The 72,089-nt window shown below is 42.5% G+C and overlaps 2 protein-coding genes across 2 annotated transcripts; both read right to left on the bottom strand.

Annotated features, from left to right (window-relative positions):
* Window positions 1–1,702: 1,702 nt before the first annotated feature.
* Window positions 1,703–14,197, bottom strand: LOC110499524 (BTB/POZ domain-containing protein 3-like). The gene is made up of 6 exons (XM_021576656.2): window positions 13,798–14,197; window positions 10,000–10,090; window positions 8,415–8,533; window positions 7,662–7,863; window positions 4,909–5,103; window positions 1,703–2,835 (listed from the first exon to the last, which is right to left on the bottom strand). Exons 1-6 carry the CDS (start codon window positions 14,136–14,138, stop codon window positions 2,200–2,202), a joined length of 1,584 nt encoding a protein of 527 aa, XP_021432331.2. The 5' UTR covers window positions 14,139–14,197; the 3' UTR covers window positions 1,703–2,199.
* Window positions 14,198–46,849: 32,652 nt separating this feature from the next.
* On the bottom strand, window positions 46,850–52,664 carry LOC110499570. The gene is made up of 6 exons (XM_036955572.1): window positions 52,622–52,664; window positions 50,775–50,863; window positions 50,269–50,448; window positions 49,701–49,897; window positions 47,737–47,864; window positions 46,850–47,267 (listed from the first exon to the last, which is right to left on the bottom strand). Exons 1-6 carry the CDS (start codon window positions 52,662–52,664, stop codon window positions 47,254–47,256), a joined length of 651 nt encoding a protein of 216 aa, XP_036811467.1. The 3' UTR covers window positions 46,850–47,253.
* Between the last annotated feature and the right edge of the window lie 19,425 nt (window positions 52,665–72,089).

Raw genomic sequence — 72,089 nt, forward strand, 5'->3', positions numbered from 1 at the left:
TCAGCATCTTCATCATTAATACCATCATCATCATCATTATTATTATTACTACCATCTTCATCTTCATCATTAATACCATCTTCATCTTCATTATTACCATCATCACCAGTCTTTTTCCTCCCTGTAACATCATCAGTAGCAGGCGTAAACATAATAACGATCATCTTCTTTGTGACTGTTAACAGGTCAGTTGGAAATCATGCAGCGCCTTATGTCACATCGCCGATTTTAGATAAACAACAAATGTCGGTTCATATAAGGGTATTATATTGGTTGAAAGCCTAAATTCTTGTTAATTTAAATGCCCTGTCCAATTTACAGTAGATATTACTGTGAAAAAAATGCCATTCTATTGTTTGAGGAGAGCTCCTAACAACAAACCCTTTTTTCACCGCGATAGGTTTGATAAATTCACCTCTGAAGGTGAAACGTTCTGAAATGTTACTCTGTTTAATCATCCAAAGGGTCCCAGAGATAACGTGAAGTGTGGTTTTATTAGATAAAAACCTTTTCCATATTCTAAAAAGATCCATATAGCATGCATAATCAATTTTGTATTTCCACTCCTTCAATTTGCAAAGAAAGATATCTGTGAAAATCTCACCCTAAACGTTGTTTCAACAAGTCAAATGATGTCTGTATGTATTCCTCAGAGAGCCTAGAACGTGACCAGAATTCGCTATACCATTAGGGGTGTAGTATATCCTATAGCACACCATATTTGGTCAGAGAGTGGCGCCTTCATGGCAAGCCGATGACGCAGGCGGTCTTCACTTGAACCAGTCGGGGTCAAACAAAGATAGCTAGATAGCCAATGAGCTAGGCTTTACGGGAGTATCCGGAAACCATATATCTGTCGTAAAATGTAGCTACTAACCTTGTACGACAGCAAGCCTTTTCATTACATTATACATAAGGATATTCAGAGTTATGAAGTTATGAAAACTGGTTGTTTTGCAAATGTTAAACTTATAATATGGCTACTAATACTGGAAAAGCTCAATCAAAGTCCAAGTATACAGATTTGACGATATTCTTGCAGAAAAATGGAATATGAATGCAAATGTCTGCTTCACGTTTTGCCCAAATGTACCTGGGTGAATTCACGCTAAATGTCATGTAGTACGCTCATACTTGAAGTTATCCGCCTGAAACTTTGCACATACACGGCTGCCATCTTGTGGACACCATTGGAATTACAACCAGAGTGATGGCTGTTCTGCTGCATTTCAAAGAAGGTGGTTGGTTTTTTCTTTGTATTTTCTTCTCCCAGATCTATTGTGTTATATTCTCCTACATTCAATTCACATTATTCTCCTACGTTCAAATCACAAACTTCAAAGTGTGTCCTTTCAAATGGTACCAAGTATACGAACTTCTTTGCTTCAGGGCCTGAGCTGTAGGCAGTTAGATTTGGGTTTGTCATTTAGGTGAAAATGTAATAAATGGGGCTATCTCTGAACAGAATCCTCAATTACGTGTTTTCAAATTCCCAAATTAGATATCTGTTATTTCGCACGGACAGAAAGAGATATTGACACAATGTACAAAGAAAATATGAAGAATGAGTCCACTATCCTAAAGACTTCCAGCACCTGCAAATAAATTATCACCTAGAAACTAAATCCATTCTCAGACACCATGGACACATTTTGACCATCCAACCATAGTCCTTAAAACGTTTTAGTACGGTGGGCTAAAACAGGGTCACACAGAGTATTTATTGGTAGCAGTAAACACATCTACGAAGGTATACACCTCACACACATAGTTATGGGCTGAAAAAAAGACACCTGTATCATGTCAGACATCGAGTTGAAATGTATTACATTTTGAGTTTGCATCCCAATATTACAATTGATACACATCACAGAAGACTGAAATATCACAACACCACTTGACATACAAACACTGGATTTTCAAAATAATGTTAATTAATTATGCAATTATAAAAAATATTAATTACATTCCACCCATGAGGTCACTAGGTCATTTTACTGCCAAACTAATGGTATGGTCCATAATTCATACCTTCCTCTTTCGTACTGTGCACTAAGGCCAATCAAACAAAATGTTGCAATATTGAACGTTCCCCTCCCGTCCGCACATGTTCATGGGATACTTTTCCAAGGAGGTGAGTGGACGCGGAACCAGACATGTGGATGGTCACAGAAGGTACACATTAGGCATTAGGTTTATTTATGTGTAGAAGATGAGTTCAGGTATCTGTCCCCCTTGGACTCCGGTTCCGTTGGTACTGTCTGACGAACACTGGAACTGAAACGTCACCTTCCCACACTGCACCTCCGTCATGCCTTCCTGTCCAAAGTAACTCAACTCGCTCCCATCCAGTACCACGCTGGCCGTGTAGAACATATCCGGTTCTATCTGCACAGGGTACTCAAACCACACGGGGAACGTGTTGCTAGAACCATCAGAGAAGTATTTACTCAGGTTCTGTCCGAGGAGAAGGCCCTGGCGTTTGAGCTCAATCTTAGCCGAGTACTCCGCCGATCCGCAGCTGGAGCCATAGAGGCCGAACCCAGCGATGAAGATGCGTTGGTCCACTGTGAACTGAATGCTGTCGCAGCGTCCCCGGTAGCGCCACTGGTTGCTCCGGTAGGCACAGGACTGGAAACGGTGGCATTGCTGAGGAGACAGGCCCTTCCGTGGTTGGCTGGCGAACAGGAGGTCCGGTTTCTTGGCTGCGGTGTACCACAGGAAGATGTCGTTGGTTTCGTTCAGTGTCAGGACGCCTGATTGAGCGGCACCATTGGCAAAGTCATCCAATGTCATGGTGGGGATGCGAATGAGGAATACGGCCTTGCCCAGCACCTACAAAAGAAAGAGGGTTGATTCGTTCATTTATTCAAAAAAATATATACAGTTGAAGTCGGAAGTTTACATACACCTTAGCCAACTACATTTAAACTCAGTTTTTCACAGTTCCTGACAGTTAATCCTAGTAAAAATGCCCTGTCTTAGGTCAGTTAGGATCACACTTTATTTTAAGAATGTGAAATATTAGAATTAGAGTAGAGATAATGAATTATTTCAGCTTTAATTTCTTTCATCACATTCCCAGTGGGTCAGAAGTTTACATTAGTATTTGGTAGCATTGCCTTTAAATTGTTTAACTTGGGTCAAATATTTTGGGTAGCCTTCCACAAGCTTCCCACATAAATTTGGTGAATTTTGGCCCATTCCTTAAGACAGAGCTGGTTTAACAGAGTCAGGTTTGTAGGCCTCCTTGCACGCACACACTTTCTCAGTTCTGCCCACAAAAATTGTTTGTACAGATGAACGTGGTACCTTCAGGTGTTTGGAAATTGCTCCCAAGAATGAACCAGACTTGTGGAGGTCTAAAAAAAATTCTCGGAGGTCTTGGCTGATTTCTTTTGATTTTCCCATGATGAGTTTGAAGGTAGGCCTTGAAATACATCCACAGGTACACCTCCAATTGACTCAAATGATGTCAATTAGCCTATCAGAAGCTTCTAAAGCCATGACATCATTTTCTGGTATTGTCCTAGCTGTTTAATTAAAGGCACTGTCAACTTAGTGTATGTAAACTTCTGACCCACTGGAATTGTGATGCAATGAATTATAAATGAAATAATCTGTCTGTAAACAACTGTTGGGTAAAAAAAAAGTAGATGTCCCAACCGACTTGCCAAAACAATAATTTGTTAACAAGAAATGTGTGGAGTGGTTGAAAAACTAGTTTTAATGACTCCAACCAAAGTGTATGTAAACTTCTGACTTCAACTGCATATATTAAAACCACACCTGGTAAAACCTAACTACTTAACACACAAGAAACTGAGGAGCCATACAAAGTACTCCTAAACATGCCATACCATTGTGTATCAAGATATCATCAATAATTACATTCATAAGAGAATGTAGTGACCTTCACCCAACACTCATGCTGCCAAACATGCCCTTGTAAAACTGACCATCCTACCGATCCTCGACTTCGGCGATGTCATCTATAAAATAGCCTCCAACACTCTACTCAACAAATTGGATGCAGTCTATCACAGTGCCATCCGTTTTGTCACCAAAGCCCCATACACTACCCACCACTGCGACCTGTACACTCTCGTTGGTTGGCCCTCGCTTCATACTCGTCGCCACTGGCTACAGGTTATCTACAAGTCTCTGCTAGGTAAGGCCCCTCCTTAACTCAGCTCACTGGCAACCCCACTCGTAGCATGCGCTCCAGCAGGTATATCTCACAGGTCACCCCCAAAGCCAATTACTCCTTTGGTCGCTTTTCCTTCCAGTACTCTGCTGCCAATGACTGGAACGAACTGCAAAAATCACTGAAGCTGGAGACCCATATCTCCCTCACTAACTTTAAGCACCAGCAGTCAGAGCAGCTCATAGATCACTGCAGCTGTACATAGCCCATCTGTAAACAGTCCATCTATCTGCCTACCTCATCCCCATACTGTATTTATTTATTTATCTTGCTCCGTTTCACCCCAGTATCTCTACTTCCACATTCATCTTCTGCACATCTACCATTCCAGTGTTTAATTTCTATATTGTAATTACTTCGCCACCATGGCCTATTTATTGCCTTAACTCCCTTATCTAACCTCATTTGCACTCACTGTATATAGACTTTTAGTTTTCTTTTGTTCTACTGTATTATTGACTGTATGTTTTGTTTATTCCATGTGTAACTCTGTGCTGTTATAAGTGTCGAATTGCTATGCTTTATCTTGGCCAGGTCGCAGTTGTAAATGAGAACTTGTTCTCAACTTGCCTACCTGGTTAAATAAAGGTGAAATAAACATTTAAAAAACCACCTAGCAACCTCGTCAACCTCTTACCATAATGGCTAAAATGTTGGGTTGGTAATTACTGTCATTGTTGCAGTAATCCAGTTAGTAATACCTTGCGTTTGTTGTCGATGGAGGTGGTGAGGTCCTGTCTCTGACACTCTGCCTCGGCCCAGCTCAGAGCTGCCTCAAACACCACCTCCTCTTTGGCATTGAGGGTCTCTCTCTGGAGGATACTCTCTAGTGTCTGGGAGTCGATGTGAGTGAAACCCTCCGACCTCAAGGCCAGCTCTGCCTGGGCATCAATCACCTGGTGGGATGAGGATGGGCAGCGTGAATAATCTGTAGGCTATAGATGCGTTTTGGCCGCATCCTTCTTCAGCATGCAGAGACAACACACTGGTAAAATTGAAGATAGCAGACAACATCAATGATAAACGCATTTTAGCCCAAAATATACTGATCAAAAATATAAACACAATATGTAAAGTGTTGATCCCATGTTTCATGAGATGAAATTAAAAAAAAAGCTTATTTTTCTAAAATGTGCACAAATTTGTTTACATCCTTGTTATAGGTAGCATTTCTCCTTTGCCAAGATAAACCTTCCACCTGATATGTGGCATATCAATAAGCTGATTAACCCCCTAAGGTCGATGTTTGCACCCCCGAGGAAATCTAATTTGCAAATTAAGCTAGATGCTTCTCTGTTCACTGCATCAGTCCACATCTGAAAGGTTAAAGAGATAGAGGTCTTTAGGTGTTTATCAGACCATGAGTCCCTAAAAGCGGCCTTCTCACAAAATCGTCTGTAGCGTCCGAACGGTTTGTTCTTCATTTTGCCCTACGACCCCAACAAGAGTCTTGGGACTCGTCTGAAGTCAGTACAGCCAATCCGCCAACTTCTGTCTGTAGCGTTCAAACAGTTTGGGATACACACTAACATGACCCCTCTGTGGAAAGATGAGACTCTCACAACCACCCACATATTGTTGTTTTGCTGTAGGACTCCCACAGGCCTCACAACCACCCACATATTGTTGTTTTGCTGTAGGACTCCCACAGGCCTCATAGGACTCGTCTGAAGGTCCCCCGGTACCAGTTGAAAACATGTATGGAAGTATATATGGAGACTGTTTAGAACCAAAAATCAGGGGTTAAATACACTGTTTCCTGATGTTTCTTCTATTTCTCAGATATAGGACAGACACGTCAGAACAAACTTCCTTTAGATATTTTGAGGGGGACTATGTGTTGTTCTATGTAGTGAATATGTGACAGGTTACCAAAAATGTTACGCCCCTGAAAACAGGGGAGAAATAAATATGTAACACGTTTCATTTAATACATGTTTTTGATACTTCAAGGGGTCTTAAAATTCTAAATCAAATAGCAAAAAAAAAAAATCATGGTCATGGCCTTAATAAAACAATTCATTATATCTTAGTAGAACCCCTCCCCCTCACCCACCTCCATCAGCTTGGACAGGGCTTAGACTCACAATGCCACAGATTTTTCAAGTTTTGAGGGAGCATGCAATTGGCATGCTGACTATTGGAGTGTCCACCAGAGCTGTTGCCAGAAAACACAATGTTAATTTCTCTACTATAAGCTACCTCCAACGTAGTTTTAGAGAATTTGGCAGAAAGACCAACTTGCCTCACAAACGCAAGACCACGTGAAACTTTGTTAGCCCAGGACCTCCACATCCAGCTTCTTCACCTGCGAGATTGCCTGAGACCGTCCACCCGGACAGCTGATGAAACTGTGGATTTGCACAACCAAATCATTTCTCTACAAACTGTCAGTAACTGTTTCATCCATCTCTGTGGCTCATCATCCTGTGACCTGACTGCAGTTCGGTTTTGTAACCGACAAAATGCTCACCTTCAATGGCCACTGCAATGCTGGAGAAGTGTGCTCTTCACGGATGAATCCAGGTTTCAACTGTACCGGGTAGATGGCAGACAGCGTGTATGGCGTCGTGTTGTCGAGCGGTTTGCTGATGTCAATGTTGTGAACAGAGAACCTCATGGTGGTGGTGGTGTAATGGTATTGGCAGGCATAAGCTATGGACAACGAACACTATTGCATTTTATCTATTTGCAATGTGAATGCACAGAGATACCATGTCGAGGTCCTGAGGCCCATTGTCGTGCCATTAAGCCACCCCCAACACCTCATGTTTCAGAATGATGATGCACGGTCCCATGTCGCAAGGATCTGTACACATTTCCTGGAAGCTGAAAACGTCCCACTTCTTCCAAGGCCGGCATACTCAGACATGTCACTGATTGAGCATGTTTGGGATGCTCTGGATCGACGTGTTCGACAGTGTGTTCTAGTTCCCGTCAATATCCAGCAACTTCACACAGCCATTGAAGAGGACTGGGACAACATTCCACAGGCCACAATCAACAGTCTGATCAAATCTATGCGAAGGAGATGTGTTGTGCTGCATGAGGCAAATGTTGGTCACACCAGATACTGACTGGTTTTCTGATCCACGCCCCGACCAACAGACAGATGCATATCTGTATTCCCAGTCATGTGATATCCATAGATTTTGTCCTAATTTATTTATTTCAATTGACTGAAGTCATCTTTAAAATTGTTGCATTTTGATTTTTATATTTTTTGTGTAGCATATATTCGTAGCATTATATATGACAGTACCCATAATGCCCTATCCCTATGTTACATATCCTGTTCTATCTTAGGAAAGATGTTCCTGAACCTCTTATAGTGACCCATCTTCTTTCCAATAAATGCTGTCAGAAGTAAAACTACCTCCTTTTCAAAACACTATTCACAAAAAAGGTTTCTCACTGTCTCCTTGTCAGTATACTATTCACAAAGGTTTCTCACCTCCCAGCATCGCTGCGTCAACTTAGGCTCCTCAAACAAACAGCTCTGTGACAGCAGGACGCAGGCGTTCTTGGCTGAAAGGCTAGTCTCCAGAAAGTTAACACAGGCTCTGGCCAGGTGGGGCACAATGTACTTCTTAGCAGTGTAGAGCGTGGCCAGCACTGTGTCAGCACTCAGGTCTATCTCATCACAATAGATGTACCTGGGGATAGGTGCAGGTAGAGGGGTGGTTATTAGAATAATAATTGTAATATTATTATTTTTTATCAGCTATTTTTGATTTGACTCTTATTATTGATGATTGATTAATGTACTGCTATAAAAAAAGCTGTGTGAAATATTAGGTGTAGAAATCAGTATCTTTTCGTGTACTGAATTTATTCTCGACTGACCTCACCACCTCCATCCCAAGGCCTATAACATTATCAGTGTACATTTCAACACTGTGTTTGTGTTCCAAATGGTACCTTGTTCCTTTCATATCGCACTATATTTAACCAGGGACAATAGGGCTCTAGCTACAGTTTGATAAGCGAGGTGTGTGAGAGTGAGAGTGAGAGTGTGAGAGAGAGAGAGAGAGAGAGAGAGAGAGAGAGAGATAGAGAGAGAGAGAGAGAAAGAGAGAGAGAAAGAGAGAGAGAAAGAGAGGAAGATGATAACAATAATGAGAGAGAAAGGTTAAATTTGGAATTCAGAAATAGAGGGAGTTGAAGAGGAGAAAAATTGAGGGAAACGATAGGACTTCTTCCTTACTTCAACATTGCCAGGAATGCAGCAGGCTCCATGTCCGTAATCCGGATTTCATCCTTGTTTTCCGCAAGCTCTCCATAAAACATGGCATGGAACACTGAACTGCCAACAGCGAGAACATACTGTTGGAGAGAGAGCATAGATGGTGAGACAGAGAACTGGAAGACAGAACAGAAAGTTAACACAGGCTCTGGCCAGGTGGGGCACAATGTACTTATTAGCAGTGTAGAGCTGTTGGGGAGAGAGAAGAGATGGTGAGACAGAACATACTATTGGAGAGAGAGACGAGATGGTGAGACAGAACTGGAAGACAGAACATACTGTTGGAGAAAGAGAAGAGATGATGAGACAGAACATACTGTTGAAGAGAGAGAGAAGAGATGGTGAGACAGAACATACTGTTGGAGAGAGATGAGAGATGGTGAGAGAACTGGAAGACAGAACATACTGTTGGAGAGAGAGAAGAGATGGTGAGACAGAACATACTATTGGAGAGAGAGATGAGATGGTGAGACAGAACTGGAAGACAGAACATACTGTTGGAGAGAGAGAGAAGAGATGGTGAGACAGAACATACTATTGGAGAGAGATGAGAGATGGTGAGAGAACTGGAAGACAGAACATACTGTTGGAGAGAGAGAGAAGAGATGGTGAGACAGAACTGGAAGATAGAACATACTGTTGGAGAGAGAGAGAAGAGATGGTGAGACAGAACATACTATTGGAGAGAGATGAGAGATGGTGAGAGAACTGGAAGATGATGATGATGATGATGATGATGATGATGATGATGATGATGATGATGATGATGATGATGATGATGATGATGCACCTATGTACTGTCTTAAGTATCGGAGGACAGTTAGATAACAGTCATGTAGTGGAGGACAGTTAGATAAAAGTCTTAAGTAGTGGAGGACAGTTAGATAAAAGTCATGTAGTTGAGGACAGTTAGATAAAAGTCATGTAGTTGAGGACAGTTAGATAAAAGTAATGTAGTTGAGGACAGTTAGATAAAAGTCTTAAGTAGTGGAGGACAGTTAGATAAAAGTCATGTACTTGAGGACAGTTGGATAAAAGTCTTATGTAGTTGAGGACAGTTAGATAAAAGTCTTAAGTAGTGGAGGACAGTTAGGTAAAAGTCATGTAGTGGAGGACAGTTAGATAAAAGTCTTATGTAGCGGAGGACAGTTAGATAAAAGTCTTAAGTAGTGGAGGACAGTTAGATATCATGTAGTGGAGGACAGTTAGATAAAAGTCTTATGTAGTTGAGGACAGTTAGATAAAAGTATTATGTAGTTGAGGACAGTTAGATAAAAGTCTTATGTAGTGGAGGACAGTTAGATAAAAGTCTTATGTAGTGGAGGACAGTTAGATATTATGTAGTGGAGGACAGTTAGATATTATGTAGTTGAGGACAGTTAGATAAAAGTATTTTGTAGTTGAGGACAGTTAGATAAAAGTCTTAAGTAGCGGAGGTTATTTGAAATCATGCTCTAGTGATAAATGATCCCTACCTTATTCTCAAATATCACCCTTGGACCGTGCAGATCAGGAGAAGGGTTCAATCCCTGCTGGTTATACTTACCCTGTGTCCTGGAAGTCTCTGAGTCCCTCCTGTCTGTCCCACCACGAAATGAACGTCGGCCATCAACTCATTGTTGAACATCACAGAGTTTCTGAAAAACAGACCAGAGGAAGATCAAAGTACATCACCTGTGCTGTATGGTAAGAGTAACTCTCATACACTACATGACCAACAGTATGTGGACTCCTGCCCGTCCAACATCTAATTTCAAAATCATTGGTATTAATATTGAGTTGATCTGCCCTTTGCAGCTGTAACGGCCTCCACTCTTCTAGGAAGGCTTCCCACTAGGTCACTAGAATTCTATTCAGCCACAAGAGCATTAGTGAGGACGGGCAGCTTCGGTGTTCCAGTTCATACCAAAGTTGAGAAATGGGGTTGAAAAAGGGGCCATCCCAAAACGGTTGCTACAAAGTTGAGAAATGGGGTTGAAAAAGGGGCCATCCCAAAACGGTTGCTACAAAGTTGGAAGCATAAAATCGTACAGAATGTCATTGTTTGCTGTATCGTTAAAATGTCCCTTCACTGGAACTAAGGGGCCCGAACCATGAAAAACATCCCCAGACCATTATTCCTCCTCAGCCAAACTTTACAGTTGGCACTATGCATTGGGGCAGTTAGCGTTGTCTTGGCATCCACCAAACCCAGATTCGTCTGTCGGACTGCCAGATGGTGAAGCGTGACTCATCCCTCCAGAGAACACATTTCCACTGCTCCAGAGTCCAATGGTGAGCTTTACACCACTCCAGCCGAAGCTTGGCATTGCGCATGGTGATCTTAGTTTTGTATGCGGATTCTCGGCCACGGAAACCTAATGCATGAAGCTCCCGACGAACAGCTGTTGTGCTGACGTTGCTTTCAGATGCAGACCTCGGTAGTGAGTGTTGCACCTGAGGACAGACGATTTTTACACGCTACGCGCTTCAGCACTCGGCAGTCCCATTCTGTGAGCTTGTTTGGCCTACCACTTCGTGGCTGAACCGTTGTTGCTCCTAGACAATTTCACTTCACAATGACAGCACTTACAGTTGACCGGGGAAGCTCTAGCAGGGCAGAACTTTGACAAACTGGAAACTGGAAAGGTGGCATCCTATGACGTTGCCGCAAACTGGAGACCACATTCTCAGAGGCAGTGTTCATTGTTGCGGGGGACAACAAAAGTAATTTGAGGACCATGTTCCCAAATTATTACCAACACATCAACTGTCTAACTCGTAGAAATTCTCCCCTTGACCACTGCTACACACCTTTTCAACATGGGTATAAGCCCCTCTCCCGTCCTCCTTTCGGAAAATCTGACCACGACTCCATCTTGCTTCTCCCCGCCTACAAACAGACTAAAGGGGGAAGTTCGTACAGAATTGGTCGGACCAATCAGAATTCACGCCCCAAAACTGTTTTGATCACGTGGACGGGAATATGTTCTGTGTCGCCTCTGAAGATAATGTCAATGAATACGTCGACTCAGTCACCCGATTCATCTAAAAATTACTGATAGTATATTTCAAACATACCCAAATCAAAAAACGTATACCTCTCTGGTATATGAGTTAGTTAGTGTCACCTACCTCTGGTAAATGAGTTAGTTAGTGTCACCTACCCCTCTAGTATAGTAGTTAGTTAGTGTCACCTACCCCTCTAGTATAGTAGTTAGTTAGTGTCACCTACCCCTCTAGTATAGTAGTCAGTTAGTGTCAGCTACCTCTCTGGTATATTAGTTAGTTATTGTCACCTACCTCTCTAGTTAGTTAGTGTCACCTACCTCTCTAGTTAGTAAGTGTCACCTACCTCTCTAGTAAGTCAGTTAGTTAGTGTCAGCTACCTCTCTGGTATATTAGTTAGTTAGTATCACCTACCTCTAGTTAGTTAGTGTCAGCTAACTCTCTAGTTAATGTCACCTACCCCTCTAGTTATTTAGTTTCACCTACCTCTCTAGTTAGTTAGTGTCACCTACCTCTCTAGTTAGTTAGTGTCACCTACCTCTCTAGTTAGTTAGTGTCACTTACCTCTCTGGTATAATAGTTAATAAGTGTCACCTACCTCTCTAGTTAGTAAGTGTCACCTACCTCTCTAGTTAGTAAGTGTCACCTACCTCTCTAGTTAGTTAGTGTCACCTACCTCTCTAGTTAGTTAGTTAGTGTCACCTACCTCTCTAGTTAGTTAGTGTCACCTACCTATCTGGTATATTAGTTAGTTAGTTAGTTAGTGTCACCTACCTCTCTGATATATTAGTTAGTTCGTGTCACCTACCTCTCTAGTTAGTTAGTGTCACCTACCTCTCTAGTTAGTTAGTTAGGGTCACCTACCTCTCTAGTTAGTTAGTGTCACCAACCCCTCTGGTATATTAGTTAGTTAGTGTCACCTACCTATAGTTAGTTAGTGCCACCTACTTCTAGTTAGTTAGTGTCACCTACCTCTAGTTAGTTAGTGTCACCTACCTCTAGTTAGTTAGTGTCACCTACCTCTAGTTAGTGTCACCTACCTCTAGTTAGTTAGTGTCACCCACCTCTCTGGTATATTAGTTAGTTAGTTTCACCTACCTCTAGTTATTTGGTGTCACCTACCTCTCTAGTTAGTTAGTGTCACCTACTTATCTAGTTAGTAAGTGTCACCTACCTCTCTAGTTAGTTAGTGTCACCTACCTCTCTAGTTAGTTAGTTAGTGTCACCTACCTCTCTAGTTAGTTAGTGTCACCTACCTATCTGGTATATTAGTTAGTTAGTTAGTTAGTGTCACCTACCTCTCTGATATATTAGTTAGTTCGTGTCACCTACCTCTCTAGTTAGTTAGTGTCACCTACCTATCTGGTATATTAGTTAGTTAGTTAGTTAGTGTCACCTACCTCTCTGATATATTAGTTAGTTCGTGTCACCTACCTCTCTAGTTAGTTAGTGTCACCTACCTCTCTAGTTAGTTAGTTAGGGTCACCTACCTCTCTAGTTAGTTAGTGTCACCAACCCCTCTGGTATATTAGTTAGTTAGTGTCACCTACCTATAGTTAGTTAGTGCCACCTACTTCTAGTTAGTTAGTGTCACCTACCTCTAGTTAGTTAGTGTCACCTACCTCTAGTTAGTTAGTGTCACCTACCTCTAGTTAGTGTCACCTACCTCTAGTTAGTTAGTGTCACCCACCTCTCTGGTATATTAGTTAGTTAGTTTCACCTACCTCTAGTTATTTGGTGTCACCTACCTCTCTAGTTAGTTAGTGTCACCTACTTATCTAGTTAGTTAGTTAGTTTGTTAGTTAGTGTCACCTACCTCTCTAGTTAGTTAGTGTCACCTACTTCTCTAGTTAGTTAGTTAGTGTCACCTACTTCTCAAGTTAGTTAGTTAGTTTGTTAGTTAGTTAGTTAGTTAGTTAGTGTCACCTACCTCTCTGGTATATGAGTTAGTTGGTGTCACCTACCTCTCTAGTATATTAGTTAGTTAGTTTCACCTACCTCTGTAGTTAGTTAGTGTCACCTAACTCTCTGGTATATTAGTTAGTTAGTGTCACCTACCTCTCTAGTATATTAGTTAGTTAGTTTCACCTACCTCTCTAGTTAGTTAGTGTCACCTACCTCTCTGGTATATTAGTTAGTTAGTGTCACCTACCTCTCTAGTATATTAGTTAGTTAGGGTCACCTACCTCTCTAGTTAGTTAGTTAGTGTCACCTACTTCTCTGGCATATGAGTTAGTTGGTGTCACCTTCCTCTCTAGTAGATTTGTTAGTTAGTATATGGGTTAGTTAGTATATGGGTTAGTTAGTTTGTTAGTTAGTAAGTTGGTTAGTTAGTTAGTTAGTTAGTGTCACCTACCTCTCTCGTATAGTAGAGTACAGCCCCTGCCAGTTACACTTCTGAATGGTATTGTTGTTATTCAGGTTCTGTTGTTGGTTCTCCTGTACCGTGGTGGCAGACGACCCTTCACCCTGCTTCTTAGGGAAAATATCTGCCATCTTCTTTTTCTTCTTGTTCTTCAGGGTAATGATCTCGTAACACACCGGAGGCAGCTTGGACCCGGTACTGCCCCCGGCAGCGCTGCCGCTGTTTACTGTCTTTTTGGAGCTCTTGGAGCTCGGTGACTTGCTCTTGACGGACTCTGGGAGCATCAAGAGGAAGGTCAGACATTTCATGTTCCGGCCCTTTGCATCCACCATGAGTGTGTTGTCCCGCCGAGCAGTGGGAGTATATGCAGAGAGGGGGGGGGGGGGGGGGGGGGGGGTGCTCGGACAGGACAGGACAGTGGAGAGCAAAGGGCAAAGAGTTAGTCAGTCAGAAATCCTCCTTCTACTGTACCGTCGGTTCATCTTTTAGGAAACAGTCACAAGGTTATCCTGCACTCTCTCTCTTCTCCTTCACTTTACTCAAGAAAACAGAAAGGTAGAATCTAATGCTTTTTCTGGAGAAGATAGACTTTTCTTTTCCTCCAGTTTTCCTTTTTAAGTTTGATCTGGTGACAGACGGTCTTGTTGGGTACCCATCGCTATTTGTGCCAGATACCGTACCAATGAAATCCTTAGTGAAATCACTCTCCTCTCTCATCTATCTCCTCTCTCCTCCGGTGAGTGCTGGCGTGACAGCCAAGAGATTTAGTGCAGCTGCAGTAGTCCTGAGGCAGACAGCCTGCTTTCTCTCTCTTTCTTTTTCTCTCTCTTTCTATCTACCTTTCTCTCTGTATCTCTATCCGTTCTTTCTCTCTCTGCTTATCTCTTTCTCTCTCTGTTTCTCCCTCTCTTTCTCTCCCGTTATCTCTCTCCTTCTCCGCTCTGTAACTCAGGTCCTGTCTCTCCTGCAGGATGCCCTGTGTAAGCAGCTCCGGTGTCTGTGCTACACTCTGCTCCCTTCCTCCTGTATTCTGCTGACTACAGCAGATGAAAGGATGAGGATGGAAAAGAAGGGAGAGAGAGAGAATGAGATAAAACCCCCCACCACCACCATCAAGCAGCACAAGGCATCCTCAGCAATGTCAGCCAATAGGCACGCTCAGGATCCCTGATTGGCTGTTGCAGTTGAGTGCAGTACAGTGCCTACTAGGATATGCTAAGTCAACTCCTTCTATTAAAGTGACAGCCGTGGCCCCCTGAGAATGATATATGGCTGCACCCTATTCACTTTTTAGTGCACTACTTTGGACAGAGGTCTCTGGACAAAACTAGAGCACTTGTGTAAATATATGATTTGTTATATTGAAAATATTGTAAATACTAAGACAGGGAATTTTTACTAGGATTAAATGACAGGAATTGTGAAAAACTGAGTTTAAATGTATTTGGCTAAGGTGTATGTAAACTTCCGACTTCAACTGTACATATGATTTGTTATATTGTAAATATTGTAAATATTAAAGGGCAATTCTGATCTAAGAGGCCTTTGTATGGTCAGAATTTGCTTAATTTATGCATGCCTGGTCAGTTATATTTTTTCACAACGAAATTGTACTTTATAAGATGCTGAACTGAATGTATAAAGAGCCATCTTTACATTGTTGCTTTTATTGGACTTTAATAACAGGGTCATTAAGGCTTTCGTTGAATTTAAGGTATCATATATATATATTTATTTATTGAAAGTATATTTACATAGTCATTTACAGACATGTGGAGAGAGGACATTCAAATGTTTTAATATCTGTCATTTATGATTCATCTGTATTTAGAATCTCTCCAGGAGATGGGAGAAAACACAGAAGGCTGTATAAAACACCTGTCTTCGGATTACATCTACAAACTAAGAGCATGACCTCATGGCCTCCATGACAGAGAGGGAGAAGCGTTCATCCATGTAAACGGGTAAGAGAGTCTAGCTACATTTTCAGATATTATATGTTTTCATTGCAAGTTAAAACCTGTTAAGGATATGGCAGACATATGCCCCCTTTGGAGAGATTGGGTACCCCTAGTAAACTGAAAAAAAAATCTGTCAAAAATTGCTAATATATGCAAATAAAAATTATTATTGGATAGAAAACACTCTAAAGATTCTAAAACCGTTGGAATTATGTCTGTAAGTATAGCAGAACTCACAGGGCAGGCATTCTTCCAAACTAGTTTTTGTGGCCATGAAAGTTGGAGCAACTTTGACGTCATGGCCCCCACCCTTCCCAACCAGTTATGATTCTGGGGAGACTTTCTATCTCTTCCGCTAGATGTCCTCTTTCAGTAGAGCTTTGAATCGTTCAAATCCCGCGAGAATTGACCCTATGGGAGTGAAATTAGTGCGTGCCACGAGAGAATAGGCTGTGCGTAAGGGCGCGAATTGGTCCCAGCCATTCCTTTGTTCCAGCACTCAAGAGAAGGGCAGACGATGGCCGATTGAATTGAAGTTTGTTTTGCGTGTCTAAAACATCATAAAGCTTGCTTCTGCACTTAGTTTGACCTGTTTAGTCGACATATAATATGTAATTTTGAAGTTTTGATGCGCAACTTTTCCGGACCAGAGGACGTTTTGGGTGCATTTCAGCTGATGTTATTAGCAGTAGCTAATACAAAGACGCAAGACTTGAAACCAAACGATGTATTGGGTAAGTATGAAGCCTTCCAGAACATTCTGAACGAAGACCATCGAAGGTAAGGGAATATTTATGCTTAAATCTGTGTTTCTGTTGACTCCAACATTACGTAGAAATGTAGCTTGGAACTGAGCGCTGTCTCAGCATATTGAATAGTGTGCGATTTCTGTAACATTAAAAATAAATCTAACAAAGCGGTTGCATAAAGAAGCAGTGTATCTTTCTAAGTATATGTAGAACATGTATATTTAGTCAAAGTTTATGATGTCTATTTACGTTATCTTGCCCCGCTACCTAGATTTCCTGCGGGCATTTTTGAGTAATTTCTGAACGTGAACTCACTGTAAATGGACATTTATGGATATAAATGGCATATTATTGAAAAAAATATATATGTACTGTGTAACATGTCATATTACTGTCATCTGATGAATATTTTCAAAAGGTTAGTGAGCGATTTATTTTTTAATCCTGCGTTTGTTGATTGCATGTTTTGGCTATTCAAATGAGCTGTGTCTGGTGGTGGTTTTACATATATATGTGCTATGTTTTCGCCGTAAAACATTTTAGAAATCTGACTTGCTGGCTAGATGAACAATGTGTTTATCTTTCATTTGAGCTATTGAACTTGTTAATGTGTGGAGGTTAAATATTTTTAAGAATATTTTTGCGTTCCATGCGCCACCGTTTCAGCTGAACGTGGGAGGGTTGATTCCCAATTGGGAACCAATATCGTAGACAGGTTAAAGTGTACTATTAGCTAGCTAGCGTTATGTGTATGATCTGTGTAGTAATATTTTTAAGATCTCAGAAAACTATTTGCACCACTAGTTATAGCCTAGCTAGCTAACATTGAACCCATTTGGTTAACTTTAATTATCTGCAGATTCATGCATGGTAGTACCGTTGGGATTATTGTTCATTGTTTAGCTAGTTAGCTAGCTAGCAACAAAAGACTCCACTATGCAAGTAACAATTTCACTGTACTGTTTATACCTATATCCTGTGCATGTGATGAATAAACTTTGATTTAATTTGATATAGTGTTTGTTTACTAGAGATGGTAGTGCGAAGAACAACATGACCTGTACCAATGTAAAATTAGGATATAACGTTAGGCCAACCAGACAGTGTCCACTTTATAAGATTCTAGAATGTAGGATATAACATTAGGCCAACAAGACAATTTATAAGATTCAAGAATGTAGGATATAAAGTTAGGCCAACAAGACACTTTATAAGATTCTAGAATGTAGGATATAACGTTAGGCCAACAAGACACTTTATAAGATTCAAGAATGTAGGATATAACGTTAGGCTAACAAGACAATTTATAAGATTCTAGAATGTAGGATATAACGTTAGGCTAACAAGACAATTTATAAGATTCTAGAATGTAGGATATAACGTTAGGCTAACAAGACAATTTATAAGATTCTAGAATGTAGGATATAACGTTAGGCCAACAAGACAATTTATAAGATTCTAGAATGTAGGATATAACGTTAGGCTAACAAGACAATTTATAAGATTCTAGAATGTAGGATATAACGTTAGGCCAACAAGACACTTTATAAGATTCTAGAATGTAGGATATAACATTAGGCCAACAAGACAATTTATAAGATTCAAGAATGTAGGATATAACGTTAGGCCAACAAGACACTTTATAAGATTCTAGAATGTAGGATATAACATTAGGCCAACAAGACAATTTATAAGATTCAAGAATGTAGGATATAACGTTAGGCCAACAAGACACTTTATAAGATTCTAGAATGTAGGATATAACGTTAGGCCAACAAGACACTTTATAAGATTCAAGAATGTAGGATATAACGTTAGGACAACAAGACACTTTATAAGATTCTAGAATGTAGGATATAACATTAGGCCAACAAGACACTTTATAAGATTCTAGAATGTAGGATATAACGTTAGGCCAACAAGACACTTTATAAGATTCAAGAATGTAGGATATAACGTTAGGCCAACAAGACACTTTATAAGATTCAAGAATGTAGGATATAACGTTAGGCCAACAAGACACTTTATAAGATTCTAGAATGTAGGATATAACATTAGGCCAACAAGACACTTTATAAGATTCTAGAATGTAGGATATAACATTAGGCCAACAAGACACTTTATAAGATTCAAGAATGTAGGATATAACGTTAGGCCAACAAGACACTTTATAAGATTCAAGAATGTAGGATATAACGTTAGGCCAACAAGACACTTTATAAGATTCTAGAATGTAGGATATAACGTTAGGCCAACAAGACACTTTATAAGATTCTAGAATGTAGGATATAACGTTAGGCCAACAAGACACTTTATAAGATTCAAGAATGTAGGATATAACGTTAGGCCAACAAGACACTTTATAAGATTCTAGAATGTAGGATATAACGTTAGGCTAACAAGACAATTTATAAGATTCTAGAATGTAGGATATAACGTTAGGCCAACAAGACACTTTATAAGATTCTAGAATGTAGGATATAACGTTAGGACAACAAGACAATTTATAAGATTCAAGAATGTAGGATATAACGTTAGGCCAACAAGACACTTTATAAGATTCTAGAATGTAGGATATAACGTTAGGCCAACAAGACACTTTATAAGATTCTAGAATGTAGGATATAACGTTAGGCCAACAAGACACTTTATAAGATTCTAGAATGTAGGATATAACGTTAGGCCAACAAGACACTTTATAAGATTCTAGAATGTAGGATATAACGTTAGGCCAACAAGACACTTTATAAGATTCTAGAATGTAGGATATAACGTTAGGCCAACAAGACACTTTATAAGATTCTAGAATGTAGGATATAACGTTAGGCTAACAAGACACTTTATAAGATTCTAGAATGTAGGATATAACGTTAGGACAACAAGACAATTTATAAGATTCTAGAATGTAGGATATAACGTTAGGCCAACAAGACACTTTATAAGATTCTAGAATGTAGGATATAACGTTAGGCCAACAAGACACTTTATAAGATTCTAGAATGTAGGATATAACGTTAGGCCAACAAGACACTTTATAAGATTCTAGAATGTAGGATATAACGTTAGGCCAACAAGACACTTTATAAGATTCTAGAATGTAGGATATAACGTTAGGCTAACAAGACACTTTATAAGATTCTAGAATGTAGGATATAACGTTAGGCCAACAAGACACTTTATAAGATTCTAGAATGTAGGATATAACGTTAGGCCAACAAGACACTTTATAAGATTCTAGAATGTAGGATATAACGTTAGGCTAACAAGACAATTTATAAGATTCTAGAATGTAGGATATAACGTTAGGACAACAAGACACTTTATAAGATTCTAGAATGTAGGATATAACGTTAGGACAACAAGACACTTTATAAGATTCTAGAATGTAGGATATAACATTAGGCCAACAAGACACTTTATAAGATTCTAGAATGTAGGATATAACGTTAGGCCAACAAGACAATTTATAAGATTCTAGAATGTAGGATATAACGTTAGGACAACAAGACACTTTATAAGATTCTAGAATGTAGGATATAACATTAGGCCAACAAGACACTTTATAAGATTCTAGAATGTAGGATATAACGTTAGGACAACAAGACAATTTATAAGATTCTAGAATGTAGGATATAACGTTAGGCCAACAAGACACTTTATAAGATTCTAGAATGTAGGATATAACGTTAGGCCAACAAGACAATTTATAAGATTCTAGAATGTAGGATATAACGTTAGGCCAACAAGACACTTTATAAGATTCTAGAATGTAGGATATAATGTTAGGCCAACAAGACACTTTATAAGATTCTAGAATGTAGGATATAACGTTAGGCCAACAAGACACTTTATAAGATTCTAGAATGTAGGATATAACGTTAGGACAACAAGACAATTTATAAGATTCTAGAATGTAGGATATAACGTTAGGCCAACAAGACACTTTATAAGATTCTAGAATGTAGGATATAACGTTAGGCCAACAAGACAATTTATAAGATTCTAGAATGTAGGATATAACGTTAGGCCAACAAGACACTTTATAAGATTCTAGAATGTAGGATATAACGTTAGGCCAACAAGACAATTTATAAGATTCTAGAATGTAGGATATAACATTAGGCCAACAAGACACTTTATAAGATTCTAGAATGTAGGATATAACATTAGGACAACAAGACACTTTATAAGATTCTAGAATGTAGGATATAACGTTAGGCCAACAAGACAATTTATAAGATTCTAGAATGTAGGATATAACGTTAGGCCAACAAGACACTTTATAAGATTCTAGAATGTAGGATATAACGTTAGGCTAACAAGACACTTTATAAGATTCTAGAATGTAGGATATAACGTTAGGACAACAAGACAATTTATAAGATTCTAGAATGTAGGATATAACGTTAGGCCAACAAGACACTTGATAAGATTCTAGAATGTAGGATATAACGTTAGGCCAACAAGACAATTTATAAGATTCTAGAATGTAGGATATAACGTTAGGCCAACAAGACACTTTATAAGATTCTAGAATGTAGGATATAACGTTAGGCCAACAAGACAATTTATAAGATTCTAGAATGTAGGATATAACGTTAGGCCAACAAGACACTTTATAAGATTCTAGAATGTAGGATATAACGTTAGGCTAACAAGACACTTTATAAGATTCTAGAATGTAGGATATAACGTTAGGACAACAAGACAATTTATAAGATTCTAGAATGTAGGATATAACGTTAGGCTAACAAGACACTTTATAAGATTCTAGAATGTAGGATATAACGTTAGGACAACAAGACAATTTATAAGATTCTAGAATGTAGGATATAACGTTAGGCCAACAAGACAATTTATAAGATTCTAGAATGTAGGATATAACGTTAGGCCAACAAGACACTTTATAAGATTCTAGAATGTAGGATATAACGTTAGGCCAACAAGACAATTTATAAGATTCTAGAATGTAGGATATAACGTTAGGACAACAAGACACTTTATAAGATTCTAGAATGCCCCGCTTTCATTTGTCACACTCACAACCATGAGCTATTTTTTGTAATTATCTCACCATTAACTTATAAATAATGATATTGTGTTGAGTTTATTGTCCTGTAATAATTAATATAAATTAGCTAAAGTTAAGATGTTGTCAGCTATGGTAATTATTTGAACTGGCTAACCAGCTAACTTAAAACTTGTTGAGGATAGGGGGCAGTATACTTAACTAATAAGCTAGAAACAAACCAAAACAATTTTTTGTGGCCTGGTTTGTTTGGTTTGCTAGATTGACATATACTAAATTAACATTTAAATGGATGGGTTAGTTGGTGTTAAAATACACCAAGGATAGGCGTTCTGCTAGCGGGATAAATGCCAACAACATCCGGTGAAATTGAAGGGCGGCATTTCAAATTAATAATTGTAATATTAAACATTCATGGACATACAAGCGTCTTATATCATTTAAAAGCTTAAATTCTTGTTAATCCAACTGCGTTTTCAAAAAGTCTTTATGGCAAAAGCATACCATGCGACTGTCTGAGGACGGCGCCACACATCAACATATTTTTCAACCAGCACAGGCTTAAAAAAAATCACAAACAAATCACTTACTTTTGAAGATCTTCCTCTGTTTGCAATCCCAAGGGTCTCAGCTACAACATAAATGTTCCTTTTGTTAGATAAAATCCTTCTTTATATCCCAAAAAAGTCAGTTTAGTTGGCGCCATCGATTTCAGTAATACAGTCGTTCAACATGCAGAGAAAGAAGTCCAAAAAGCTACCGCTAAACTTCGTCCAAAAAAGTCAAACGATGTTTCTATTTAATCCTCGGGTACTCTAAAATGGAAATAAACTATAATATTTCATACGGAAAGTATAGGAAAGGAACATTAGTATTTTACTGTTGGATTTTATTCGGATTTTCGCCTGCCATATCAATTCTGTTATAGCCTTAGACATTACTTTAGCAGTTTTAGAAACGTCAATGTGTTTTCTATCCAATGCTACCAATTATATGCATATCCTGGCTTCTGGGACTGAGTAACAGGCAGTTCACTTTGGGCACGTCAGTCAGGCGGAAATTCAGGATACGAGACCCTGTCCCTAACAAGATTTATACTCCGTGCTTAATTTGTAAATCGGGAGATCCCGGGAACACATAGTGAGCACAAGAGGGGGGGGGGGGGGGGGTTATCCAGGGGGCTCTGAGGTACCGGAACACTTGAGGAAAAAAGAGACAAATACAACGTAGCAGCGCAGCAGACAGAGTAAACAGCCATGTAGCCTACTGTCTATGGTGGTGAAACGGACAGCTCTCTCCAAGGTGCTGATTCATTCAAAGCAGTTTAGACATCACTGCAGAACAACCGCCGTACGTATAGCCTATAGTATGCCCACATACAGTGGCTCCTCCTTTAAAAGTGAGACTTAGAGGCACCCATCGTCATGGCTTCATGCTCCAGACCACCACAAGGGGGAGCTAGAGATACCCAGCGTCACGGTTAGAGCACTCATTATGCATTTGGGTCCCAAGGTTTTTATATGACCAATCATATCGAGTGGTTCCAATGACGAGTTTTGACGAGAGCCACCCTTGTCTTGTGAGGTTTTTCAACAAGATGGCTGTCAAAACATTACAGTGGAACCAGATGTCAAAACCAGATGTCAAAATATTACAGTGGAACCAATGTCAAAACCAGATGTCAAAACATTACAGTGGAACCAGATGTTAGTTGTTATAACCTCATAATGAGTCAAGAAAAAGATGTACAATTGAGAGGAATTTGTTAGTTAATGTAGAGACAAACGTTTGTGCATATTTTTTTTGTCAAAAAGTTAATTTACGAAAATCGCTATTTAGCAAGTTATCTGACATTAGCCAACTACCTAGTGTTAGGAGAATGCATTTGTAATTTGTGTTGTTTAATGTTTTAGGGACTCCTGAGAAAACCAGCAAACCAGTCTAGGGGGAGTTAGATCACTCATTATGCATTTGGGTCCCAAGGTTTTTATTTGACCAATCATATCGTGTGGTTCCAATGAAGAATTTTGACGCGAGCCGCCCGTCCCTGGGTGAAGATGGCTGTCAAAACATTACGGTGGAACCTCATATAAGTGGTTATGTCATAACGGGTCAATCAAAACATTACGGTGGAACCGCATATAAGTAGTTATGTCATAACGGGTCAATCAAAACATTATGGTGGAACCTCATATAAGTGGTTATGTCATAACGGGTCAAGCAAAACATTTACAATTGTGAGGAATATTTTAGTTAATGTAGAGACAAATGTTAGTGCATATTTTTTTGTCATAAAGTTCATTTATGAAAATGAGCATTTATTAAGTTAGCTGGCAAGCTAGGATGACCGGAGAATGAATTTATAAGTCGTGTTTAATGTTTTAGGGACTCCTGAGAACCAGCAAACCAGGCTATCGTTTTGTGAAACAGTGGATGTAAGGAATCTAGCTAGCTAAAGCATTTACTGCAAACTGAATGTACAATTGTGTAAGCTTGCCTTGCAATGCAGCTGAAGTAGCATAGCTATCTAACTATTTACTTGCTTATTGTGTAGTGGAGGAGAAAAATAACTGTACGCCTATGGATGTGTAGCTAGCTACAGTATGCAGCCAATCTGTGTGTGGACCCTAAAACGTTCTGAACTAATATTCATACCAATCTATGAACCTCAGCTGTCGTAGTTGTTGTATCAACCTCAAGTCTGAATGGCCTTAATGAAGCCTGTGGATAGAGTAGAATATAATACATTTAGTAGAATGTAATAACTTTTTTTTGCCAAGGATACAAGTCCTATATACACATGTAGTTATCACCACGCGTGAGTAGTTATCACCACGCGTGAGTAGTTATCACCACGCGTGAGTAGTTATCACCAGGCGTGAGTAGTTGTCACCACGCATGAGTAGTTATCACCACGCGTGAGTAGTTATCACCATGCGTGAGTAGTTATCACCACGCGTGAGTAGTTATCACCACGCATGAGTAGTTATCACCACGCGTGAGTAGTTATCACCACGCGTGAGTAGTTATCACCATGCGTGAGTAGTTATCACCACGCGTGAGTAGTTATCACCACGCGTGAGTAGTTATCACCACGCGTGAGTAGTTATCACCACGCGTGAGTAGTTATCACCACGCATGAGTAGTTATCACCATGCGTGAGTAGTTATCACCACGCGTGAGTAGTTATCACCAGGCGTGAGTAGTTGTCACCACGCATGAGTAGTTATCACCACGCGTGAGTAGTTATCACCATGCATGAGTAGTTATCACCATGCATGAGATCCCCACAGTGTAGCCTGTACATTGAATATATTCACTGATCATGTACTCTACCTTGGCAAATAAAGGTGAATTCAGGTGTGAATCTCTGATACCTTATTTTTCAGTCATATCAAACTCTAGTATTTGAATGATGCTGTGTCTGCATGCATGTATTACAATATTACACTTCAACAGTGTTTACCACTCCTGCTCCTGGGACATCAATGATTACACATTGTAACTATGCAATAGCCTAGAAACATGATTTAAGTAAAGGCTGGTTTGTAGTTAATATATACAGAAACAAGACCTATGCATATCGAACTCTCTTCATCTGCATTAATCTGAGGACACAGGATAGTATTTCAATGAGATATTTCATTTCAACCAGTGGAGAATGTGAAACACTTTCTATGAAGAAGTTCATTATCCAGGTGTTATAAATACATAATACATGCAAAATAATTATAATATTATATAATATTATGTAAAATTATATTATAAATACAAGTTCAATCTGTACTTCAATGCACATATTGTCACATCTGCCCCCCCCCCCCCCCCTCCCCCCAGGTTGCCCTGCATCACACGCTCCTGCCATCCATCACACATACCTGCCTTCCCTCGTCACGCACATCAGCGATATTGAACTCACCTGGACTCACTTATCACCTGTTAATATCCTCCCCCATTTGTCAGTTCCCTGCCGCTGCAATGTATTGTTTTTGTCTTTTCTATTAGTTTGCTGTTCCTGTCTCGTTTCCTGTCTCGTTTTTACTTCATCTCCAGCATCAACACGTGACACATATGTTGTGCGTTATAAAACGAGGAAGAAAGACGAGGTGGGGAGAGAGGTGTAGAAGACAGAAAGGGAAAGAGGTAAGAACAGAGGCAGACAGCATATGATTCATGAATTACAGTGCTACCCTAATATTCTCTCAGTTCATCACAATTACAGTGTCTCTAGCCGTGTCTCCTAACCAGCCTTGGGCTCCCAGTCAGCCCGAAGGTTATCTTAAGATCGGGTGAGGTGGCGATGACGGGACTGGCTTCCTCTCTCACATCAAAACATACCTGCAGACGAGAGCCAGATGGATAGAGAGAGAGAGAGAGCATGATTAAGCCTTGTGTTTTTTATTCTAACACGGTCAGGACTAGAATAGGATGAACTTCTATTACTGTTCAGGGTGTGAGAAAAGACAGAGTTCCTCTGTCCCGTGTCTGTGTTCTTTAGCCCATCTTAATCTTTTCTTTTAATTGGCCAGTCTGAGATGTGGCTTTTTCTTTGCAACTCTGCCTAGAAGGCCAGCATCCCGGAGTCTCCTCTTCACTGTTGACGTTGAGACTGGTGTTTTGCGGGTACTATTTAACAAAGACGCCAGTAGAGGACTTGTGAGGAGTCGGTTTCTCAAACTAGAAAACCGGGGCCTCCCACTTCTCTTTCTATTCTGGTTTGAGACAATTTGTGCTGTTCTATGAACGGAGTAGTACATAGCGTTGTACGAGATTTTTAACGTCTGGCCTGCCTAATAACTGGCCTGTCTAATGTCTGGCCTGCCTAATGTCTGGCCTGCCTAATAACTGGCCTGTCTAATGTCTGGCCTGCCTAATGTCTGGCCTGCCTAATGTCTGGCCTGCCTAATAACTGGCCTGCCTAATAACTGGCCTGTCTAATGTCTGGCCTGTAACAGAGAGAAGGAGCTCCGTCTGTCTCTGTCTAGCTGCAGAACAGATTAACTCTATACTGTTAGATTATTGGAGATGAATGGGATAACGAGGTGAACTTGAATAACAGAGAATCCTGTCTTTGATCATTAGAGGTGCTGTGTAGAGGGCCTGTGTCTCTACCAGGTGATCATTAGAGGGGCTGTGTAGAGGGCCTGTGTCTCTACCAGGTGATCATTAGAGGTGCTGTGTAGAGGGCCTGTGTCTCTACCATGTGATCATTAGAGGTGTTTTGTAGAGGGCCTGTGTCTCTACCAGGTGATCATTAGAGGTGCTGTGTAGAGGGCCTGTGTCTCTACCAGGTGATCATTAGAGGTGCTATGTAGAGGGCCTGTGTCTCTACCAGGTGATCATTAGAGGTGCTGTGTAGAGGGCCTGTGTCTCTACCATGTGATCATTAGAGGTGTTTTGTAGAGGGCCTGTGTCTCTACCAGGTGATCATTAGAGGTGCTGTGTAGAGGGCCTGTGTCTCTACCAGGTGATCATTAGAGGTGCTATGTAGAGGGCCTGTGTCTCTACCAGGTGATCATTAGAGGTGCTGTGTAGAGGGCCTGTGTCTCTACCATGTGATCATTAGAGGTGTTTTGTAGAGGGCCTGTGTCTCTACCAGGTGATCATTAGAGGTGCTGTGTAGAGGGCCTGTGTCTCTACCATGTGATCATTAGAGGTGTTTTGTAGAGGGCCTGTGTCTCTACCAGGTGATCATTAGAGGTGCTGTGTAGAGGGCCTGTGTCTCTACCAGTGAGCATTTTATTTATTTCACCTTTATGTAACCAGGTAGGCTAGTTGAGAACAAGTTCTGAACCTATATACATTCTACAGATCCCTTATGCCCTACATTGTTTGTCTTGTTGTTAGTCCCTCCCTTCAGCTCCACTCAACCCCTCCCATCTGTCTCTCAACATCATCCATTTCGGATTTCTACTTGCCATATATTTTTCAACTGTGCTGTGATGCGTCACAAAATAATTGAACCTTCCTATTCTCATAGCTTCTACAGATTGTAAATTAAAAATAAACATTTTTGCTAAAATAATTATTTTATGATTATTTTTTACCTTTATTTAACTAGGCAAGTCAGTTAAGAACAAATTATTATTTTCAATAACAGCCTAGGAACAGTGGGTTAACTGCCTGTTCAGGGGCAGAACTACAGATTTGTACCATGTCAGCTCGGGGGTTTGAACTTGCAACCTTCCGGTTACTAGTCCAACGCTCTAACCACTAGGCGACCCTAGTGGATCTGGCTGGGGGTGTTGTGGTCCGGATGTAGATCCTCTTGTTGTGGGTCCTCTATGTGTAGGTCCGGGGGGGTGTCTGTTGATCTGTTGCTCAAGTGTGAGGTGTTGGGGCTGCAGTTGATCCTGTAGGGTCAATCACTCCCTTGAGTATTGTGGCCACCCTTTCCTGCTGTGTTCTCAGGTCATTTGTGCCTGTGTGTATTAATGTGGCTAGGTGACCCTAGTTGGTCCTCAGACAGAAGGTCTGGGGCACGCTGGGTGTTTGGACACCAGAGTTTAGACACTGTGTTTGGGAGATAAGTGTACTTATTTTGTTTGACATATTTCCCGTTTGAGTCCATAAGGAGTGGAATCTGTGGTCTGTGTATAGGGGGGGGGGGGGGGGGCTTCAAAGGGCTTTACATTTGGGTGAGGTAGGCTGTGAAACTCTCCTGACATTGTTGGGCTCAAGGGCTTTGACACCTCTCACTTCACACCTCAGTGCTAATTAAAGTTGCAGTCAGATCTGTTCTGTCCTAGCCAGCTTGGTAGCCTGAATATAGCATTCCGTCCTTATAAAGTAAAATAGATAGTAAAATATATCTTTGTAATGTATTTTTTCTTCGTAGTTTTAAAAATAGCATCAGACTAAACATTACTCACTCAGATCCAGGTTGGATGGTGTTTTCAGCTTTCTGTTGTTTGTTTGCCAGATCATTTGGAAATAAGAGTCTTTGGTAGTAGGAATCCTTACAGGTACATTTTGTCCAAAATCAGGTTGTAGGTTATGAGTTTTGATTTGGAGTGAAGGTTATGGATGGTAGTATCCTGTATAGGTCCTGGTGACATAGTGTTGTGGATGGTAGTATCCTGTATATGTCCTGGTGACATAGTGTTGTAGAGTGTAGGATCCTGTATAGGTCCTGGTGACATAGTGTTGTGGATGGTAGTATCCTGTATATGTCCTGGTGACATAGTGTTGTAGAGTGTAGGATCCTGTATAGGTCCTGGTGACATAGTGTTGTGGATGGTAGTATCCTGTATATGTCCTGGTGACATAGTGTTGTGTAGGGTAATATCCTGTATATGTCCTGGTGACATAGTGTTGTAGAGGGTAGTATCCTGTATAGGTCCTGGTGACATAGTGTTGTAGAGGGTAGGATCCTGTATATGTCCTGGTGACATAGTGTTGTGTAGGGTAATATCCTGTATATGTCCTGGTGACATACTGTTGTAGAGGGTAGTATCCTGTATATGTCCTGGTGACATAGTGTTGTGTAGGGTAATATCCTGTAAATGTCCTGGTGACATAGTGTTGTGGAGGGTAGTATCCTGTATATGTCCTGGTGACATAGTGTTGTGTAGGGTAATATCCTGTAAATGTCCTGGTGACATAGTGAAGGTTATGTTGTAGAGGGTAGCATCCTGTATATGTCCTGGTGACATAGTGAAGGTTATGTTGTAGAGGGTAGTATCCTGTATATGTCCTGGTGACATAGTGAAGGTTATGTTGTAGAGGGTAGTATCCTGTATATATCCTGGTGACATAGTGTTGTGCAGGGTAGTATCCTGTATATGTCCTGGTGACATAGTGGAGGGTAGTATCCTGTTTATGTCCTGGTGACATAGTGTTGTGGAGGGTAGTATCCTGTATATGTCCTGGTGGCATAGTGAAGGTTATGTTGTGGAGGGTAGTATCCTGCATATGTCCTGGTGACATAGTGTTGTAGAGGGTAGTATCCTGTATATGTACAGGTGACATAGTGAAGGTTCTGTTGTGGAGGGTAGTATCCTGTATATGCCCTGGTGACATAGTGGTGTGGAGGGTAGTATCCTGTATATGTCCTGGTGACATAGTGTTATAGAGGGTAGTATCCTGTATATGTCCTGGTGACATAGTGTTGTGCAGAGTAGTATCCTGTATATGTACAGGTGACATAGTGAAGGTTCTGTTGTGGAGGGTAGTATCCTGTATATGCCCTGGTGACATAGTGTTGTGGAGGGTAGTATCCTGTATATGTCCTGGTGACATAGTGTTATAGAGGGTAGTATCCTGTATATGTCCTGGTGACATAGTGTTGTAGAGGGTAGTATCCTGTATATGTCCTGGTGACATAGTGAAGGTTATGTTGTGGAGGGTATTATCCTGTATATGTCCTGGTGACATAGTGAAGGTTATGTTGTGGAGGGTATTATCCTGTATATGTCCTGGTGACATAGTGAAGGTTATGTTGTAGAGGGTAGTATCCTGTTTCTGTCCTAGTGACATAGTGAAGGTTATGTTGTGGAGGGTAGTATCCTGTATATGTCCTGGTGACATAGTGTTGTAGAGTGTAGTATCCTGTATATGTCCTGGTGACATAGTGTTGTGTAGGGTAAAATCCTGTATATGTCCTGGTGACATAGTGAAGGTTATGGTGTAGAGGGTAGTATCCTGTATATGTCCTGGTGACATAGTGTTGTAGAGTGTAGTATCCTGTATATGTCCTGGTAACATAGTGAATGTTATGTTGTGGAGGGTAGCATCCTGTATATGTCCTGGTGACATAGTGAAGGTTATGTTGTGGAGGGTAGTATCCTGTATATGTATTGGTGACATAGTGAAGGTTATGTTGTGGAGGGTAGCATCCTGTTTATGTCCTGGTGACATAGTGTTGTGCAGGGTAATATCCTGTATATGTCCTGGTGACATAGTGTTGTGCAGGGTAGTATCCTGTATATGTCCTGCTGACATATTGGAGGGTAGTATCCTGTTTATGTCCTGGTGACATAGTGTTGTGGAGGGTAGTATCCTGTATATGTCCTGGTGACATAGTGAAGGCTATGTTGTGGAGGGTAGTATCATGTATATGTCCTGGTGACATAGTGAAGGTTATGTTGTGGAGGGTAGTATCCTATATATGTCCTGGTGACATAGTGTTGTGGAGGGTAGTATCCTGTATATGTCCTGGTGACATAGTGAAGGCTATGTTGTGGATTGTAGTACCATGTATATGTCCTGGTGACATAGTGAAGGTTATGTTGTAGAGGGTAGTATCCTGTATATGTCCTGGTGACATAGTGAAGGTTATGTTGTGGAGGGTAGCATCCTGTATATGTCCTGGTGACATAGTGTTGTAAAGGGTAGTATCCTGTATATGTCCTGGTGACATAGTGTTGTAGAGGGTAGTATCCTGTATATGTCCTGGTGACATAGTGTTGTGCAGGGTAGTATCCTGTTTATGTCCTGGTGACATAGTGTTGTGGAGGGTAGTATCCTGTACATGTCCTGGTGACATAGTGAAGGCTATGTTGTGGAGGGTAGTATCATGTATATGTCCTGGTGACATAGTGCAGGTTATGTTGTGGAGGGTAGTATCCTGTATATGTCCTGGTGACATAGTGTTGTGGAGGGTAGTATCCTGTATATGTCCTGGTGACATAGTGAAGGCTATGTTGTGGAGGGTAGTATCCTGTATATGTCCTGGTAACATAGTGAAGGTTATGTTGTGGAGGGTAGCATCCTGTACATGTCCTGGTGACATAGTGAAGGTTATGTTGTAGAGGGTAGTATCCTGTATATGTCCTGGTGACATAGTGAAGGTTATGTTGTGTAGGGTAGTATCCTGTAAATGTCCTGGTGACATTGGGAAGGTTATGTTGTAGAGGGTAGTATCCTGTATATGTCCTGGTGATATAGTGTTGTAGAGTGTAGATTCCTGTATATGTCCTGGTGACATAGTCTTGTGTAGGGTAAAATCCTGTATATGTCCTGGTGACATAGTGAAGGTTATGGTGTGGAGGGCAGTATCCTGTATATGTCCTGGTGACATAGTGAAGGTTGTGTTGTGGAGGGTACTATCCTGTATATGTCCTGGTAACATAGTGTTGTAGAGGGTAGTATCCTGTATATGTCCTGGTAACATAGTGAAGGTTATGTTGTGGAGGGTAGCATCCTGTACATGTCCTGGTGACATAGTGAAGGTTATGTTGTAGAGGGTAGTATCCTGTATATGTCCTGGTGACATAGTGAAGGTTTTGTTGTGGAGGGTAGCATCCTGTATATGTCCTGGTGACATAGTGTTGTGTTGGGTAATATCCTGTATATGTCCTGGTGACATAGTGTTGTAGAGGGTAGTATCCTGTATATGTCCTGGTGACATATTGGAGGGTAGTATCCTGTTTATGTCCTGGTGACATAGTGTTGTGGAGGGTAGTATCCTGTATATGTCCTGGTGACTTAGTGAAGGCTATGTTGTGGAGGCTTAGTATCATGTATATGTCCTGGTGACATAGTGAAGGTTATGTTGTGGAGGGTAGTATCCTGTATATGTCCTGGTGACATAGTGTTGTGGAGGGTAGTATCATGTATATGTCCTGGTGACATAGTGTTGTGGAGGGTAGTATCCTGTATATGTCCTGGTGACATAGTGAAGGTTATGTTGTAGAGGGTAGTATCCTGTATATATCCTGGTGACATAGTGTTGTGGAGAGTAGTATCTTGTATATGTCCTGGTGACATAGTGTTGTGGAGGGTAGTATCCTGTTTATGACCTGGTGACATAGTGAAGGTTATGTTGTGGAGGGTAGTATCCTGTATATGTCCTGGTGACATATTGGAGGGTAGTATCCTGTTTATGTCCTGGTGACATAGTGTTGTGGAGGGTAGTATCCTGTATATGTCCTGGTGACTTAGTGAAGGCTATGTTGTGGAGGCTTAGTATCATGTATATGTCCTGGTGACATAGTGAAGGTTATGTTGTGGAGGGTAGTATCCTGTATATGTCCTGGTGACATAGTGTTGTGGAGGGTAGTATCATGTATATGTCCTGGTGACATAGTGTTGTGTAGGGTAGTATCCTGTATATGTCCTGGTGACATAGTGAAGGTTATGTTGTAGAGGGTAATATCCTGTATATATCCTGGTGACATAGTGTTGTGGAGAGTAGTATCTTGTATATGTCCTGGTGACATAGTGTTGTGGAGGGTAGTATCTTGTATATGTCCTGGTGACATAGTGTTGTAGATGGTAGTATCCTGTATATGTCTTGGTGACATATTGAAGTTTATGTTATAATGGGTAGTATCCTGTATATGTCCTGGTGACATAGTGTTGTGGAGAGTAGTATCTTGTATATGTCCTGGTGACATAGTGTTGTGGAGGGTAGTATCCTGTACATGTCCTGGTGACATAATGAAGGTTATGTTGTAGAGGGTAGTATCCTGTACATGTCCTTGCTGAAAAATCAAAGTTTATCTAACTCTAAATCTATCTTTTTGTAAAAACATGCTGAAAAATGCAGGAGCTCATCTGCTCAACTGTTCTTTCTCTCTCTGTCGTTCTCTCCCACTCTCTGGTCTTTATCTCTCTGTCTCTCAATTCAATGTGCTTTATTGGCATGACGTAACAATGTACCAATTGCCAAAGCTTATTTTGGAGATTTACAATATTAAGATAATAAGAATCAATATTGTCAACGGGACAACAGTAACAACAATAACCAAGGGTCAAAATAACCAGACATTCAACAATAACAATAAGCATGGAGCACATGTGCAGGTTGATTGGTCTGTCAGACACTGTCCCTCATCTAATGCAGGCAGCAATGTAGTGCGCTGCCAACCCACAGCTCTCTGCGTCCTCCCCCAACAGGACGGGTAGCCTTTTCTCATCAGCGAGGTCTTTGAAATCTTGAGTAAGTGTTTCAAATTTGGGGAAATGACACTCCAATTGTTTTGTATTTTTGACATTTTGTCAGGAAATTCACCTCTGTCTCAGGTTCTGCTGTTGTGCAGTGGTTGCACAGCCTTTCCTCTACAGGGAGCCATGTTTTCCTGTGTCTACCCTTCTCAATGGCAAGGCTGTGCTCACTGAGCCTGTACGTTGATACTGAGGCTTCAGTGTGTTAGTAGAACATGTTTGTGAACTCAGCCCCAGGACCAGCTGGATGAGGGGACTCTTTTCTTTGCTCAGCTCTTGGCATTGCAGGGCTTGGTAATGATTTGAGAGGGGGTCTCTGTATTTGAGATGTTTCCTAAACTGAATGGCTCTTTTTTTAGTTTTTATTATTAGTGGATATTGGCCTAATTCTGCCCTGCATGCATTGTTTGTAGTTTTCCTCTGGACATGTAGGAGACTCTTACAAAACTCTGCATGCAGGGTTTCAATGGGGTGTTTGTCCCATTTGATGAAATCTTGTTTTGTAAGTGGACCCCACACCTCGCTGCCATGAAGTGCAATTGGTTCAATGACACATTCAATTAGTTTTAGCCAAATTGTAAGGCATTTCAATTTGAATTTGTTTTTTAATGGCGTAGAATGCCCTGCTTGCTTTCTCTCTCAGCTCATTCACTGCATCATTAAGGTGTCCATTTGAGCTTATTTTTAAACCTCAGTAATTGTAGTGTGTGCAGTACTCTATATATTTTGTACCAATTGAGAACTTTGGTCTAATCTTCTCTGGAAAATCATTATTTCAGTATTTTTGGGGTTTACTGCCAGGGCCCAGGTCTGTAGGTCTCTCTCTCTTCCTATGTCTCTCTCTCCTCTTTCTTTCTCTTTCTATCCTCTCTTTTCTTTCTCTCTCTCTCTCATATCCATCTCTCTCCTCTCCCCCCTTTTTCCCTCTCATTCTCCATACCATCTCCAGTCTGTATCAGTAATAGTGAGGCCCTGTATAAATGAGCTACTTGTTGTTGAGAGTGTGGGAAGATAGTGTTTTATTCAAGTATAAACCCAACACCGTTAAAAGACAACAGTCTTCAGAGGCTTCAAACTTGATGTTTTCTTCCTGTCATTATTAGTTTTGTTTGTGTTTCATTAAATCATGTATATATAAATACTAAATAATTCCACAACTGTATACTTGCAGATCTGAGAAATTCAACAATTCATAAAAGAGGATTTAGATTTTACTGCGTTGAAGTTTACCAGGTATATCAGTCATGTCCCATATTTATTTATTTTCTATTTCACCTTTATTTAACCAGGTAGGCCAGTTGAGAACAACTTCCCTTTATTTAACCAGGTAGGCCAGTTGAGAACCAGTTCCCTTTATTTAACCAGGTAGGCTAGTTCAGAACAAGTTCCCTTTATTTAACCAGGTAGGCTAGTTCAGAACAAGTTCCCTTTATTTAACCAGGTAGGCAAGTTGAGAACAAGTTCTCATTTACAACTGCGACCTGGCCAAGATAAAGCAAAGCAGTGCGACACAAACAACAACACAGAGTTACACATGGAGTAAAACAAACATACAGTCAATAATACAGTAGAAACAAGTCTATATACAATGTGAGCAAATGAGGTGAGATAAGGGAGGTAAAGGCAAAAAAAGGCCATGGTGGCGAAGTAAATACAATATAGCAAATAAAACACTGGAATGGTAGTTTTGCAGTGGAAGAATGTGCAAAGTAGAAATAAAAATAATGGTGTGTAAAGGAGCTAAATAAATAAATAAATACAGTAGGGGAAGAGGTAGTTGTTTGGGCTAAATTATAGGTGGGCTATGTACAGGTGCAGTAATCTGTGAGCTGCTCTGACAGTTGGTGCTTAAAGCTAGTGAGGGAGATAAGTGTTTCCAGTTTCAGAGATTTTTGTAGTTCGTTCCAGTCATTGGCAGCAGAGAACTGGAAGGAGATGCGGCCAAAGAAAGAATTGGTTTTGGGGGTGACCAGAGAGACCTGCTGGAGCGCGTGCTACAGGTGGGTGCTGCTAATAATAATGAATTGTACAACTTCTAAAGGAGAATTATTATTATTATAATTAAGTAACTTGAACTGTCTTTCCTTCACCATCCTCATCATCATTAAAAGGGAAGACAGGTCATTGTCTTCTTTATAATTCACCCAGACAGGCCTGGTGTTGAACTTAAAGCTGATATCAAGCCTTTAAAAATGTCTGAGACTCTGGTTTCATCCTAAAAGTCTTTACTTTCCCCGTTCAAAGCTGGGACTAGAGAGAACATGTCTCCCTGACTCAGTGTCAGAGCTGGGACTAGAGAGAACATGTCTCCCTGACTCAGTGTCAGAGCTGAGACTAGAGAGAACATGTCTCCCCCCTACTCAGTGTCAGAGCTGGGACTAGAGAGAACATGGACACTGGTTCGTCCTTGTAAAAGCTTTGAGCTTGTGCTCTGAACGTTTGTGGTAGAAGATGGTAGATAGTGGTAAATTGCGTCATTCTGGCAACAATGGCTGACACGTGCCATAGAATTCTACGCCACCGCGCAAGCTGTGCTTTGGTGTTTCTCAACTTTTAATTCTTGTGACTCCCCATCCCGGGTCAGGGAGCGTAATCATCGCCTGACACTAATTAGCATAATGCAACGGACATAAATCTTCCTAGAAAATCTTCCTATTCATGAAAATCACAAGTGAAATATATTGGGACACAGCTTAGCCTTTTGTTAATCACCCTGTCATCTCAGATTTTCAAAATATGCTTTACAGCCAAAGCTAGACAAGCATTTGTGTAAGTTTATCGATAGCCTAGCATAGCATTATGCCTTGCTAGCAGCAGGCAACCTTGTCACAAATCAGAAAAGCAATCAAATTAAATTGTTAACCTTTGATGAACTTCGGATGTTTTCACTCACGAGACGCCCAGGTAGATAGCCAAAGTTCATTTTTTCCCAAAATATTATTTTTGTAGGCGAAATAGCTCTGTTTGTTTTTCACGTTTGGCTGAGAAATCGCCCGGAAATTGCAGTCACGAAAACTGCAAAAAATATTCCAAATTAGCCCCATAATATCGACAGAAACATGGCAAACGTTGTTTATAATCAATCCTCAAGGTGTTTTTCTAATATCAATTGGATAATATATCTGTTGGGACAATTCGTTTTTCAGTAGGACCGATTGAAGTAATGGCTACCTCTGTATTTTACGCGAGAATCTCTCTGGGAGCCATAAGGTGACCACTTACGCAATGTAGCCGCCTACGGCTATTCTTCAACATAAATGCGTAAAACTACGTCACAATGCTGTAGACACCTTGGGGAATACGTAGAAAGCATAAGCTGGTTGATAGGGCATTCACAGCTCAATAGGGAATCATTGGAACGCAGCGCTTTCAAAATATGGGGCACTTCCGGATTGGATTTTTCTCAGGCTTTCGCCTGCAACATCAGTTCTGTTATACTCACAGACCATATCTTTACAGTTTTGGAAACGTTAGAGTGTTGTCTATGCAAAGCTGTCAATTATATGCATATTCTAGCATCTTGTCCTCACAAAATATCCCGTTTAAAACGGGAACGCTAAAAAAAATGAAAATACTGCCCCTAGAGTCGCAACAGGATTTATTAAAGGAAGAACAACTGTACATTGTTATGAAACAAAACATTTTCCTGCCAAGCCATTCAGTCATCAATCGTTAAATTATCCCTTTTATATAGTATGTGCTTGCTAAGATTGGACACAAAGACACTTGGCTGGGTAATACCTATCAATGCCTGCATACCCTCTACCTAACGACAACAATGTACGGATTCATACCTTCTACGAAATGACAACAACGTACAGATTCATATCTTCTAGGTAACGACAACAACGTTCCGATTCATACGTTCTACCCAACGACAGCAACGTACCGATTCATACCTTCTACTTAACGACAACAACGTACGCATTCAGACATTCTACGCAACAACAACAACATGGGGATTCATACCTTCTACCTAAAAACAACAACGTACGGATTCATACCTTCTACCTAACCACAACAACGTACGGATTCATACCTTCTACCTAACCACAACAGCGTACGGATTCATACCTTCTACCTAACGATAACAACGTATGGATTCATACCTTCTAACTAAAGACAACAAAGTACAGGTTCATACCTTCTACCTAACGATAACAACGTATGGATTCATACCTTTTAGCTAATGACAACATACGGATTCATACCTTCTAAAGAAACGACAACAACGTACGGATTCATACCTTCTACCTAACGACAACACCGTACGGATTCATACCTTCTACGAAATGACAACAACGTCTGGATTCATACCTTCTACCTAACGACAAAAACGTACGGATTCATACCTTCTACCTAAAGACAACAAAGTACAGATTCATACCTTCTACCTAACGATAACAACGTATGTATTCATACCTTCTACCTAACGACAACAACGTACGGATTCATACCTTCTACCTAAAGACAACAAAGTACAGATTCATACCTTCTACCTAACGATAACAACGTATGGATTCATACCTTTTAGCTAACGACAACATACGAATTCATACCTTCTAAAGAAACGACAACAACGTACGGATTCATACCTTCTACCTAACGACAACACCGTACGGATTCATACCTTCTACGAAATGACAACAACGTATGGATTCATACCTTCTACCTAACGACAACAACGTACGGATTCATAACTTCTACCTAACGATAACAACGTATGGATTCATACCTTCTACCTAACGACAACAATGTACGGATTCATACCTTCTACCTAACGACAACAACGTACAGATTCAAACCTTCTACCTAACGATAACAACGTATGGATTCATACCTTCTACCTAACGATAACAACGTATGGATTCATACCTTTTAGCTAACGACAACATACGGATTCATACCTTCTGCGAAACGACAACAACGTACAGATTCATACCTTCTACCTAACGACAACAACGTACGGATTCATACCTTCTTCCTAAGTACAACAATGTATGGATTCATACCTTCACCTAACCACAACAACGTACGGATTCATACCTTCTACCTAAGTACAACAATGTATGGATTCATACCTTCACCTAACCACAACAACATACGGATTCATACCTTCTACCTAACCACAACAACGTACAGATTCATACCTTCTATCTAACGACAACAACGTACGGATTCATACCTTCTAAAGAAACGACAACAACGTACGGATTCATACCGTCTACCTAAGCACAACAACGTATGGATTCATACCTTCTACCTAACCACAACAACGTACGGATTCATACCTTCTACCTAACCACAGCAATGTACGGATTCATACCTTCTACCTAACCACAACAACGTACGGATTCATACCTTCTACCTAACCACAACAACGTACGGATTCATACCTTCTACCTAACCACAACAACGTACGGATTCATACCTTCTACCTAACGACAACAAAGTACAGATTCATACCTTCTACCTAACGACAACAACGTACAGATTCATACCTTCTACCTAACGAAAACAAAGTATGGATTCATACCTACTGCGAAATGACAACAGCGTACGGATTCATAACTTCTACCTAACGACAACAACGTACGGATTCATACCTTCTAAAGAAACGACAACAACGTACGGATTCATACCTTCTACCTAACGACAACAACGTACGGATTCATACCTTCTACCTAACAACAACGTACGGATTCATACCTTCTACCTAACCACAACAAGGTACGGATTCATACCTTCTACCTAACCACAACAATGTACGGATTCATACCTTCTACCTAACCTTAACAACGTACGGATTCATACCTTCTACCTAACCACAACAACGTACGGATTCATACCTTCTACCTAACGACAACAAAGTACCGATTCATACCTTCTACCTAACGATAACAACGTACGGATTCATACCTTCTACCTAACGACAACAACGTATGGATTCATACCTTCTACCTAACGACAACAGCGTACGGATTCATACCTTCTACCTAACGACAACAACGTATGGATTCATACCTTCTACCTAACGACAACAATGTACGGATTTATGAATCTGAACTCAGGCCTTGATGGATGTGTGTGGATGATATGTTTTGGTGTGACCATATGATACAAACGCGACATTTCATATTATCAACAGGATCATATTAATTCCAGCAAAATGTAGCCAAAACATTATGCAATGGAAAACGGAACCAAGCATTTGTTTTTGAACAAGTACAGGAGTTTTCTGGGTGAGCTGAGCAGTATCACCACTAGGTGGCAGTAGTCCCATATCTTCAGCCTGGTACCTGAGCAGTATCACCACTAGGTGGCAGTAGTCCCATTTCTTCAGCCTGGTGACAGTAGCCCCATATCTTCATTAGAGAGGACCTTCCAGGGTTAGTCAGGGGTTAGACAGGGCCTTCCAGGATAAGTCAGGGGTTAGAGAGGGCCTTCCAGGATTTGTCAGTGGTTAGAGATGGGTTAGAGAGGGCCTTCCAGGGCTAGTCAGGGGTTAGAGAGGGTCTTCCAGGATTAGTCAGGGGTTAGAGATGGGTAAGAAAGGACCTTCCATGATTAGTCAGGGGTTAGAGAGGTCCTTCCAAGATTAGTCAGGGGTTAGAGATGGGTTAGAGAGGGCCTTCCAGGGTTAGAGAGGGGTTAGAAAGGGCCTTCCAGGGTTAGAGACAGGTTAGAAAGGACCTTCCAGGATTAGTCAGGGATTAGAGAGGACCTTCCAGGGTTAGTCATGGGTTAGAGAGGTCCTTCCAGGATTAGTCAGGGGTTAGAGAGGGCCTTCCAGGATTAGTCGGCGGTTAGAGAGGGCCTTCCAGGGCTAGTTAGGGGTTAGAGAGGGGTTAGAAAGGGCCTTCCAGGATTAGTCAGGGGTTTAGAGAGGGCCTTCCAGGGTTAGTCAGGGGTTAGAGAGGGCCTTCCAGGGTTTGTCATGGATTAGAGAGGGCCTTCCAGGGTTAGTCAGGGGTTAGAGAGGGTCTTCCAGGATTAGTCAGGGGTTAGAGATGGGTTAGAAAGGGCCTTCCAGGATTAGTCAGGGGTTAGAGATGGGTTAGAGAAGGCCTTCCAGGGTTAGAGAGGGGTTAGAAACGGCCTTCCAGGATTAGAGACAGGTTAGAAAGGGCCTTCCAGGATTAGTCAGGTGTTAGAGAGGACCTTCCACGGTTAGTCAGGGGTTAGAGATGGGTTAGAGAGGGCCTTCCAGGGTTAGAGAGGGGTTAGAAAGGGCATTCCAGGGTTAGTCAGGGGTTAGAGAGGGTCTTCCAGGATTAGTCAGGGGTTAGAGATGGGTTAGAAAGGGCCTTCCAGGATTAGTCACGGGTTAGAGAGGGCCTTCCAGGATTAGTCAGGGGTTAGAGATGGGTTAGAGAGGGCCTTCCAGGGTTAGAGAGGGGTTAGAAAGGGCCTTCCAGGATTAGTCAGGGGTTTAGAGAGGGCCTTCCAGGGTTAGTCAGGGGTTAGAGAGGGCCTTCCAGGGTTTGTCAGGGGTTAGAGAGGGCCTTCCAGGGTTAGTCAGGGGTTAGAGAGGGTCTTCCAGGCTTAGTCAGGGGTTAGAAATGGGTTAGAAAAGGCCTTCCGGGATTAGTCAGGGGTTAGAGAGGGCCTTCCATGATTAGTCAGGGGTTAGAGATGGGTTAGAGAAGGCCTTCCAGGGTTAGAGAGGGGTTAGAAAGGGCCTTCCAGGGTTAGAGACAGGTTAGAAAGGTCCTTCCAGGATTAGTCAGGGGTTAGAGAGGGCCTTCCAGGGTTAGTCAGGGGTTAGAGATGGGTTAGAGAGGGCATTCCAGGGTTAGAGAGGGGTTAGAAAGGGCCTTCCAGGGTTAGAGACAGGTTAGAAAGGGCCTTCCAGGATTAGTCAGGGATTAGAGAGGACCTTCCAGGGTTAGTCAGGGGTTAGAGAGGGCCTTCCAGGATTAGTCAGGGGTTAGAGAGGGCCTTCCATGATTAGTCGGGGGTTAGAAAGGGCCTTCCAGGGCTAGTTAGGGGTTAGAGAGAGGTTAGAAAGGGCCTTCCAGGATTAGTCAGGGGTTTAGAGAGGGCCTTCCAGGGTTAGTCAGGGTTTAGAGAGGGCCTTCCAGGGTTTGTCAGAGGTTAGAGAGGGCCTTCCAGGGTTAGTCAGGGGTTAGAGAGGGTCTTCCAGGATTAGTCAGGGGTTAGAGATGGGTTAGAAAGGGCCTTCCAGGATTAGTCAGGGGTTAGAGAGGGCCTTCCAGGATTAGTCAGGGGTTAGAGATGGGTTAGAGAGGGCCTTCCAGGGTTAGAGAGGGGTTAGACAGGGCCTTCCAGGGCTAGTTAGGGGTTAGAGAGGGGTTAGAAAGGGCCTTCCATGATTAGTCAGGGGTTTAGAGAGGGCCTTCCAGGGTTAGTCAGGGGTTAGAGAGGGCCTTCCATGATTAGTCAGGGGTTAGAGAGGGCCTTCCAGGATTAGTCAGTGGTTAGAGATGGGTTAGAGAGGGCCTTCCAGGGTTAGAGACGGGTTAGAGAGGACCTTCCAGGATTAGTCAGGGGTTAGAGAGGACCTTTCAGGGTTAGTCAGGGGTTAGAGAGGACCTTCCAGGGTTAATTAGGGGTTAGAGAGGGCCTTCCAGGATTAGTCAGGGGTTAGAGAGGGCCTTCCAGGTTTGGTCAGGGGTTAGAGAGGGCCTTCCAGGATTAGTCAGGGGTTAGAGAGGACCTTCCAGGATTAGTCAGGGGTTAGAGAGGGCCTTCCAGGTTCTGTCAGGGGTTAGAGATGGGTTAGAGAGGGTTCTTCCAGGGCTAGTTAGGGGTTAGAGAGGGGTTAGAAAGGGCTTTCCAGGATTGGTCAGGGGTTAGAGAGATGGCCTTCCAGGGTTAGTCAGGGGTTAGAGATGGGTTAGAGAGGGCTTTCCAGGGTTAGAGAGGGGTTAGAAAGGGCCTTCCAGGGTTAGAGACAGGTTAGAAAGGGCCTTCCAGGATTAGTCAGGGATTAGAGAGGACCTTCCAGGGTTAGTCAGGGGTTAGAGAGTGCCTTCCAGGATTTGTCAGGGGTTAGAGAGGTCCTTCTAGGTTTGGTCAGGGGTTAGAGAAGGGTTAGAGAGGGCCTTCCAGGATTATTCAGGGGTTTAGAGAGGGCCTTCCAGGGCTTGTTAGGGGTTAGAGAGGGGTTAGAAAGGGCCTTCCAGGATTAGTCAGGGGTTAGAGAGGGCCTTCCAGGATTTGTCAGGGGTTAGAGAGGGCCTTCCAGGTTTGGTCAGGGGTTAGAGAGGGGTTAGAGAGGGCCTTCCAGGATTATTCAGGGGTTAGAAAGGGCCTTCCAGGATTAGTCAGGGGTTAGAGAGGGCCTTCCAGGGTTAGTCAGGGGTTAGAGAGGGCCTTCCAGGTTTATAGAGGGCCTTCCGGGGTTAGTCAGAGGTTAGAGAGGGCCTTCTGGGGCTAGTTAGGGGTTAGATAGGGCCTTCCAGATTTATAGAGGACCTTCCAGGGTTAGAGACGGGTTGTAGAGGGCCTTCCAGGGATTGTCAGGGGTTAGAGAGGGCCTTCCAGGTTCTGTCAGGGGTTAGAGATGGATTAGAGAGGGCCTTCCGGGGCTAGTTAGGGGTTAGAGAGGGGTTAGAAAGGGCCTTCCAGGATTAGTCAGGGGTTAGAGAGATTGCCTTCCAGGGTTAGTCATGGGTTGGAAAGGACCTTCCAGGATTAGTCAGGGGTTAGAGAGGTCCTTCCAGGGTTTGTCGGGGGTTAGAGAGGGCCTTCCAGGGTTAGTCAGGGGTTAGAGAGGGCCTTCCAGGTTTATAGAGGGCCTTCCAGGGTTAGTCAGAGATTAGAGAGGGCCTTCTGGTGCTAGTTAGGGTTTAGATAGGGCCTTCCAGATTTATAGAGGACCTTCCAGGGTTAGAGAGGGGTTATAGAGGGCCTTCCAGGGTATGTCAGGGGTTAGAGAGGGCCTTCCAGGATTAGTCAGGGGTTAGAGAGGGCCTTCCAGGGTTAGTCCGGGGTTAGAGAGGGCCTTCCAGGGTTAGTCAGGGGTTAGAGAGGGCCTTCCAGGTTTGGTCAGGGGTTAGAGATGGGTTAGAGAGGGCCTTCCAGGGTTAGTTAGGGCCTTCCAGGGTTAGTTAGGGGTTAGAGAGGGCCTTCCAGGGTTAGAGAGGGCCTTTCTGGGTTTTGCAGGTTCAAGTGTGAATCGCTTTGTTAATATCAGGCTAAATGCCAATCCTCTTTGTTTAACATGTTTTCTTAGGAATTCCTTTGGTGGGCTTGCTGGAGGGGAGGTGTCATGCTCTCTTTCAATCCCTGTCTCTCTCAATTCAATTTATGGGTTTTATTGACATGGGAAATATATGTTAACATTGCCAAAGCACTTGAAGTAGATCATTAACAAAAGTGACAAAACAATACAAATTAACAGTTAACATTACACTCACAAAAGTTAAAGAATGAAGACATTTCAAATGTGATATTATGTGCAAATAGTTCAAATACAAAAAGGGACAATAAATAAATATCTATTTGTTATACCTTTATTTAACTAGGCAAGTCAGTTAAGAACAAATTCTTATTTACAATGACGGCCTACGAACAGTGGGTTAACTGCCTTGTTCAGGGGCAGAAAGACCGATTTTTTTACCTTGTCAGCTCGTGTATTTGATAGTCCAATGCTCTTACCCCTAGGCTACCTGCCACACCATATTTGACCATATTATATAATATATATGATATGTGGAAGGACCACCAGTGGGCAGGCTGGGCTCACGGAAAGTAGTCCAACAAGGCATGGGAGACAAGGTAACCAGAGGCAATTAAGCACAGCTGACGGTACTAATGACATATTCTCCTTCCCCTATAAGAGAGAGTATGGAACCAGCAGAGAGGGAGGGGAAAACGATCTCTGGAAGATGGCCACCAAGACAGAGGAGCGATCCATGAAGAACCACTAAAACGGTGATAATCCTGTGACGTTTGTTGTAGTTTAAAGATAATCCTATTATGTTCCTGTTTAATCTGGAGAAGATGCATGTTTTTCCTTGGGAGATTTTCATTGATTATGTTGGAGTGTTTGTGTTGACCAAATGCCCTCAATAGAGAACTGTGTTCAACCAAGAAAACCTACTCCTGACTCGTTTATTCCACCTTCACGCTTTAGAGTGACGCCCAATTACTTGGTCCGCTCACAGATATAATATAATTGTATGACCATATTAGAGACACATATCTCCCTCAGATTACACAGACACACAAAGAATTCAAAACCAAAACCAATTTTGATAAACTCCCATATCTACTGGGTGAAATACCACAGTTGTGCCATCACAGCAGCAATATTTGTGACCTGTTGCCACAAAAGGTCAATCAGTGAAGAACAAATATCATTGTAAATACAACCATATTTATGCTTATTTATTTTGAGGTTAGGCAGTGCAGCTCAGTTTCCACCTCATTTTGTTGGCAGTGTGCACATAGCCTGTCTTTTGAGAGCCAGGTCTGCCTACCATCGATCATCACATTCTTTTGGAGAGATTGGACCCCAAATTGGTCTACACGGACAAGTTCTGTCCTGGTTTAGATCTTATCTGTCGGAAAGATATCAGTTTGTCTCTGTGAATGGTTTGTCCTCTGACAAATCAACTGTAAATTTCGGTGTTCCTCAAGGTTCCGTTTTAGGACCACTATTGTTTTCACTATATTTGACCTCTTGGGGATGTCATTCGAAAACATAATGTTAACTTTCACTGCTATGCGGATGACACACAGCTGTACATTTCAATGAAACATGGTGAAGCCCCAAAATTGCCCTCGCTAGAAGCATGTGTTTCAGACAAGGAAGTGGATGGCTGCAAACTTTCTACGTTTAAACTCGGACAAAACAGATGCTTGTTCTAGGTCCCAAGAAACAAAGAGATCTTCTGTTGAATCTGACAATTAATCTTAATGGTTGTACAGTCATCTCAAATAAAACTGTGAAGGACCTCAGCATTACTCTGGACTCTGATCTCTCTTTTGAAGAACATAAGACTGTTTCAAGGACAGCTTTTTTCCATATACGTAACATTGCAAAAATCAGAAACTTTCTGTCCAAAAATGATGCAGAAAAATTAATCCATGCTTTTGTCACTTCTAGGTTAGACTACTGCAATGCTCTACTTTCCGGCTACCCGGATAAAGCACTAAATAAACTTCAGTTAGTGCTAAATATGGCTGCTAGAATCCTGACTAGAACCAAAAAATTTGATCATATTACTCCATTGGGAATAGGGTGCCATGTGGCTCTGGTCTATAGTAGTGCACAATATAGGGAATAGGGTGCCATATGGCTCTGGTCTATAGTAGTGCACTATATAGGGAAATAGGGTGCCATCTGGGATGCTGACATCATGTGAAATCAGGACAAAAGGCTTAGAGACCAGAGACCTCCATCTCCAGAGTAGAGAGGGGCTCAGTAGAGACCTCAGTCTCCAGAGTAGAGAGGGGCTCAGTAGAGACCTCAGTCTCCAGAGTAGAGAGGGGCTCAGTAGAGACCTCCATCTCCAGAGTAGAGGGGCTCAGTAGAGACCTCAGTCTCCAGAGTAGAGAGGGGCTCAGTAGAGACCTCAGTCTCCAGAGTAGAGAGGGGCTCAGTAGAGACCTCAGTCTCCAGAGTAGAGAGGGGCTCAGTAGAGACCTCAGTCTCCAGAGTAGAGAGGGGCTCAGTAGAGACCTCAGTCTCCAGAGTAGAGAGGGGCTCAGTAGAGACCTCAGTCTCCAGAGTAGAGAGGGGCTCAGTAGAGACCTCAGTCTCCAGAGTAGAGAGGGGCTCAGTAGAGACCTCAGTCTCCAGAGTAGAGAGGGGCTCAGTAGAGACCTCAGTCTCCAGAGTAGAGAGGGGCTCAGTAGAGACCTCAGTCTCCAGAGTAGAGAGGGGCTCAGTAGAGACCTCAGTCTCCAGAGTAGAGAGGGGCTCAGTAGAGACCTCAGTCTCCAGAGTAGAGAGGGGCTCAGTAGAGACCTCAGTCTCCAGAGTAGAGAGGGGCTCAGTAGAGACCTCCGTCTCCAGAGTAGAGAGAGGCTCAGTAGAGACCTCAGTCTCCAGAGTAGAGAGGGGCTCAGTAGAGACCTCAGTCTCCAGAGTAGAGAGGGGCTCAGTAGAGACCTCAGTCTCCAGAGTAGAGAGGGGCTCAGTAGAGACCGCAGGTTCCTGATGCTCATTGTGGTGGTAGAGTAGAGAGGGATTCAGTGGAGACCCCAGGTTCCTGATGCTCATTGTGGTGGTAGAGTAGAGAGGCTCAGTGGAGACCCCAGGTTCCTGATGCCCATTGTGGTGGTAGAGTAGAGAGACTCAGTGGAGACCCCAGGTTCCTGATGCTCATTGTGGTGGTAGAGTAGAGAGGCTCAGTGGAGACCCCAGGTTCCTGATGCTCATTGTGGTGGTAGAGTAGAGAGGCTCAGTGGAGACCCCAGGTCATGATGCTCATTGTGGTGGTAGAGTAGAGAGAGGCTCAGTGGAGACCCCAGGTTCCTGATGCTCATTGTGGTGTTAGAGTAGAGAGGCGCTCAGGGTTTACCAGGTTGTGGGTCTCAGCTTGCTGGTTGACGGGGTTGATGGACTTAGACCTCATGGAGCCGGGGGGCCGTGTTGTTCTTGACTACACTGTCATGCTTAAAGATAGATGGGATCAGCCTGGTGGTCTATTGGGTGTCAATGTCATGCTTGATGGGATTGCCTGGTGGTACTAGGTGTATCCTAATGGAGGATGTTGCTTCAAAGGGGGGGGGGGGGGTCTGGGAGGAGGAGGAGGTCTCCTCAGGATGATTATCTGAGCACTTGGTCCCTGGCGGAGTAGGGGGCTCAGCTGTACCCCATCATCGTTCACCGGTACCCCATTCACCTCCACAAGCCTACAGGAGAAAAGCAAGACAGGGTGAAGGTGAGTAGTTGATGTAGGGTTTCAGGGTTAACACAGAAGCTTAACATTACAAAATAAAACACATGATTAAATGTCAGGGGTTAGGGTACCCTGTCCCGCCAACAGTGCAGTCTGTGGGTTAGGGGTTAGTGGTTAGGGGTTAGGGTACTCTGTCCTGCCTGTCCTGCAGTGCAGTCTGTAGGTTAGGGTTAGGGGTTAGGGTACTCTGTCCTGCAGTGCAGTCTGTAGGTTAGGGTTAGGGGTTAGGGTACTCTGTCCTGCCTGTCCTGCAGTGCAGTCTGTAGGTTAGGGTTAGGGGTTAGGCGTTAGGGTACCCTGTCCTGCAGTGCAGTCCGTAGGTTAGGGTTAGGGGTTAGGGTACCCTGTCCTGCAGTACAGTTTGTAGGTGAGCCACTTGTCTGTTGAGCTGCACCAGGGTTAGGGTCAGGGGTTAAGTTTACCTTTTCTAGACTCTTGTAGTGCTGTCTGTAGACGTGACACCTGTCTGTTGATGTAAACCAGGGAGATCTCTTCTTTAAACACCTGACAGTTCAACTTCATCTTATCCAGAAGACAAACCTCTGATGGCCTTTAAGGTCACATGACACAGATAAAGATATGTTATAAACCTTACAATGAGGACATACAGGGAGCTGCTGTGGAAACACTAATAAATGAAGGATACAAAGTATATTGAAAGTATATTGAAAGCATGAGCTTCCACACAGGTGTGGTTCCTGAGCTAATTGACACTACAACCGCCTGGGCGTCCCGGGTGGTGCAGTGGTTAAGGGCCCTGTACTGCAGCGCCAGCTGTGCCACCAGAGACCCTGGGTTCGCGCCCAGGCTCTGTCGTAACCTGGCCGCGACCGGGAGGTCTGTGGGGCGACGCACAATTGGCATAGCGTCGTCCGGGTTAGGGAGGGTTTGGCCGGGTTATGGTGCACCAGCGACTCCTGTGGCGGGCTGGGCGCAGTGCACGCTAACCAAGGTTGCAGTACTCATTAACACAACAACCACCTGGTCGTTCAGCCTATCAGTACTCATTAACAACCACCTGACCTTTCAGCCTATCAGTACTCATTAACACAACAACTACCTGGTCGTTCAGCCTATCAGTACTCATTAACACAACAACCACCTGGTCGTTCAGCCTATCAGTACTCATTAACATAACAACCACCTGACCTTTCAGCCTATCATTATTCATTAACATAACAACCACCTGGTCGTTCAGCCTATCAGTACTCATTAACACAACAACCTGACCTTCCAGCCTATCAGTACTCATTAACACAACAACCACCTGGTCTTTCAGCCTATCAGTACTCATTAACACAACAACCACCTGACCTTTCAGCCTATCAGTACTCGTTAACAACCACCTGACCTTTCAGCCTCTCAGTAATCATTAACACAACAACCACCTGGTGGTTCAGCCTATCAGTACTCATTAACACAACAACCACCTGGTCGTTCAGCCTATCAGTTCTCATTTACACAACAACCACCTGACCTTCAGCCTATCAGTACCCACCAGAGTTGCAGGGTGTCTTCTTTAGCATATGCATCAGATACAACAAACATGAGCGCCAACGCTTGATAAATACTGCATAAACTATTTTAAAGATAAATTGCATGAAGAAATACTAGTGGAAATATATATTTTTAAAATAAAGTATAATTCTACAAAGTCCTAGAAAAAAAACTTTGACATATTTGCCTTTTTGTTTCCATTCAAATAAAAACATTACAAAGTCATGTTTGATCCAGTTTATTTGTAGATTTGATTAGTAATAGAGTTCTAGTAATGAATAACGTCCATTCATAGCTTCTTTTGGCAAAGTAGAAACTAAAATATAATAATAATATCACCAGCCAGGTTGGTGAAATTATTTGCTGTATTCCTAAACAAAAGCACGAGTCCAACTGTAAAGGATGAATTGCATAAATAAATAGCATATATTAATTTACATTTTATTATGTTACTAGTGAGTCAGTGTGTGAGCGAGAGACTGAATCAGTAACTGAGTGAGTGAAAGAGTCGGTTTGAACTATGAGAAAGTTGTGAGGAGCTTCTTCTTTTAACTGCTTTCCTCGGTTGACCACCAGAATTTTCCCTCCGTGTGAACGTGACCATATATAGGATAGATACCCTCATCTGAAAGACTGATATTACACCACCTACTGCATATCTGAGAGACTGATATTACACCACCTACTGTATATCTGAAAGACTGATATTACACCACCTACTGTATATCTTAAAGACTGATATTACACCACCTACTGTATATCTTAAAGACTGATATTACACCACCTACTGTATATCTTAAAGACGTTCTAACAACAACAATGCATTGTCTGTACTGCATTGCATTATGGGAACAGTAGGCTTTGTTATCAACACATAGCAGCCACCTACTTGTTCCTGTGAGTGCCAGCATCTCTCATGGTCTCTCTGAGGCTCTGTAGACTGTGTCTCTTGTCCCTGAGCAGTCTCATAGCCAGCCCCAGGCGCTGCTCCAGCTCAGGGAAGCTCAGCCCTGACGTGTCCACCTCTACACCCATGCTCTTCAGCTCCGAACAGAATGCTCCTAGGCCGTGGTGGATCTCCTGCACCTGAGGTGTCAGAAAGAGGAGTCAACAATGAATGAAAATACCCCTAGATGCTATGCTATGCTTAGTTAAGCTATGTTATGCTATGCTTAGTTATGCTATGTTATGCTTAGTTATGCTATGCTTAGTTATGTTATGCTATGCTTAGTTATGCTATGCTATGCTTAGTTATGCTATGCTATGCTTAGTTATGCTATTCTGTGCTTAGTTATGCTATGCTATGCTATGCTTAGCTATGCTATGCTATGATTAGTTATGCTATGCTATGCTTAGTTATGCTATGCTATGATTAGTTATGCTATGCTATCAGAAGGCTACCAGGCAACATGAGAAGAAGAAGATCAAGAGTTAGTGGTGGGTCGTCCCCATCTCACCTGTAGGATAACGTTTTGTAGAGAGTCCACCTGTTGGTTGAGCTCCCGGATCTTTTCCTCTTTACCTGGCAGGCTGACCACCTGTATCGGCTGTATCTGGTGGTTCTGACTGACATGTCCGTTGTCATGGTAACCATTAACACCAGGGGTTGGGGCCTCGCTTACACTTTCAGACTTCGCCTGTTGGAGGGACAGAGTTTAAGAGCAGAGAGACAATTAGTTCAACAACCCACAGAAAACCCTGTAGAACAACCTGGTCAGCTGAAGGCTTGATGGTTCGTCATTAGTTTCTTGATATAAGACACAACTTAATAACTTGTCACTTGTAGAGTCGCATCTTCTCTTTGATATATTGAAGCTGGGAGTAGACTACAGAACCAATACTGTAACTTGTAAGTGGACATGATTGTGAGTATTGCAGTGATGTCTGGCACAAGAACAAGCTATTGTGTGTGAAAGCCAGATTGTACATTCTATGCAACAATGTTATTGGGTTCAGTGTTTACTTTTTTGCACAACTGCAGCTTTAGTTGTTGGTTCTCGGAGATCACCAGATCAGATACATGTTGGTCTGGTATCAGCTCCTCTGAAGAACCTTCAAAGCACAGACAAACATGATTTATTGTCACATATCAATTATACATTCAATGATAAAGTATGGCATAGCCCTAACCTGGTCCAAGATCTGTGCGGTCTTGCCAACTCCTATAGTCATTGTCTATGTTTGGCGTGTAACAATGAAAAGAAGTGTTGAGAATACAGTACAAACAGATCTGGGACCAGGTCAAGTCAAGTTGAGTAAATTAGAGTAGAGTAAAATTGAATAAGGTAAAATAGAGTACAGTAGAGTAGAACAAAGTAGAGTGCAATAAAGTGGAGTACGGTAAAGTAGAGTAGAATAAAGTAAAGTAGAGTACAGTAAAGTAGAGTACAGTAGAGTAGAGTACAGTAAAGTATAATAAAGTAGAGTACAGTAAAGTCGAATGCAGTAAAGTATAATAAAGTTAAGTAGAGTAGAATAAAGTAGAGTAGAGTAAAGTAGTGTGAGGTAAAGTGGTAGAGAGGAAATCAATATACAGTAGATTGATACAGTAGAGAGAACGTCAATATACAGTAGATTGATACAGTAGAGAGGACATCAACATACAGTAGAGAGGACATCAATATACAGTAGATTGATACAGTAGAGAGGACATCAATATACAGTAGAGAGGACATCAATATACAGTAGATTGATACAGTCGAGAGGACATCAATATACAGTAGATTGATACAGTAGAGAGGACATCAACATACAGTAGAGATGACATCAATATACAGTAGCGAGGACATCAATATACAGTAGAGAGGACATCAATATACAGTAGATTGATATGGTAGAGAGGACATCAACATACAGTAGAGAGGACATCAATATACAGTAGATTGATACAGTAGAGAGGACATCAATATACAGTAGAGAGGACATCAATATACAGTAGAGAGGACATCAATATACAGTAGATTGATATGGTAGAGAGGACATCAACATACAGTAGAGAGGACATCAATATACAGTGGATTGATACAGTAGAGAGGACATCAATATACAGTAGAGAGGACATCAATATACTGTGGAAGGACCACCAGAGGGCAGGCTGGGCTCATGGATAGTAGCCCAACAAGGCATGGGAGACAAGGTAACTAGAGGCAATTAAGCACAGCTGACGGTACTAATGACATACTCTCCTTCCCCTATAAGAGAGAGAATGAAACCAGCAGAGAGAGGAGGGGAAAACTATCTCTGGAAGATGGCCACCGAGAGAGAGGAGCTATCCAGGAAGAACCACTAAGACGAGTGACGCCCAATTACTTGGTCCGCTCACAATACAGTAGAGAGGACATCAATATACAGTAGAGAGGACATCAATATACAGTAGATTGATACAGTAGAGAGGACATCAATATACAGTAGATTGATACAGTAGAGAGGACATAAATATACAGTAGATTGATACAGTAGAGAGGACATAAATATACAGTAGATTGATACAGTAGAGAGGACATCAATATACAGTAGATTGATACAGTAGAGAGGACATCAATATACAGTAGATTGATACAGTAGAGAGGACATAAATATACAGTAGATTGATACAGTAGAGAGGACATCAATATACAGTAGATTAATACAGTAGAGAGGACATCAATATACAGTAGATTAATACAGTAGAGAGGACATCAATATACAGTAGATTGATACAGTAGAGATGACATCACAAATCATTCTCTCTCTGTGATCTGCTCTAGTGTACAGTATGATGTTAGTATGATGTTAAATGATGATTGACAAACCAACAAACGCAGCTAGTACCATTTATGGTGATCTCCATCAGCTGAGAGTTCCTCTGGACCATCGGGTTAGGGCTTTTTACAGGAAGCAACCAAAAGAAAAAAGGAAATATATATTTACAATATAGAATAGAATTATGGGTTAGTCCTGATAATGGGTAGACATACATACCAGAACTTGAAGGAATTCTTTGGATTCATGTTGAGGCAGCTTATTTGCAGAGAGGACTTTGATTTGCTCACATTCACTAATGCTGCTGTGAATTCCTCTACGTCATAAGGATCCAAGGTTTCTACAGGGAAGAAAAATACACTGCTAATGAGGGAAATGCCTGTTATCCAGTGTGAAGTACCCGACGGAGGATTGGTAGAGTAACATTAAAAATGCTTTGATAATCTGGAAAAACGCAATAGAAATCCAAATCAATCATTATTTGTATTACTGATGAATGACATAGTATTTGAGACAACACAGTCAACAATAAAAATCAATCATTGTTCGATTGATAGATAGATTGATCGTATAATCGATTAACCAATTGATCGACGGATCGATTGACCGACTAATCAGCTGATCAACTAATCAGCTGATCAATTCATCATACCCAGTAGTAAGTCCAGTCTCTGTGAGGTCGTGGATGGTGGGTGCAGTTCTCTGTAGACGGCTGACATCGTATAATCGATTGACCGACTAATCAACTAATCAGCTGATTAATGTATCATACCCAGTAGTAAGTCCAGTCTCTGTGAGGTCGTGGATGGTGGGTGCAGTTCTCTGTAGACGGCTGACAAGAGCTGCTCTCTCTCCTGCAGACTGGAGATGTGAAGGACATCGAGGGTGGTGAGGTCTATGGAGGCTATATCAGCCCCACACAGCTCTGCCTCTGTCAGGGTCAAAGGTCAGTAAACACTTCAGTGGACTTAAGCCTGGAATACATTACCAGTTTGCCCTTGGAGTTCCATCATCGGATCTTATTTTTTCAATTTAATATAACAAGCTTATAGCCTACATTAGGCACACAAGTTCATTTATTTCAATGTTTTCAAGAAGTAAAACAAATAGTCTAATGATTTCATTAAATATTAAAAGCCACACAATACAGGCTTTCAATCCACAACAAGGATGACTTCATATGTCAGCATCAAACTGAAAGTACAGTAGTTCTGTCAGAGTTACTATCAGGTTATTGGTCACCTCCATGACCAAGGCCCTCCCCCGATAACTTAGTTTTTCCTGGTGGCCAGCACTAGGAAGAGTCTTGGTGTTTCCAAACCTCTTCAACGCTGCAGACATGTGTTGGTCTCCTTCCCCAGATCTGTGCCTCGACACAATCCTTCCCCAGATCTGTGCCTCGACACAACCCTTCCCCAGATCTGTGCCTCGACACAACCCTTCCCCAGATCTGTGCCTCGACACAACCCTTCCCCAGATCTGTGCCTCGACACAACCCTTCCCCAGATCTGTGCCTCGACACAACCCTTCCCCAGATCTGTGCCTCGACACAACCCTTCCCCAGATCTGTGCCTCGACACAACCCTTCCCCAGATCTGTGCCTCGACACAACCCTTCCCCAGATCTGTGCCTCGACACAACCCTTCCCCAGATCTGTGCCTCGACACAATCCTTCCCCAGATCTGTGCCTCGACACAATCATGTCTCGTAGCTCTATGGACATATCCTTCAACCTCATGCCTTGATTTTTGTTCCGGCATGCGCTGTCAACTGTGGGACCTTATATATATGGGTGTGTGCCTTCCCAAATCATGTCCAATCAATTTAATTGACCACAGGTGGACTCCAATCAAGTTGTAGAACCATCTAAAGGATGATAAATGGAAACAGGATGCACCTGAGCTCAATTTTGAGTCTCAAGGCAAAGGGTCCGAATACTTATGTACATGAGGTAGGTCAGTTTTTTATTGATAATACATTTGCAAAAAAATGTTTTGCTTAATCATAATGGGGTATTGTGTGTAGATTTATGAGGATTTGTATTTATTTAACGTTATGGAGGGATTATAAATCACTGAAAAGAAGCAGACATCTCTCTGCCCAAAGAGGTTCTACTGAACTACAATACTACAGTCGTGGCCAAAACTTTTGAGAGTGACACAAATATAAATTTACACAAAGTCTGCTGCCTCATTTTGTATGATGGCAATTTGCATATACTCCAGAATGTTATGAACAATGATCAGATGAATTGCAATTAATTGCAAAGTCCCTCTTTGCCATGCAAATGAACTAAATCTCTAAAAAATATTTCCACTGCATTTCAGCCCTGCCACAAAAGGGCCAGCTGACATCATGTCAGTAATTCTCTCGATAACACAGGTGTGAGTGTTGATGAGAACAAGGCTGGAGATCACTCTGTCATGCTGATTGAGTTCGAATAACAGACTGGAAGCTTGAAAGGAGGGTGGTGCTTGGAATCATTGTTCTTCCTCTGTCAAACATGGTTACCTGCAAGGAAACACGGAAACACGGAAACAAGAAACACGGAAACACTGCAAGGAAACAAAAAAAAGGCTTCACAAGCAAGGATATTGCTGCCAGTAAGAGTGCACCTAAATCAAATCAAATCAAATGTATTTATATAGCCCTTCGTACATCAGCTGATATCTCAAAGTGCTGTACAGAAACCCAGCCTAAAACCCCAAACAGCAAGCAATGCAACCATTTATCGGATCATCAAGAACTTCAAGGAGAGCGGTTCAATTGTTGTGAAATAGGCTTCAGGGCGCCCAAGAAAGTCCAGCAAGCACCAGGACCGTCTCCTAAAGTGATTCAGTACAGTACAGAGTTGGCTCAGGAATGGCAGCAGGCAGATGTGAGAACATCTGCATGCACAGTGAGGCGAAGACTTTTGGAGGATGGCCTGGTGTCAAGAAGGGCAGCAAAGAAGACACTTCTCTCCAGGAAAAATATCAGGGACAGACTGATATTCTACTAAAGGTACAGGGATTGGACTGCTGGGGTAAAGTCTGTCCCTGATGTTCCAGGAAAACCATCAGGGACAGACTGATATTCTACAAAAGGTACAGGGATTGGACTGCTGAGGAATTCTCTGATGAATCCCCTTTCCGATTATTTGGGGCATCCGGAAAAAAGCTTGTCGGGAGAAGACAAGGTGAGAGCTACCATCAGTCCTGTGTCGTGCCAATAGTAAAGCATCCTGAGACCATTCATGTGTGGGGTTGCTTCTCAGCCAAGGGAGTGGGCTCACTCACAATTTTGCCTAAGAACACAGCTATGAATAAAGAATGGTACCAACACATCCTCCGAGAGCAACTTCTCCCAACCATCCAGGAACAGTTTGGTGATGAACAATGCCTTTTTCATCATGGTGGAGCACCTTGCCATAAGGCAAAAGTGTTAACTAAGTGGCTCGGGGAACAAAACATCCATATTTGGGTCCATGGCCAGGAAACTCCCCAGACCTTAATCCCATTGAGAACTTGTGGTCAATCCTCAAGAGGAGGGTGGACAAACAAAAACCTACAAATTCTGAAAAACTCCAAGCATTGATTATGCAAGAATGGGCTGCCATCAGTCAGGACGTGACCCAGAAGTTAATTGACAGCATGCCAGGGTGGATTGGAGATGTCTTGAAAAAGAAGGGTCAACACTACTAATATTGACTCTTTGCATCAACTTCATGTAATTGTCAATAAAAGCCTTTGACACTTATGAAATGCTTGTAATTATACTTCATTATTCCTTAGTAACATCCAACAAAAATATGTAAAGAGACTGAAGCAGTAAACTTTGTGAAAATGAATATTCATTTAATTCTCAAAACCTTTGGCCACGACTGTATATCAGCCTGAAATGTTATTGCTGTAGGCCATTTATCTGACTATCAGACTGAAATGACTGATGCTTTAATCAAAATGTTATGGCTGTAGGCCATTTATCTTACAGGAGAAATTGAAGCAATAAGGACAACTCTGGAAAGAGTGTTCATCACAGACTGCTCACCCCTGTTCAATCACAGACTGTTCACCCCTGTTCAATCACAGACTGCTCACCCCTGTTCAATCACAGACTGCTCACCCCTGTTCAATCACAGACTGCTCACCCCTGTTCAATCACAGACTGTTCACCCCTGTTCAATCACAGACTGCTCACCCCTGTTCAATCACAGACTGCTCACCCCTGTTCAATCACAGACTGTTCACCCCTGTTCAATCACAGACTCCTCACCCCTGTTCAATCACAGACTCCTCACCCCTGTTCAATCACAGACTGCTCACCCCTGTTCAATCACAGACTGCTCACCCCTGTTCAATCACAGACTGCTCACCCCTGTTCAATCACAGACTGTTCACCCCTGTTCAATCACAGACTCCTCACCCCTGTTCAATCACAGACTGCTCACCCCTGTTCAATCACAGACTGCTCACCCCTGTTCAATCACAGACTGCTCACCCCTGTTCAATCACAGACTGCTCACCCCTGTTCAATCACAGACTGCTCACCCCTGTTCAATCACAGACTGCTCACCCCTGTTCAATCACAGACTGCTCACCCCTGTTCAATCACAGACTCCTCACCCCTGTTCAATCACAGACTCCTCACCCCTGTTCAATCACAGACTCCTCACCCCTGTTCAATTACAGACTGCTCACCCCTGTTCAATCACAGACTCCTCACCCCTGTTCAATCACAGACTCCTCACCCCTGTTCAATCACAGACTGTTCACCCCTGTTCAATCACAGACTCCTCACCCCTGTTCAATCACAGACTGCTCACCCCTGTTCAATCACAGACTGCTCACCCCTGTTCAATCACAGACTGCTCACCCCTGTTCAATCACAGACTGCTCACCCCTGTTCAATCACAGACTGCTCACCCCTGTTCAATCACAGACTGCTCACCCCTGTTCAATCACAGACTGCTCACCCCTGTTCAATCACAGACTCCTCACCCCTGTTCAATCACAGACTCCTCACCCCTGTTCAATCACAGACTGCTCACCCCTGTTCAATCACAGACTGCTCACCCCTGTTCAATCACAGACTGCTCACCCCTGTTCAATCACAGACTGCTCACCCCTGTTCAATCACAGACTCCTCACCCCTGTTCAATCACAGACTCCTCACCCCTGTTCAATCACAGACTGCTCACCCCTGTTCAATCACAGACTGCTCACCCCTGTTCAATCACAGACTGCTCACCCCTGTTCAATCACAGACTGCTCACCCCTGTTCAATCACAGACTGCTCACCCCTGTTCAATCACAGACTTGCCTGTTTCTGTAAATGGTGTCCCACTGTTCTGTCTTCGTCAAGTCAGGGAACTTCTGGATGCTCTGATTGTTATTGATGTTTAAACGTCCAGATGACCCGTGTCTTCTATGGTTTGCTGCACCTCTGTTTGTGGAGCCCTCATATTTTAAATTGATCAATCAAAGGTGTAGAAAGGCGGCCCTTGTTCTCCCGCTCCACAAAAGGTGTCGATCTCTGCGATCTTAATAATTAAAACGTTAATGTTTAGCAAAAAATGTTTGAACTCTTGGTCATTCCTCAGTTGCTGTCCTTTTTCGATAGAACATTTATTTTGAATGCTCACCAGTCTGGCTTTAGGACACCAGTGGAGGCTCCTTAGAGGAGGAAGGGGAGGACCATCCTACTTAGTGAAATTCTATTTGTCTTTTTTTTAAATAGTGAAACGTAAAAAAGTTATCCTAACTAAATATATTCACGTCACCAAATAATTGATTAAAACACACTGTTTTGCAGTGAAGGTCTACAGTAGCCTCAGCAGCACTCTGTAGGGTAACACCATGGTGTAGCCGGAGGACAGCTGGCTTCCGTCCTCCTCTGGGTACATTGACTTCAATACCAGGCTATGTTAGAGCTGCAATTGACTATATATTTGGGTATCTGGATTGAAAAGGAGCTGTTTAAAAAACGTATGGATACAGTAGAGACTTATGGATACACCAAATATTAAGTTCTGCTTTTCTGATGTATCAAATACTCATGTCATGCAATAAAATGCTAATTAATCACTTAAAAATCATACAATGTGATTTTCTGGATTTTTGTTTTAGATTCCGTCTCTCACAGTTGAAGTGTACCTATGATAAAAAAATTACAGACCTCTACATGCTTTGTAAGTCGGAAAACCTGCAAAATCGGCAGTGTATCAAATACTTGTTCTCCCCACTGTATAGAGTAGTAATATTCTGTCTGGTGTGTTTGAGTGAGCGAGAGAGGGAGGGAGATCCTAATGACTCGACTGGATATCCTAACGCTGCATGGAGAGAAGAGAAATACCGGTTTTCAGTCAATGTATCTATACTAAAAAATATATATACAAAATCAACATGCAACAATTTCAACGATTTTACTGAGTTAAAGTTCATATAAGGAAATCAGTCAATTTAAGTCAATTCATTAGGCCATAATATGTCAAAGGACTGGGCAGGGGCGCAGCTATAGCTGGGCCTGGGAGGGCCCTTACTTGGGAGCCAGGCCCAACCTCTGGGGAGCCAGGCACGGCCAATCAGAATGATTTTTTTTCCCACAAAAGGGATTTATTACAGACAGAAATACTCCTCAGTTTCATCAGCTGTCTGGGTGGCTAGTCTCAGACAATCCTTCAGGTGAAGTAGCCAGATGTGGAGGTCCTGGGTTGTCGTGGTTACACGAGGTCCGCGGTTGTGAGGCTGGTTGAACGTACTGCCAAATTCTCTACAACAACGTTAGAGGCAGCTTATAGTAGAGGAATGAACATTCCAAGCTCTGGTGTACATTCCTGCAGTCAGCATGCCAATTGCACAAGCCCTCAAAACTTGAGACATCTGTGGCATTGCATTGTTTGACAAAACTGCACATTTTAGAGTGGCCTTTTACTGTCCCCAGCACAAGGTGCACCTCTACAAGGTGCACGTGCTTCTACACCTGCATTGCTTGCTGTTTGGGGTTTTAGGCTGGGTTTATGTACAGCACTTTGATATATCAGCTGATGTAAGAAGGGCTTTATAAATACATTTGATTTGATATTTCAGCTCATGAAACACGGGACCAAGACTTTACATGATGCGTTTATATTTTTGTTCAGTATAAATCACGAAGCACATTTGAATATCCTGATGCGCAGGAAAATTTTCTGCGACAAAAGATTGATCATGTTAACACTTCTTTGGGATCGGTGTCCCTTCCACGGGACGGTTGAGCTAACATAGGCTAACGTAGGTTAACGTAGGCTAACGTAAGCTAACGTAGGCTAACGTGATTAACACGAGGTTGTGAGTAACAAGAACATTTCCCAGGACATAGACATATCTGATATGGGCAGAAAGCTTAAATTATTGTTAATCTAACTGCACTCTCCAAATTACAGTAGCTATTACAGTGAAAGAATACCATGCTGTTGTTTGAGGAGAGTGCACCATTTTGAACATATTAATGTATTACTAATAAACAAATTAGGCACATTTGATCAGTCTTGATACAACATTTTGAACATAAATGCAATGGTTCATTGGATTAATCTAAAACTTGGCCCATACACTGCTGCCATCTGTGGACAATATTTAAATTGCACCTGGACTGGAATAATACATTATGGCCTTTCTCTTGCATTTCAAAGATGGTACAAAAAAATAAAAAATAATGGTTGTTTTTTTTCTATGTATCGTCTTTTACCAGATCTAATGTGTTATATTCTCCTACATTCCCTTCATATTTCCACAAACTTCAAAGTGTTTCCTTTCAAATGGTACCAAGAATATGCATTTCCTTGCATCAGGTACTGAGCTACAGGCAGTTAGATTTGGGTTTGTCATTTTATGAGATTTAAAAAAGATCAGACATATGTACTCATTAATTCAGCATCGATTTCCTACTGAGATGTAAATACTGGCCGAAATGATTAGATCAGCGGTTCAAATAAAGGTGTTTAAAGGTGAGTTCATTGGCAACGTCAGCTCAGCGGTTCAAATAAAGGTGTTTAAAGGTGAGTTAATTGGCAACGTCAGCATGGGAATGTAATGGGAAGAGACATAAATGAGTTCTGAAGAGGGAGGGAGGAGGGACATGATAAAACGATCTTACCTCTGATGAACTGGAGGCTTTTCTGAAGGCCAATACTGCTGAACCACTGGCAGACTTCTTCTGTGTTCAACTCTCCTAGAGGTTTTCCCCCTTGTCTGTCAAAATCCTATACCACCCACACACACACACACACACACACAAACACACACACACACACACACACACACACACACACACACACACACACACACACACACACACACACACACACAGTTAAAATGTAAATTCCAGTTCACTAAAAACAAAATGGAGCGGGAGAGGGGTAGCATTCCTGAGGTTTTCTTCAAACTTGGCAGACTTCTTACATTGTTAATTTGCAATTTACAATATCACACTGAACATTCTAACCAGTGACAAGAATATTTAGGCAGAAAGACAGACAGAAGGAAGGAAAAAGAAAGACTGAACTAGTGGAAAGATGGGGCAAAGAGAGAAAAAAATCACAGTTTTAGAGCTAATCTCATGCTATTCTACATATTTTGCCATGAGGCTGAGATAATTTAGCTTTTTTCAAGATAATTCCCTGCAAATCTAAACATAGTTCCATGGAGCAGAGAGTGAAGAGTGCAGTTTTATAGCTAATATCAGGTTATTCTACACATTTTACAATGAGGCTGAGAAAATTTTGCATTTCAAAAGCTAATTGTCTGCTATTCTACACATTTTGTAATGAGGCTGGGGGGGGGGGGGACTCCAGGGAGTGGACAAACTCAGGAATGAAATGTCAACAACAAACTGTGAGCCATATTATTCATGATATATAAAATACAGAATTATGAAAGAGGAGCAATGTGGAAAAGATTATTGCTGGAAATCACTAATGAGGCTTGGTATTAACAATGTAGATGGAGAGAATGTTGCCGCTCCTGTTTCTCATATCTGTAATCTGACCCCCCCCCCCCCCCCCCCCCCCCTCAGAACCTGGAGGGAAGCTGAAAGTCATTACCCAAGGATGGTAAAGTGTCTAGTTTACTTGTTCTAACAGCTGACCAAATCAGTCCACTGCCGGCTCTTAGCAAACTTTTGGGAAAAAATTGTGTTTGACCTCTCAGTATACCTATTGAGTCAACATGTACTGTACTGAGAAAAATAACTGATGATTGGCTGAAATAAATTGACAATAAGAAGATTGTGGGAGTTGTACTGTTAGATTTCAGTGCTTTATGTGTGTGTGTGTGTGTGTGTGTGTGTGTGTGTGTGTGTGTGTGTGTGTCCCCTCACAGTTCCCTTCCGTTCCATGAGATGTTTTGCTGTTTGCTGAGTAATAGGAGATGGAAGGGAATTCCACCACTTAGTCTGTCCTGTATAGCAGTGTGTGTTGCCGCTGTGAGTCTGTCCTATATAGGCTGCATGCTGTTTGTGAGTGGAAGGTTGTTAATGTGAGGATGTATTACAGACACTACGGTAGTCAGGGATGTATAGATCATTGTGAATGGGGCAGTTGTTAATGTGAGGATGTATTACAGACACTACGGTAGTCAGGGATGTATAGATCATTGTGAATGGGGCAGTTGTTAATGTGAGGATGTATTACAGACACTACGGTAGTCAGGGAGGTATAGATCATTGTGAATGGGGCAGTTGTTAATGTGAGGATGATTTACAGACACTATGGTAGTCAGGGATGTATAGATCATTGTGAAGGGGGCAGTTGTTAATGTGAGGATGTATTACAGACACTACGGTAGTCAGGGAGGAATAGATCATTGTGAATGGGGCAGTTGTTAATGTGAGGATGTATTACCGACACTACGGTAGTCAGGGATGTATAGATCATTGTGAATGCAATGCTCGAGCATAACTGTAATTTATCCATTTCTATTCCTTAGTTGCTAACACAGGAAATATACTTTTCGCTTCTTACTTCTACATACTATGTACCAGATGTTTCTCTATGGTCACCAGGGATACATCCCAAATTGCACTCTATTCCCTACAAAGTGTACCGGCTCTGGTCAACAGGATTGTTCTATGCAATCCCATTTTGGCAGAACCTGGGCACTGTGACCACGATCCTGAGAATATTCGCTGAGTCATTGCTTTGAGTAGTTTGGGTTGTATTTCTGAAGTACAGACGCATTGTGTTTTATATTTATATTTGGGGCAGCTTTCTGTTTCCGTGCCGTTGCCACCCTGAAGGTCTTGCTTTTTATGGGGATTGGCTGTGTTACAGTACCTTCTCTGGGAAGCTTCCATTCTGGTCATTAGACTGTGGCATGAATGATGCTGTGAGAGGGGAAAGAGAGAGAGGGAAAGAGAGGGGACGAACGAGAGAGAGGGAAAGAGAGAGGGGAAAAGAGAGAGGGGGAAAGAGAGGGGATGAACGAGAGAGAGGGAAAGAGAGAGAGGGAAAGAGAGAGAGGGAAAGAGAGAGGGAAATGGAGAGGGGAAAAGAGAGAGGGGGAAAAGAGAGAGAGGGAAAGAGAGGGGGAAAGAGGGAGGGGGAAAGAGAGAGGGAGGGGGAAAGAGACAGGGGAGGAACGAGAGAGGGGGAAGAGAGAGGGGGAAAAGAGAGAGGGGGAAGAAAGAGGGGGAAAAGAGAGGGAGGGGGAAAGAGAGAGGGGAAAAAAGAGAGGGGAAAAGAGCGAGGGCGAAAGAGAGAGGGCGAAAGGGAGAGGGCGAAAGAGAGGGGAGGAAAGAGAGAGGGGGAAAGAGAGGGGAGGAAAGAGAGAGGGGAAAATAGAGAGTGGGAAAGAGAGAGTGGGAAACAGAGAGGGGGAAAGAGAGAGTGGGAAAGAGAGAGTGGTAAAGAGAGGGGAGGAAAGAGATAGTGGGAAAGAGAGAGTGGGAAAGAGGGGAGGAAAGAGATAGTGGGAAAGAGAGAGTGGGAAAGGAGATGGGGAGAAAGAGGGGGAAAGAGAGAGGGGGAAAAGAGAGGGGGAAAGAGAGGGGGAAAGAGAGAGGGAAAGGGAGGGGAGGGAAGAGAGAGGGAAAGAGAGGGGAGGAAAAGAGAGAGGGGATGAAAGAGAGAGGGGTAAAGAGAGTGGGGGAAAGAGAGTGGGGGAAAGAGAGTGTGGGAAAGAGAGTGGGGGAAAGAGAGATGGGGAAAGAGAGAGGGGGAAAGAGGGGAGGAAAGAGAGATGAGGAAAGAGAGATGGGGAAAGAGAGAGGGGGGAAGAGAGGAGAGGAAAGAGAGTGTGGGAAAGAGAGAGGGGGAAAGAGAGAGGGGAAGAGAGAGGGGGAAAGAGGGGAGGAAAGAGATAGTGGGAAAGAGAGGGGAGGAAAGAGAGAGGGGGAAAGAGGGGAGGAAAGAGAGAGTGGGAAAGAGAGTGGGAAAGAGAGGGGAGGAAAGAGAGGAGGAAAGAGAGAGTGGGAAAGAGGGGAGGAAAGAGAGAGTGGGAAAGAGAGAGGGGGAAAGAGGGGAGGAAAGAGAGAGTGGGAAAGAGGGGAGGAAATAGAGAGTAGGAAAGAGGGGAGGAAAGAGAGAGTGGGAAAGAGAAAGGGGGAAAGAGGGGAGGAAAGAGAGAGTGGGAAAGAGGGGAGGAAATAGAGAGTGGGAAAGAGAGGGGGAAAGAGTGGAGGAAAGAGAGAGTGGGAAAGAGGGGAGGAAAGAGAGAGTGGGAAAGAGGGGAGGAAATAGAGAGTGGGAAAGAGAGTGGGAAAGACAGAGTGGGAAAGAGAGAGTGGGAAAAAGAGAGGGCAGGAAAGAGAGGGGAGGAAAGGAAAAGTGAGCTCTGTTAGTTTTTCAACACATGTAACAGGACAGAAATGCTCATGTTCTGTACTTCCAAGGAAAATTAATCAAAGGAAGGTCTTATATTTATTGTGCTAAACCTTCTGATTGATAGACAGGGAAATGTATCAATGATATCAGTCGCCGTAACACATAATGTAGTGTGCATAAAGAACATCAAACGTTTTATAAGAGGATGTGAAGAGGTCAACATTATCTGTAGTAGTAGTAGTAGTATCGGTATTAATCGGAGTAATAGTACTAGTTGTATTGACTGTATCAATAACACAACAATAAACCAGTTTTACGATTGGAGACCTCACCAACTGTGATGCGCCGTTGCCGCGGTGACCCTTCCTCCTCCTGGGCGTGGTCAGGGCTCTGATTGGATAAGGAGTGGAAGGTGTGGCTTCTAGGAACGGTCACAGTGGTGGCCCCGCCCAGACTGCAGGAACAAGCTGCTCCAGGTTTCTACAGTAAATGGACGTCCAGACATATGACATACATACACCACTCTGTCCAAACAGAAAACACAAAGAGGATACTTGCACATTCCCTGTCTTGGATTTTAAAGCATTGGATTGGTGTAAAAATTAGCTGGAGGCAGATTCCACCATTGATAAATCCAAGTACACTTGGAAAGAAGGGTGGGTAATCAGGACACTATGTTGTCCCTGCAGACTTCAAACCCATGATCTTAGACAACCTCGTACCCTCGTACCAACTGAGACACACAGGAGCATAAAACAAGTACATTATTTTGGTGAATTAACTAACTCAACAGAGAGAAACCTCTATATTCATCATCATCTCAAAAAACAAAAGGAATCAAATCAATTTTAATTTGCAGCCATCTCTTACTTTCTTCATTCATAATTGAGCTAAATAGCCTAGCTAAACTAACCTAGCTAAATAACTTAGTTAAATATCCTAGCTAAATAACCTAGCCAAAAAACCTAGCCAAATAACCTAGTTAAATAACCTAGCTAAATATCCTAGTTAAATAACCAAGTTAAATATCCTAGTTAAATATCCTAGCTAAATAACCTAGCTAAATAGCCTAGCTAAACTAACCTAGCTAAATAACCTAGTTAAATAACCTAGCTAAATAACCTAGCCAAAAAACCTAGCCAAATAACAAAGCTAGCTAAATTGGATCAAGGAGAAATGTTGCTCTGCAGACATACTGAACTACTAAGAAAGGTTAGCTTATTAAAACTTATTTGGGCTAGGGGGCAGTATTTTCACGTCCGGATGAAAAGCGTGCCCAGCGTAAACTACCTGCTTCTCAGGCCCAGAAGCTAAGATATGCATGTTTAGTAGATTTGGATAGAAAATATATGCATATATATTATTAGTATTGGATAGAAAACACTCTGAAGTTTCTAAAACTGTGTGAATGATGTCTGTGAGTATAACAGAACTAAAATGGCAGGTAAAAATCTGAGAAAAATACAACCAGGAAGTGGGAAATCTGAGGTTTGTAGTTTTTCAAGTGAATGCCTATTAAAATATCCAGTGTAAATGGGGTCAGATTGCACTTCCTAAGGCTTCCACTAGATGTCAACAGTCTTTAGAAAGTTGTTTCAGGCTTCTGCTGTGAAAGGGGAGAGAATAAGACCACTCAGAGTAAGTGGCTCAGCTGAAAGCCATGAGTTGTTTATCGCGCATGGCCGTGAGCGCGAGCTCCGTGAGCACGAGCTTCGTTCCCTTTCCTTTCTAATGACAACGGAATATTATTGAAGATTTATACAAAAACATCCTAAAGATTGATTATATACATTGTTTGACATGTTTCTATGAACTTTAATTGAACTTTTTTTGACTTTTCTTCTGGACTTAGTGCCCATGCTTTGTGCATTTGAATTAGTGAACTAAACGCGCAAACAGCAAGGAGGTATTTGGACATAAATGATGGACTTTATCGAACAAAACAAATATTTATTGTGGAACTGGGATTCCTGGGAGTGCATTCCCGATGAAGATCATCAAAGGTAAGTGAATATTTATAAGGCTATTCCTGACTTTTGTTGACTCCACAACTTGGCGGGTATCTGTAAACGGCTCTCTATCCACCGGATGTGTACCAAACTCACTAAAAGTGGCAGTAATAAAGCCTCTCTTGAAAAAGCCAAACCTTGACCCAGAAAATATAAAAAACTATCGGCCTATATCGAATCTTCCATTCCTCTCAAAAATTTTAGAAAAGGCTGTTGCGCAACAACTCACTGCCTTCCTGAAGACAAACAATGTATACGAAATGCTTCAGTCTGGTTTTAGACCCCATCATAGCACTGAGACGGCACTTGTGAAGGTGGTAAATGACATTTTAATGGCATCGGACCGAGGCTCTGCATCTGTCCTCGTGCTCCTAGACCTTAGTGCTGCTTTTGATACCATCGATCACCACATTCTTTTGGAGAGATTGGAAACCCAAATTGGTCTACACGGACAAGTTCTGGCCTGGTTTAGATCTTATCTGTCGGAAAGATATCAGTTTGTCTCTGTGAATGGTCTGTCCTCTGACAAATCAACTGTAAATTTCGGTGTTCCTCAAGGTTCCGTTTTAGGACCACTATTGTTTTCACTATATATTTTACCTCTTGGGGATGTTATTCGAAAACATAATGTTAACTTTCACTGCTATGCAGATGACACACAGCTGTACATTTCAATTAAACATAGTGAAGCCCCAAAATTGCCCTTGCTAGAAGAATGTGTTTCAGACATAAGGAAGTGGATGGCTGCAAACTTTCTACTTTTAAACTCGGACAAAACAGAGATGCTTGTTCTAGGTCCCAAGAAACAAAGAGATCTTCTGTTGAATCTGACAATTAATCTTAATGGTTGTACAGTCGTCTCAAATAAAACTGTGAAGGACCTCGGCGTTACTCTGGACCCTGATCTCTCTTTTGAAGAACATATCAAGACCATTTCAAGGACAGCTTTTTTCCATCTACGTAACATTGCAAAAATCAGGAACTTTCTGTCCAAAAATGATGCAGAAAAATTAATCCATGCTTTTGTCACTTCCAGGTTAGACTACTGCAATGCTCTACTTTCCGGCTACCCGGATAAAGCACTAAATAAACTTCAGTTAGTGCTAAATACGGCTGCTAGAATCCTGACTAGAACCAAAAAATTTGATCATATTACTCCAGTGCTAGCCTCTCTACACTGGCTTCCTGTCAAAGCAAGGGCTGATTTCAAGGTTTTACTGCTAACCTACAAAGCATTACATGGGCTTGCTCCTATCTATCTCTCTGATTTGGTCCTGCCGTACATACCTACACGTACGCTACGGTCACAAGACGCAGGCCTCCTAATTGTCCCTAGAATTTTTAAGCAAACAGCTGGAGGCAGGGCTTTCTCCTATAGAGCTCCATTTTTATGGAACGGTCTGCCTACCCATGTCAGAGACGCAAACTCGGTCTCAACCTTTAAGTCTCTACTGAAGACTCATCTCTTCAGTGGGTCATATGATTGAGTGTAGTCTGGCCCAGGAGTGGGAGGGTGAACGGAAAGGCTCTGGAGCAACGAACCACCCTTGCTGTCTCTGCCTGGCCGGTTCCCCTCTTTCCACTGGGATTCTCTGCCTCTAACCCTATTACAGGGGCTGAGTCACTGGCTTTACTGGGGCTCTCTCATGCCGTCCCTGGAGGAGGTGCGTCACCTGAGTGGGTTGAGTCACTGATGTGGTCATCTTGTCTGGGTTGGCGCCCCCCCCCCCCCCCCCCCTTAAGTTGTGCCGTGGCGGAGGTCTTTGTGGGCTATACTCAGCCTTGTCTCAGGATGGTAAGTTGGTGGTTGAAGATATCCCTCTAGTGGTGTGGGGGCTGTGCTTTGGCAAAGTGGGTGGGGTTATATCCTTCCTGTTTGGCCCTGTCCGGGGGTGTCCTCGGAGTGGGCCACAGTGTCTCCTGACCCCTCCTGTCTCAGCCTCCAGTATTTATGCTGCAGTAGTTTGTGTCGGGGGGCTAGGGTCAGTTTGTTATATCTGGAGTACTTCTCCTGTCCTATTCGGTGTCCTGTGTGAATCTAAGTGTGCGTTCTCTAATTCTCTCCTTCTCTCTTTCTCTCTCTCGGAGGACCTGAGCCCTAGGACCATGCCCCAGGAATACCTGACATGATGACTCCGTGCTGTCCCCAGTCCACCTGACTGTGCTGCTGCTCCAGTTTCAACTATTCTGCCTTATTATTATTCGACCATGCTGATCATTTATGAACATTTGAACATCTTGGCCATGTTCTGTTATAATCTCCACCCGGCACAGCCAGAAGAGGACTGGCCATCCCACATATGCTCTCTCTAATTCTCTCTTTCTTTCTCTCTCTCGGAGGACCTGAGCCCTAGGACCATGCCCCAGGAGTACCTGACATGATGACTCCTTGCTGTCCCCAGTCCACCTGACTGTGCTGCTGCTCCAGTTTCAACTATTCTGCCTTATTATTATTCGACCATGCTGGTCATTTATGAACATTTGAACATCTTGACCATGTTTTGTTATAATCTCCACCCGGCACAGCCAGAAGAGGACTGGCCACCCCACATAGCCTGGTTCCTCTCTAGGTTTCTTCCTAGGTTTTGGCCTTTCTAGGGAGTTTTTCCTAGCCACCGTGCTTCTTCACCTGCATTGCTTGCTGTTTGGGGTTTTAGGCTGGGTTTCTGTACAGCACTTTGAGATATCAGCTGATGTATAAAATAAATTTGATTGATTGATTGATATGGCTTGTTTTGGTGTCTGAGCGCTGTACTCAGATGATCGCATGGTGTGCTTTCGCCATAAAGCTTTTTTGAAAATCTGACACAGCGGTTGCGTTAAGGAGAAGTTTATATTTAATCCTATGTATAACACTTGTATCTTTCATCTAAGTTTATGATGAGTATTTTTGTAAATTGATGTGGCTCTCTGCAATTTCACCGGATGTTTTGGAGGCAAAACATTTATGAACATAAAGCGAAAATGTAAACTGAGATTTCTGGATATAAATATGAACTTTATCGAATAAAACATACCTGTATTGTGTAACATGAAGTCCTATGAGTGTCATCTGATGAAGATCATCAAAGGTTAGTGATTTATTTGATCTCTATTTCTGCTTTTTGTGACTCCTCTCTTTGGCTGGAAAATGGCTGTATGTTTTTTGTGACTTGGCACTGACCTACCATAATCGCATGGGGTGCTTTCGCCGTAAAGCCTTTTTGAAATTTGACATGATGGCTAGATTAACAAGAAGTTAAGTTTTAATTTGATGTATTGCACTTGTGAATGTATAAAAGTAAAATATTTATATAAAAAATAATTGAATTTTGCGCTCTGTCATTTCACCGGATGTTGTCGAAACGTTCTGCTCGCGGATCCCCAAGCCGTAAATTTAAGGCAGTGATTGTTTACAGGAAATGTTCCAAAGCTTGTGATTGATTATGCATAAAGGTCAAATGACCATTCAAGATCGGGACGGGAGCAACTATGGGTTTTCTACAATAGATCGCATCCATTGGTAGAAAACAGCTGAGACGCTGCAGGGCCACACCCACACCAGACTATGCTGACGTTTTCACAGGACAGTTGCAGGAACAATGTTGGATAGGTAACCAGACCAGCCCAGTAGAGCTTGGTTTGGTTCAGTAGTGGATCAGTAACCAGGCCAGCCCAGTACAGCTTGGTTTGGTTCAGTAGTGGATCAGTAACCAGGCCAGCCCAGTACAGCTTGGTTTGGTTCAGTAGTGGATCCGTAACCAGGCCAGCCCAGTACAGCTTGGTTTGGTTCAGTGGTGGATCAGTAACCAGGCCAGCCCAGTACGTATTGGTTTGGTTCAGTAGTGGATCAGTAACCAGGCCACGCCAGCCCAGTACAGCTTGGTTTGGTTCAGGAGTGGATCAGTAACCAGGCCAGACCAGCCCAGTACAGCTTGGCCTGGTTAGGTAGTTGATCAGTAACCAGGCCAGACCAGTACAGCTTGGTTTGGTTCAGTAGTGGATCAGTAACCAGGCCAGACCAGTACAGCTTGGTTTGGTTCAGTAGTGGATCAATAACCAGGCCAGGCCAGCCCAGTAGAGCTTGGTTTGGTTCAGTAGTGAATCATTAACCAGGCCAACCCAGTAGAGCTTGGTTAGGTTCAGTAGTGGATCCGTAACCAGGCCAGCACAGTACAGCTTGGTTTGGTTCAGTAGTGGATCAGTAACCAGGCCAGACCAGTACAGTTTGGTTCAGTAGTGGATCAGTAACCAGGCCAGCCCAGTACAGCTTGGTTTGGTTCAGTAGTGGATCAGTAACCAGGCCAGACCAGTACAGCTTGGTTCAGTAGTGGATCAGTAACCACGCCAGCCCAGTACAGCTTGGTTTGGTTCAGTAGTGGATCAGTAACCAGGCCAGACCAGTACAGTTTGGTTCAGTAGTGGATCAGTAACCATGCCAGCCCAGTACAGCTTGGTTTGGTTCAGTAGTGGATCAGTAACCAGGCCAGACCAGTACAGCTCGCTTTGGTTCAGTAGTGGATCAGTAACCAGGCCAGTCCAGTACAGCTTGGTTTGGTTCAGTAGTGGATCAGAAACCAGGCCAGACCAGTACAGCTTGGTTTGGTTCAGTAGTGGATCAGTAACCAGGCCAGGCCAGCCCAGTACAGCTTGGTTTGGTTCAGTAGTGGATCAGTAACCAGGCCAGGCCAGCCCAGTACAGCTTGGTTTGGTTCAGGAGTGGATCAGTAACCAGGCCAGACCAGTACAGTACAGTTTGGTTTGGTTCAGTAGTGGATCAGTAACCAGGCCAGGCCAGCCCAGTACAGCTTGGTTTGGTTCAGTAGTGGATCCGTAACCAGGCCAGCCCAGTACAGCTTGGTTTGGTTCAGTAGTGGATCAGTAACCAGGCCAGACCAGTACAGCTTGGTTTGGTTCAGTAGTGGATCAGTAACCAGGCCAGACCAGCCCAGTACAGCTTGGCCTGGTTAGGTAGTTGATCAGTAACCAGGCCAGACCAGTACAGTTTGGCCTGGTTAGGTACTTGATCAATAACCAGGCCAGACCAGTACAGCTTGGCTTGGTTCAGTAGTTGATCAGTAACCAAGCCAGACCAGTACAGCTTGGCCTGGTTAGGTAGTTGATCAGTAATCAGGCCAGACCAGTAGAACTTGGCCTGGTTCAGTAGTTGATCAGTAACCAGGCCAGACCAGTACAGCTTGGCCTGGTTAGGTAGTGTTAAAAATCCAGGCCATATGACTGTGGTCTTGAAAAATAGACCAGATGAGGTGTAGGGACCATATAAATAGATACAGGACTCACCTTTGTCTCTGTACCCTTATGGTGTCCGTGACAACACAGGTAGTACCATTGAGGAGAGCTTAATTTTAAAGTTGTTATTGTTCTTCTTCTTTTGTGTTTGAAAAAAGCGTCAATCTAAATATTGGTGATTTAACACCACCTGGAGTACTGAACCACCACCTGGAGTACTGAACCAAATCTTGTCTCATTTATATATTGTGGCCACTATATGGCGGTGATATAGCTTAAATCAGCCACAGGCAACCCAACATGAAGAAGAAGAAGACAATGCTCTGGATCCCTACCCAGTTGTATACATTAAAATGGTGGAAGACCTAAATGGTAATGTCCATGCTAAAATGGGTTATATCCATCTAGTCCTTTATTTATCGCTATGGGCATTACCCTTTGGTAGATAGAGGCCTCCATCTTGGTGCTGAGAGGAAGCAGTCGCAGTTCTGCTCTCAGTAACTCATGGCAACTGGCGTCC

Source organism: Oncorhynchus mykiss, chromosome 20 (assembly GCF_013265735.2).
Source record: "Oncorhynchus mykiss isolate Arlee chromosome 20, USDA_OmykA_1.1, whole genome shotgun sequence".
In the NCBI taxonomy this organism is placed as follows: Eukaryota; Metazoa; Chordata; class Actinopteri; order Salmoniformes; family Salmonidae; genus Oncorhynchus; species Oncorhynchus mykiss.

Bases quoted from the DNA above. Each gene is read 5' to 3' on its own strand.
- LOC110499570 (XM_036955572.1), bottom strand. From the start codon at position 52,664: ATGGTCCAGAGGAACTCTCAGCTGATGGAGATCACCATAAATG. The intron at 49,898-50,268 runs GTGAGATGGGGA...CTGACACCTCAG, and splicing joins TACAAAACGTTATCCTACAG to GTGCAGGAGATCCACCACGG. The intron at 47,865-49,700 runs GTAGGTGGCTGC...GTGACCTTAAAG, and splicing joins GCTGGCACTCACAGGAACAA to GCCATCAGAGGTTTGTCTTC.
- LOC110499524 (XM_021576656.2), bottom strand. From the start codon at position 14,138: ATGGTGGATGCAAAGGGCCGGAACATGAAATGTCTGACCTTCCTCTTG. The intron at 7,864-8,414 runs GTAAGGAAGAAG...ACCTATCCCCAG, and splicing joins GCATTCCTGGCAATGTTGAA to GTACATCTATTGTGATGAGA. The intron at 2,836-4,908 runs GTATTACTAACT...TTTCTTTTGTAG, and splicing joins CCATCGACAACAAACGCAAG to GTGCTGGGCAAGGCCGTATT.